General features: G+C 37.3%; 7 protein-coding genes and 1 long non-coding RNA gene across 13 annotated transcripts in view; 6 read left to right on the forward strand and 2 right to left on the reverse strand.

Annotated features, from left to right (window-relative positions):
* LOC141901570 (uncharacterized) overlaps positions 1-472 on the forward strand; it is a 1815-nt gene extending 1343 nt beyond the window's left edge. For 2 of the 3 annotated variants that reach the window (XR_012618837.1, XM_074788893.1), the window contains one exon: positions 1-472. This exon is cut by the window's left edge and continues 49 nt beyond it. The gene's annotated coding sequence lies outside the window, so the exon portion shown is untranslated. The other variant, XR_012618838.1, reaches the window with a different exon arrangement.
* Positions 473-30132: 29660 nt separating this feature from the next.
* LOC141902927 (uncharacterized) lies at positions 30133-30607 on the forward strand. Its single transcript, XR_012618979.1, has 3 exons — positions 30133-30243; positions 30334-30390; positions 30476-30607. It is a non-coding gene; the product is annotated as an uncharacterized LOC141902927 (long non-coding RNA).
* A 1413-nt stretch (positions 30608-32020) lies between these two features.
* Positions 32021-33019, forward strand: LOC141902692 (uncharacterized). Its single transcript, XM_074790528.1, has 4 exons — positions 32021-32046; positions 32189-32258; positions 32371-32710; positions 32823-33019. The coding sequence occupies exons 2-4, from the start codon at positions 32198-32200 to the stop codon at positions 32827-32829; spliced, it is 408 nt and encodes a 135-aa protein (XP_074646629.1). The 5' UTR covers positions 32021-32046; positions 32189-32197; the 3' UTR covers positions 32830-33019.
* Positions 33020-33772: 753 nt separating this feature from the next.
* LOC141902567 (uncharacterized) lies at positions 33773-35186 on the forward strand. The gene is made up of 5 exons (XM_074790359.1): positions 33773-33898; positions 33984-34040; positions 34126-34437; positions 34527-34859; positions 34997-35186. Exons 2-5 carry the CDS (start codon positions 33986-33988, stop codon positions 35053-35055), a joined length of 759 nt encoding a protein of 252 aa, XP_074646460.1. The 5' UTR covers positions 33773-33898; positions 33984-33985; the 3' UTR covers positions 35056-35186.
* A 470-nt stretch (positions 35187-35656) lies between these two features.
* LOC141901553 (hemicentin-2-like) lies at positions 35657-39796 on the forward strand. Of its 2 annotated transcripts, XR_012618835.1 has the most exons (6): positions 35657-35700; positions 35850-35909; positions 36016-36330; positions 37020-37355; positions 37448-37874; positions 38074-38212. XR_012618835.1 is itself a non-coding variant. In XM_074788865.1 (5 exons), exons 1-5 carry the CDS (start codon positions 37826-37828, stop codon positions 39312-39314), a joined length of 1035 nt encoding a protein of 344 aa, XP_074644966.1. In that variant the 5' UTR covers positions 37529-37825; the 3' UTR covers positions 39315-39796. The 2 variants fall into 2 exon arrangements, 1 of the variants encoding a protein (XP_074644966.1); XM_074788865.1 differs by lacking the exons at positions 35657-35700; positions 35850-35909; positions 36016-36330; positions 37020-37355 and adding exons at positions 38480-38815; positions 38892-39215; positions 39304-39796 and having other exon boundaries at positions 37529-37874; positions 38074-38388.
* A 1243-nt stretch (positions 39797-41039) lies between these two features.
* Positions 41040-58392, forward strand: LOC141901315 (sodium- and chloride-dependent GABA transporter 1-like). The gene is made up of 13 exons (XM_074788474.1): positions 41040-41556; positions 51762-51893; positions 52622-52991; positions 53638-53770; positions 53871-54005; positions 54174-54277; positions 54671-54795; positions 54966-55078; positions 55166-55297; positions 56304-56406; positions 56575-56675; positions 56789-56956; positions 57047-58392. The coding sequence occupies exons 1-13, from the start codon at positions 41313-41315 to the stop codon at positions 57173-57175; spliced, it is 1989 nt and encodes a 662-aa protein (XP_074644575.1). The 5' UTR covers positions 41040-41312; the 3' UTR covers positions 57176-58392.
* A 1476-nt stretch (positions 58393-59868) lies between these two features.
* LOC141901142 (G-protein coupled receptor 61-like) lies at positions 59869-61143 on the reverse strand. The gene has a single exon (XM_074788241.1). It carries the CDS (start codon positions 61141-61143, stop codon positions 59869-59871), a length of 1275 nt encoding a protein of 424 aa, XP_074644342.1.
* A 7092-nt stretch (positions 61144-68235) lies between these two features.
* The window catches only part of LOC141902480 (uncharacterized), an 8847-nt gene continuing 4993 nt past the window's right edge, over positions 68236-72089 (reverse strand). For 2 of the 3 annotated variants that reach the window (XM_074790225.1, XM_074790224.1), the window contains exons 3-6: positions 71174-71307; positions 70733-70871; positions 69125-69275; positions 68236-68805 (exon numbers count right to left, since the gene is read on the reverse strand). In XM_074790225.1, the coding sequence (XP_074646326.1) occupies positions 68644-68805; positions 69125-69275; positions 70733-70871; positions 71174-71307 (586 nt within the window). In that variant the 3' untranslated portion in view covers positions 68236-68643. The remainder of the gene's footprint in view (positions 68806-69124; positions 69276-70732; positions 70872-71173; positions 71308-72089) is intronic. The other variant, XM_074790226.1, reaches the window with a different exon arrangement.

Consider the following 72089-nt stretch of genomic DNA (forward strand, 5'->3'; position numbering starts at 1 on the left):
CTAGCCGGTCAGTCTTTCATTTATAAGCTCACACAGTCAAAGGCCACGAATAGCTCGTCCGGAAGCTCGCCAGTCTCGGAGGAATAAAGTCTTTTATTCAGTAAGTTTGGTGTGGTAAAACGTGTCCCTGTATTTGCGTAGAAATACTGACTATCCCTTGAACTTGACCTAACATTTGTTATGATACTTTTTCAGACAAATCCTCAGCCGTTTTGGTGCAAGCTAATAAGAAATGAGTTTGTTACATTTTCTCTCAATCATTGTATATATATTGTATTGTTAATGGTGCTGTTACCTTTCAGAGTTTTTTTTAGCGAATCAATGAGTATTTCTTTCATTTGCCAGAGATGAATTATTCAAGTTTCTACATTTTCTGAATCACTGAAGAAGTATTTGGCGAGCATCTTGAGTCTAAATTGTAGACTTTCTATAGATTTCTTTCTTTGTTTTTTTATATATATTGAAAATAAATACGACTTTAAAATGAAAAAATAGAAATTTTTGTTATAAAGGAAATTTGGGTTTCTTGAACTTGGAAAGGATTTTATGTTGGATAAACTTAATTCAACTTTACTGGCAGGCGCAAGTGTTACTGTTATCTATTTATGTTGGATAAACTTAATTCAACTTTACTGGCAGGCGCAAGTGTTACTGTTATCTATTAGTAGACTTCACAGAAAGTACCAGTTTCGGTAATCTGCCGTGGGCCGAATGAACACGTGCACGGATACACTGCATGCTATGATGGTTTGTCTTATAAGTGGACCCTTTTAGAAATAATAGTTTTAGGGCACTTTATGCTTGATTTTTCTTTTTAAAAAAATGAAATTTATTGGTCACGCGTGAGATCTGAGGTAAGAATACTGATTGGTACAGTCTGAGAACTTCGAAAATTTAAAAAACAATCTACATTAATATTAAACTCTTCTTGTGCCGCGGCATGTGAGTAATCACCCTTTGGCCGCTTTACCGGACTAATGGGGGTTACATTCGCCGAGTAAAGAGTTCGACTAAAATGCTTTAAAATCGTTTTACAAAGCAGATTTCCCTTAAGTAAAACTTCAACGTTGATAGGTTTTTCATTCATAACAAACTAGTGACGAATGATGGGTTCTCGCATGCCACAGTAGTACTGTTAGATCGAATACGAATCGGCGAATATTTATTGCACTCCAACCATTTCCATGGTATATGGAGGAGAAAACAGTATTTACAATAATTACATAAATTAAACGGTAATAAAAGCTACAAAACTTGATTAACTGGTCTCACACTTTTGTGCATAATTTACAATACATATATTACCGATACATACACTACCGGAGGGATTTATATACTCTTAGCCGTTCAGTGCTGCCCCATTGTATTACGATAGCGGAATTTACGTGAACTAAATTAGTTGCAAGCGTTCATGACCACCGAAATGTATGCGATATCGTTATTACGTACAATACCGACCACTGTGATGCCTAATTAATAAACTATGATACTTTTACTCCGTCCTGAATTTTAAATGGTATTTCGATATTTTTTCACGTAATTCTAAGCAAAACACTTCCCTAGTGTAAATGTGTAGTTTTATTCATTTGATTCGTGAGGCGGATATGATACCGGGCTACCCTCATTAGAAAATGCGGTTTTTATTGGAGATCGCTACTATGGATATTTGGCTACCAGAACCGTCTACCCTTGGAGTAATCATTTTAATTCAATACTCCAAGGTCATCCTCGCTTGCCAGGGGTCCGGTATCGTCCCGAACTCGCTTCCACCAGCTCGGGGAACGGCTTTAGCAGAGTGGGTTCGAATCCCTTGACGGGTGAAGATGCTCCAAGGTCTACCTGGGTTTACTCATGACGAAGAATTCAGAAAACGATGACAATGAAAAATGTTGCGGTGATTAAATTTAGATGCGATTCTCGTCAATCTAATGAACAATAGAGTTAGATTAATGCTGCATTTCTCATCGGTTGTTTTTTTACTGGATGCATCAGAATGAGAGACCACCGCCGTGAAATCAGTCAGTCATGAATTCTATTTTCGCCCTCTTGGTTGTATAGGTGCGGATGCAGGCCGATATTTCGGACAGTTATTGAAAAAACTGCCCCTTTTCCCTGAACGAACCATTTTGAATTGCTATCATATTCAGTAAATGATTCTTAAAAAAAAGATTTCTGTAACATTGTGTCTATGTCACCGATGGGATGTTTGAGAAATCATTTAAAAGTGCCATGTCAAGAATTTAATGTGCTCCTCCAGATCCGGAATACAGTGGGAAATGGTTCTGGGTTCGGCCATGGGTTACCCCGCGGTTACGCCGATGCCCCGTCATAGTCCAGGCCAGCGTGTTGGGATAAGCTCGGGAGGCAACCAAACTCTGGCAAGCGAGGAAGATGTATTTGAACATGGATGAATTCGCTCTATAATGTCGCTTTGATTGCGTTTACACACGGTGATGTTTTTAATAATTGTTTACTTCCTTTTGCGTGTTTCCGCACTGGATGCGCCTCAGGGATGGGCACGTTAAACAGCATCGGGAATATAGAATGTCTGGTAATGATTTCGATAAGATAGAAAAATGGAACTTTCGCATATTCGAGATCAGTTCAAATTTGCTCTATGCGTGCACTTCTCATTCAAACAGCCAGAAACATCGGTGAATAAATTAATGGTGCGCATTCATGGAGGTTATGGTCGTTGTTAAAACGTTTCTGTCTTGTTGACGTAACACTCGGCTGTGAATATCAGAGTCCCGTCGTGTACGTCACACGCGGAAACAATTCTTGCAATAGCCTTCGTTTTGTTCAACGCACTGAGCTCTAATGGTTTCATTGTTTGCTCGGGGATGAGCGATTTCTCAAAATAATCAAGTTAAAGTTTTCCCTTTATCCCGTCGGATTACCAGATGCGATGGTTTTTGTTTTATGTTTAAAATCTTGGCTTTGAGGTTTTTCATTCTTATCTGTAGACTGTTTTACGCAGAAGCAACAGTAAAAGGCTATGACGGCTAATGCTTTGTGCTTTCATGAAAAATACTAAAGGTTGTCAATTCCATCCGGATACCAGTCGAGCAACGTCGTAACTGACATCAACATGATCTGAAAGAAGCTGATAAAGTCACCAGTAGTTTGAGAGGATATACACAGAGACGCGACAAAGAAAATATTGCGCTTTATTCGTAGGACTTAGTCCATTGCGTCGTGGAGGAATGATCAAAATCGATGACCCTTACGTCAACAAGAAAAAACACCAATATCTTTCAGCGTGTGCAAACTAACTGCAAATATATACTTTTAGTTTATATTGGAAAATGAACATTCTCCTAGGTTTGTCACAACGAGTGGAAACTGTAAGAATTCCAAGCAAGCTTTCATGACATGGTGGGAAATTGCTGTCCATTGAGATATGAGAGAGTGGTATGAGAGAGTATTTTTTTGCTGTAAAAGATAATTGTCTTTGTCAAATCATAGAGCGGTCGATAGGAGAAGTGACCGTTCATCGTCCAGGGGTCAGTAATGAGCCGAAGAAATTCTAGATAATGATATCCGTTTGACTTTCAAGTCACGTTTGTTTATAAACTAGGTGCGTCGTACACGGCCCGGTCGGGAGTAATCTCGTCGAGACGCTCACAACCAGAAACGGTACCGAATCCACCGCGTCCCCTTAAGTCTGATGTCACAATCTTTATATATATACACATTCACCGTAGAAATGACGTTAGACTAACTACTACGATAGACGCTGTATCGTACGGGACTCTCTCTCTCTCTCTCTCTATCTATACAGCTACATTCCATTAGTCAGTTTTGTTTTCGTAAACTACACGTTTCAATTACTAACCACTCGGGAAATTACTTACTGTCGCTATAATCCAATAAATCCCGTGTTTACAATTACCCGGTAAATGTGAACTGACCAGAAGTTCAAATTGCCCAATTGATCATTATTTTATTCATGACTTTTGTTAATTCAGCCATTTTCTTACTCCAGCTTTCATTTGAAAAAAATCAATCGAAAAATCTACCCATATTGTGTGATAGTCCTAACCTACGTCGTGGAACTCGTGCTATATCATAATTTTGTAACGCACTCAAATCCCTGATTTTTTAATTCCTAAAAGATATACACTCAATGTTCTCCTGTTAATTGCTAGACAAAATCCAAATTGATATCGATTACTGAGGTTTTGTAACATCATCGCATTATCAGCAATTGTTTTTGCATTTAGTCAGAAAGTAGATTTCTTATTATATCAGGATATTGCTGCTCAAAATTGCAGCTCGAGTCGTTAGTACCACAGCGATAGAAACGTTCAATATTTCCTTTGAGAACTGAAGGCTTCGTCGAAAGAAACGAAAATGCGTTTGAATTCTCCCCAGGACACGTTTCGTACGGTTTCTCTCCATTCTGACGTCAGCAAGTGTGAAACATGATTATCCCCCAAACTGAGGATTCCGTTAATTAGTTACGAGTTCCCAAATGAACAATAAAGAACTCTTCACACAAACGGTAGGGTCTCGTCATGTAGAGTACACTTTCTCATCGCAAAGGTTTACGGATTGATCAACTACAAGGAAATTCTTAAGTAATCTAGAGATTTCAATTTATAGAAAAAAATTAACCACGGCTTATCCGATGTATTCAAACATTCTTCATTTGAGTGTATAGTCACCGGTCGAGCATTACAAACTTGTACATCCGACATGAAACGTGTAATGGAAACGTAATTAGAATCAATCCCGCAGACGCTGATTGAGCTGTGTTTTTGCCGAGCTGGACGAACTTTCCATCAAAATGCCGGACATCGAAACCACGCATGCTTCGGCAATTTGTACTTGGCATAATGAAGCGGGAATCTCGTCGTCACTGTCGTATGTATACTGTGTGCGAGAAAACCTCATTTCTCGATTTTTATTCCATTCCTTCTCCACTCATCTTCAGTTGGATTGAGAGAATATTGACATTTTCCAATATATTTCGCCAATAAGAATAGCCCCTTAATCTTATTGTGTGTGAGAAAATATTAAATTTACTGTCAATCTCCAGAATTGATTTTATGAGTCGTCTTGAAATTGAATTAGTGTTTCGACACGTTGAAAAAGAAAGCACCATGTTCCGTACTTATTGATGATACGATTTAGAACTTATTTTATACCGATGATACACAATGCTTTCATTTACTCAGTTAATTCGAGGTATGGACACATAATTTATCATCTTAACATTGTCCAACAAAAAAATAACTATCATGTGAAATATTTTGATCGGCTTTGGAGTCCGACAAAGGTAAACCTTGGCTATTGGTATTTACGGTATTACAGTTGTTTAAAAATATCACACTCTCATTGGATAGAATGCAAATTAACCAGATACACATAACATACATATACACTAACTAAGCTGATCGCGCACGTTCAGCTAAACAATGATGACGACTGACAATTTCACCGAATCAGCGACGACGATGAACGAATGCCAGCGTATGAGGAGCCTTCCTTATAACTGGAAAGATAAGTTTAGTGTATATCTCTACATCAGTTTATATTTACCAGTGTCATTGTTTGGTATTATGTTGAACAGTGTCACCATTCACGTTTTGAAAAGTTTAAAAGGCTCTTCATACCACGTAATAAATATCTTGGCAATTTTTGACTTATTATTTACAATTTCTGCTTTCATTGTGTACCCACTGCGTACGGCGTATGTAACGGCAGTACTCGGTGATATAGTTCTTCGTAAAAATGACTGGAATTTTGGGAAGTGGATTATTACGATAACTCTACCTTTCTTTTTCGCATTTCAAATGGCCCGAAATTGGATCGTCGTACTGCTTAGCTTTGAACGACTGATCGTCGTATTTCTACCGCTTAAATCACGAATTATTTGGACCCGAACCACCGTAAATTTCGTCACTTCTTTCATCGTGATAGCTTCCTTCGGTTGTTTCTCGCTTCACTTCTTGCCCCGCAGAATGCCAACGCGTCTAGATTGTTTAGAAGCATGGGAAATTATTTACGTCAATGGCGAGCCTACAGTTTTTCAACACTTGAACAAACACGTGAAACATATCGAACATTGGTCTTATATGGTTTTAACCGTTTTTACCCCGATCATATCCTTGATACTTATAAATGTATTGGTGGCAACTAAATCAATTATTGAAGAAGTAAAACGCGTTTCATTGGGAGGAAAAGTGTCTCCAAAAGACCGTCGAATTTTGAAAATGACTATGGCTGTCGTTGCCGTTTACATTATTTGTGAAGGTCCAGGAGTCTACGATAAAATGATCTTGACAGGAATCATGAGAGGAACTAATCTCATTCCGCCGCTGGTATTTCGCAAGGTTGCATTATTTCTAACCATCCTCGATTCATGCGTGAATTTCATCATTTATTGTTCAACAAATAATAAATTCAAAGATGTTGTGAAAAACATGATCAAACGATCTCCTTCTTAAAGTGTTTTAAACATACGGTGAGTCACTTCGTTTAGATGCGAGATTAAGCGAATAGAAAAACATATATTAGTTTGTATTTGAAATCCTTTTTCTACACATGTAAAATACTTATTAATCTGTCAATTTGTTTGAAACACTATTCACAAGTGCCATAAAACAGTCATCAAGTGGCCAATAAATCTACTGACATCGCAAATACAAATAATACACATACATTATATTCCGAATCAATGTTTTCTCATAAATTAATTGTTTGCTCATGGCTTGATTATGGCGTGTTTGCCAATTCTTCAATAACTGACAGTTAACTCAATAAATCTATATACGTTTTAGACACGTTATTGGCATTCGGTCCATTTTTTAGTCATGAAGAGATGCTCTTTATACAAATGTAAACAAAAACCTTATTCATTCAGCGATATATGGATCCGTAACAACGATTTGAGATTCAGTCGGCGATGATTTGTAAATAGTAAGACTGTTTAAACAGCTTTCTGATTAAAATGTGAACATTTTAAAAGCGCGTTAATTGCAACATAAATCATAACTTGTGTTTTCTGTCTCGGGAGAGATTTCCTGGTTTTCGAAAATGTTACGATCAAACCTGACATTAATCAGTTTGTGTGTGCTTTTCTTTTCTGGATGTATGTAAGTATGTTTTATTGAAAATATCTTGAGTAATTGAATAATGATAATATAACGATGATATTCATTTTCGTAAACCAAAACAAAATACATAAAATCATAACGAATAATCGCTATTACTTTTGATTTAAATGATTTGATACATGGTTACGAGTGAAACAGTACTAGCCAATGAGCTGTGCCCTGAAACCCTGTGCATAGTGCATTAACGGAGCATCGTGCAGCAATAGAAAGAGAACCAGTAACTAATAATAATAACAATAACCATAATACTAATGATTATGATAATAATAAACTCATGGAATAATAACGTAATTACTTGATACAAGATAACTGATCAATTAAACTATTTATAGAGTATTTATTAATTCTAAAATTAGTATGATGCACTATATATGAAATTCAAGTTGTGATTTTTAGTGAATCATCATTGGACGGTTATACTGATAATCACGCGGAGATACAGTCTAATTATCAACAATGTAGCGTAAATACAATTACGAAGGAGATCTACTCAGTGTATGATTGTCGTTCCGGTAAGCCACTGGAGTGTGATATACCATACAGGAACTACAAATTCTGAACGAAATGTAATGTTTTTATGACATATTTTTACATGTATCGGTATTTATTCTTTTCAGTTTGTCCTTACGACGGTGTCGAACGTAATCTCTATGCTGCGTGGTACAAGAATTTTTCACTTTTCGACGGAACCGATTTACACCTTTGTACATGCGGCCCACGAAGCTCGTACAGTTATAGCACTAGTGAAGCTCTTAACGCTATGCCTTCACCGGAAGTAAAGTGCGTTCGCGATGGTAATTGACGTCTATGAAATATTCTATTCAAGTAAATTCTATCTATTGAAGGTTTGAGTCGAACAACCTTCGTTGCGTACGATGGCTGATTCGGACCACTCCACAAATTTTCATTTTAAATGCGCGATACATACAACTTTTCGTTTAACGTGATTGAGTGTCAATTTTCTTTTTTACTTGGCCCGAATCAGCCACCATACTTTCATCATACTATTGTTTCTTCCCATTCCAGGTACAGCGTGTCTTTATAAAGGGGTATTTTACGGAACCGATCAGACTACTGATCAAATATCATCGCAGGAATTATACGTATGTGTTAAGCGTGATCCACCTCGTACAGGGCATCGCTGGGTTCCACAATCAAAACTATAGATTTTATTCGGTGTATGGTACTTCTTAATGCAAGAATAAATCATAATTGTCTATGAAATCGAGCCACATTTCAGCTTTAGGTTTTTCATCACAGTACTGTCCACCCAACGTCCCCGTCCAACCTGGGAAAAAGAAAAAGTTCATCTTATCATAAACGAGATAACTGTAGTGGCACTCTCGGCGTTAAAACTATGGTTCACATTATCGAGCTGTCCCGAGACACCACAACGGAACGAATGGAGTTAGGTTTTCGTTCATTTATCGGCGCTGTATCATTTATCATGATGTGTCACATTGGTATACATGACTTCTCGTCGACAAGCACCTGATGTATGGCATCATTATTCAAGGCGAATCGTTCACTGTCAAAGATCTACCTATTCCAGCCTCACCGACGATAGCATCGGTAAAATTATATGAGACACCTGAAATGGAAATTTTCAAAAAGTTTTTGATTTGGTTTTGTTTTTGTGAGTTTCTCGCTGAAGTTCATGATAAGCGCATCAATATCAAGTAATCAAATTGCTCTAAATGTTGCGTATCTCGATATATTTATTAACGTAATAAGTTGATGATAATTTGTGTTGGAAATGACGAACGCCAATTAATCGTTGTTTATTTTGTAAAGAAAATCAGATTGTTTCAAACGACGAACGAGCGCTATATATCGATATCACAGACGGAAAACGCCAGATATTTCTTATTATGGCTTCATAAACATTGACGTAAAATACAATTATCACGAATGAGTTATTCTGTAAAATATTGGCTCAAGTTAATTGTGATTTATCGTCATATTCGTTATCCACCAGTGATTTGTGCGCTAATAAACGGAAATTTCTTCTTGACCGATTGCTACACAGTGATAAGCCGGGTCATGTTAAAAAAGAAATTGTTCATATTCATTAACGTAGCCTCGCGCTCCCTCAGGTAACATTGTCATCGGTTATTTCGACAATTTTCTGTCAAAACTGTGAACAATCGTTCGCAACTCATCGAATCCCGTGTCTCTGGTCAATACCGAGGTATTACCACTGAAAATAGCGATTCATTTCCTGGTTGTACGGAATAATTCTGGTACATCGCAGACATCAATTTAGCTAAACGCTATTCTGGATATTGAGTGCATCTTCCCATGCAGTGCACGGTAGACCTTGGACAAAATAAAGGACACAATAACGCGTGCAGTTACACAGTTTCTTTTCATACGTTCATATAATCAATTGGGCCAACTACTTATGAATACGTATTTCATTAATAGATGTACATTTCAGAAAATCTAGCTTTAGAATAATACCATGGTGCCTGGGAGCCGAAAAGTTGCGCCAGATTAAACAATTATTTTCGCGTTGTGTGTAATTCAAGGATTACGTGTCTACGGTGAACTATAATGCTCGTGGCATGAATTAGGCGAGTCGTGTTTATATAACCACCGTTCACATTAATTAATCCCAAGTTCAGATTTCCACATCATCAAACCATGGATATCTCGCTGATTGGACTAATATGCTCCCAGATGATAAACCGATAAGAATATTGACCGAATCTTGAATCTCACTAAATGATGAACTTATTAAACCTATGAATGGATGCTTTTCTCTTTTGTGATGAAATACGGGGTTCAATGAATCAAAAGCTTTGTTAGAAATTTGATATTTGATCAAATACGCGTTACTTCAATACGGTACCATCTTGTGATCCTCCATTGACGCTAAATCAAAGAAACTGCGACACATAAAAAATAAATCCATGATGTCTGTTGAGGATAACCTTTGTCTTATCCAGGTTTTTTTTCGAGCATGTGATCTTACGTTCTCACGGCATTATTATCCAATCCTTCGGCGAAGTGTTTTCCATTAACATACAGTGACGTTGATCCGACGTCTGTCATCAAAAGCAACATTTACTGAACAATTTGTGTATCTAAACCACAAGTGAATAATGATAAAAGCTCTTTAATCAGGGGAAAATAATAAATGTACCGTACCCACGAAAACGGCCTTTATTCGGTGAATGCGCTCGAGACTCTGACTGCGAATAAATGACCAAATGGTTTTGAGGAAATTATGCAACATTTACTGAACCCTAGACAAATATCTTGTTATCCTGTATCAGGGGGGATCTCCCTGCGTGTATCTACTGCGGGGTGGATCTCCCTGCGTGTATCTACTGCGGGGAAGACCTCCCTGCGTGTATCTACTGCGGGGAGGACCTCCCTGCGTGTATCTCATGCGGGGTGGATTTCCCTGCGTGTATCTACTGCGGGGAGGACCTCCCTGCGTGTATCTCATGCGGGGTGGATTTCCCTGCGTGTATCTACTGCGGGGTGGATCTCCCCGCGTGTATCTACTGCGGGGTGGATCTCCCTGCGTGTATCTACTGCGGGGTGGATCTCCCTGCGTGTATCTACTGCGGGGTGGATCTCCCTGCGTGTATCTACTGCGGGGAGGACCTCCCTGCGTGTATCTACTGCGGGGTGGATCTCCCTGCGTGTATCTACTGCGGGGTGAATCTCCCTGCGTGTATCTACTGCGGGGTGGATCTCCCTGAGTGTATCTACTGCGGGGAGGACCTCCCTGCGTGTATCTACTGCGGGGTGGATCTCCCTGCGTGTATCTACTGCGGGGAAGAACAAAAAATCTATAACCTACATTAATTCATTTTGAGAAGATTTGAAGAAACGCGACTGTCAGTTCGCTCGAGAAACCGAGGCATCATTCGAGCTTTAACTGATTGAAATTTGCGACTTGTAGCGCGTCCGTCCTAGGTATCAGATGATAAAACTAATCAGGCGTAATGTGCGGAGAACTTCGTTTCATTCCAAACCGTTTTCGTCGGCACGCAATGCGACTTTATTAACTAATTACGATTGGAGAAACTGAGATTATGTCATGTTCAGAGCGTTTCAACTAGAACAACTTTATAGCAGTAACCGAATATCAACAACTAATTTCAGAGGTTGTTTGGTTTCTAGATAAATAGAGAAATAAAGTGAGTCGCCAAAAATACGAGTCACTTACGTGTCTTGCTCGGCACAACAAGAGACCGGATATCGTTAAAAGCTGATAGAATGGCGTATAATGATGCCAAGGAATTCGGAACTTGCACTTATCCGACAGCATCAATAAAGAATACTGTATCGGTGAGTGAAGAAACGGCACTGCGGCACGAAACCTGACGATACGTAATATAAAAAGGTGGTGTTAATGATATAACTCACGCAGATATAACTGACTGGTTTATCATTCACTGGACGAGGTTCACCTTCATTAATAGATTCGCACCATCGTCATCAAAGTTGCACATTTGGTCAAGGAGAAATAGCCGCACCAAACAACCTGAACGATCTTCGCGATGATTATGATGACGAACCCGCAGTATTTCGTGATGATTTACTCTTTATACATTTATCAGAAACGTCTCACCAGTTATCACGAGTCAGCTCTCCGTCCACGATATTCTATAATGATTAACATCGTGGTAATGATTCCTGAAATATCATCATTCAATTTTTCTGGTGAATTATAATCTCTATTTTGCTCCGACAATCTAAAAGTTCGTGGACGTGGTTGTCGGATACTTTCTGATATGTCCAACTTCCACAATCGAGACTTTCCGATTCACCAGCGGTAAATATCTGTAAAACGTTTAAAAAGGTCTTCTTGAAAAATACAGGTTTATTCTACGCCACAATATATGATATTATATAATACTCAAGCATAATATGATACAAAACATGAACTAGACTAGACTATATTAACAAACGTCGATTCAGATGTGGATCGTGAATATTCATTCAGTCGCAGAAAACTAGCAATCATTTTAACAATCAACTTTATCGGTACAAAATAACAAATTTTCCCATAAAATGTATCGAATGTTATCTTTAACAGAAATACCAAACTCACCCGTCGGAAATTGATCACTGATTGTAAAACACAATCTATGCAGTGATTTTATTTTTCATCACACAGTTATACATGTAAATGATTAATATTATTCTGAATGAAATATCTTTTCAGTTAATGATTCCTTAATTGTAGAAATCAGAAACATGTAGTAAATGTTTGTAGATCATCTCGAGTTTGTTGTCAGTATACAAACCACCTGACAGGACGTTACACCTTCACGCATTATACAAGATTATATGTGTATTTGATATAACAATATGATATAAGTACAAGTTTGTAGCTTTGATAGTATAGTTTAGTGAATACATATATTTTGATCAAATCGATTTATAGTTCACGATTAAACAGACCATTGTTCACTGTACGTGATTATTTTTCCAACAGATCAATGAGTTAAACAGCTTTTCTTTAAAGTGGAAACTGATTCATTTACTTGTTTTTGTGCAAAATCAAAATGATTGGAGTCGAGAGATCTGGATCTTTGCTCAAGTCATTTTGAGAATTATTGAAAACCGCTTGTTTGTATAGACGTATCGACGAACGGAGAAGATGGAAGTTATTGAAATGCAGACACGACGACTGAAGCTTTTAACCGGTTGAACATTTAGCGATAGATAAATCGTGTCAAGTTGTCACTATAACTAAATGGAATCTGCGTGCACTTATTCGAAAATATTTCACACTTTCTCAAGTAATGTTTGAGTTCTCCTATAAGCACTTATGATTTCCCATCGTTTAATCGGCAAAACTCGATTTGCTCTTTCAAACTATAATGAATGTTTTTAGCTACGTCCACCGCAGGGTTTAGTGCTAAAGTGATTATTGACTGTTAAGAAGATGAAATGATTTTATACGAACGATACATCGACATTCCGGTTGTATTCGCGTCGCTTTCATGTAGGGAAATATCGGGTGAAACTATAAACTAGTTTTCCTTTAAACGAACGGCGATAGTCGTTGTAGAAAAATCCTGACACCAATCGCCCGTTAGTAACGACTCTGATCTCCGGCTAGTTCAAAAGACTCATTCGTATGAGTCGCGTTACGAGCTACCATTCAACCGCGTTGGTAAATTTTTTTCCCCACAATCAATAAATGATTGATAAATTTACGAGAGAAATCCCAGAATAATTCAGCTAAAGATGAAAAGTTCTTGAATAGAAATGTATTTGAGTAACGGCGTTTGAAGATGGCTAATAGTCTTTAGCCGAAACGTTACCCAAATATATACATATATACTTCTATTCAAAAACTTTTGATCTTTCGCTGAATTATTCTAGGATTCCTCTCGTGAATTCATCTTACACGAATATTGTGTATCTTCTCGCCTTATGATTGATAAATTCATTCCTTCGCCAGGTCGTTGCTCGAAACTTCAGATTATGTTTCGAGACTATTCTGAAAATATCTTGTATTCATTTAAATTAAATACCGTTACTTCCGGAATGATGATGATGATGATGGTGATTCTGCGTCCTGTCAAAACTAGTCATTGAAACGGCGGCCACTCCGGAATCTCGAGAATATCGAGATGATATATTTGTGGTCGATGTTCGACCCCACGTACTGTTCCTCTGCTGTCGCGGAACATTCGTCGGTTTACAGCCGCATATTTCGCAGAGAATACGTCGGAACTTTTTCCCGACGATACAATAGACGAAGAAGTTGATAAAAGAGTTCGTCGTGAACATCGTATCGGTGATTACGTGACCTTTAGCGACGTTAATGGTCGACGTAGCCCCGAGATTGTCTTTCAAAGTAATCATCGTAATAATGACAGTCGGAGTTTCCAAAACCAGAAAAGTTGTTACGACGGACACAAGATTAATGGTGACTCCTCGGTGTGACTGACGCCGCGATTCGATCGCCATACTTCGTCGTGTATGCCCAGCTCTTTGTAGCATACGAATTATCAAACAATTCAATACAGTTATCAGAATGATGGGAAGGATTACGTTAATTATATTATCTAAAGTGTAGTAGGCTAAATTATAGTACTTATCATGCGCCAACCAGGATAGTTCGAACGTATTTTTAGTAACGTTACTCGTGACGTTGTTGACGGTCTCTTCCTTTAGACACTGGTAAGGTGTCACCTCGAAAATTCTGGGAATATTGAAAACGACGCAGTACAATAATATCCCGAGGGCAGCAAATATCGAACCCCTTGTTGTACAATAGGTATTCGCCCTTAATGGCCAATATATAGCGATACATCGGTCTACGGTTATCATAAGTACCATATGAACGGCAAAAGTGCGCGACACGTCATACACCATATTGACAAAGTTAATATTCTGTGCCATCACGTCTGAATACGCTTTCAAAGCATCTGTTGAATATCCTAAATACGGTCGAGCAAGAGTCGATAGTGTTTTCGTCATGAATATGATGACCAACAAGAAATTGTCGCCGAGTGCCAGAATTTGTAGTAAAATCGAGGTAGAAACTCGAGACCGATCGTAACTAAGAACTACTACGCAAATAAAGTTAGTTACGAAACCGACGCAGCAAAGCGGGCCACAAATACAAACATACCCGACCAATTCCCACATCGCCGTGTTATCAGGTGGACCAACCGGTACCGGGTCGGACATGTTTACCGGGGGACCGGCGCACATTCGCATGATTGCTGCTTTAATATATTCTACCACAAATAAAATCCGTTTTAATTAATTATCGCATTAAGAGTATGTGACACGAGGCGATGATGTATTCTGCTGATCGAATAATCCAATAACACGCGCTATATTTCACTGAATGAACGATTCATAGAAATGGTAATGTCTGAAAGAATTACATCAAAGTCAATTTTCAGTCGATGTGTCACATCGAAGGTTTTCATGAAAACAATCAACGTCTCCAGTAGAACCGTAATCACAAGCAATAACGGCTGATTTTTCTAATTATGAAATCGTGCGTTGTACTGTTTACTTCTTGTTGTAACGGACCTCCCGGTAATGCTGTTTTACGGGAATCTAAGCGGAACACAGGCTTTCATATAAGATCTGAAAAAAAATCACTCAAATTATTGTATGAACAATCGAACAGATGTAATCAATGCGCAGATGCAACGTCGAACTATTAATATCAAGTGCCCGGATTTCTATTCCATACGTATCGATATATGCTTATATTCCCTATAGAAATACGTATACACAGTTTAAAAAGTGATTACCTTAGTTTAAATGCGACAGTTAGGTGCAATTCTTCCGACGATCTTAATACGATATCGCCTGAAAGTAAAGATAGATACACTGATATACTTATGTTCGGTTCTCCCGTTTCATTAACGCAAGCGCTTATCTTCTCTGCCTAAGACAATCTGTACATAAAAATATCATGAGCAAATCCGCGATCGGGCGTCTCGAGGAGTGGGCTTTAAGATCATTGCCGTTTTAGTAGAGTATACATCGACTCGGATCAACCATGGTTATTATTTCGCCATATCCAGACATCCACGAATTATTTATTATCTATTGTGGTGTATATCCTTCTGTGTTTGGCGAATAGATGATGTTAAAAGAAACATGATCGGCCTGTAATCCCATTTATTATCGAGACATACGAAATTAATCAAACTCATCTGAAAAACCGAAGATTGAAAAATGCATGTATCTTAATCGTAAAGATTCGGGGGGAAAGTTTTAAATTAGTGCACGTTCTGATAATAACTGCATCCAATCAGTGACAACTTTTTGCTGAATGCCCAAAACTCATTACCCACGCAAGGGAAAAAACGAATCTACATGATAAGGCAGTAAAAAATTAAGAATTCGTTAAGGAAAACATTTGATGGTCTTGTACAAGGCCCACAAGACCCTATGGCCTGGTCCAAGACTTTTATTACCAACTTAGGTTTAGGCGCTAATGTCGTTAACGCGCGTTTTAGTGAACGAAGCGAAGATATCTGAGTCATTGAACTGAAATTAAATTTGACACCGTACTTTTAAAACCTCGCCTGCACGACACGCAGAAATCCGGTTAAAATGTAACATCAGTGTATCCATGCACGAATTGAAAAACGGATATTACGTGCATCGTGATTCTAACGTGTTCTGTTATGTGATTGGATCATCACACAGTATCTAACGGCTGGATACTCAACAATTTCAAGGTTTAGACGAGTCTGAGAATTCACTTGAGCATCATAATATCTTACGAAGCTTTTAACAAAAAAATTTTCTGCTACCTTTTTGCCATATAGGTGTCGTTTAAATCAATTTGTAATTGTCTTAAGAGCAAAAGAGTATAAAAGCATATTTCTATTGCGTCTTTATGGTCATGCATTAAAGCAATCGACTTACATGTGTAAAGCTACTCATGCGATTGCAGACCGAATATTCAAAAGCATCTAATGGAATATTCTTATAAAATCTATACAATACATATTCTTTTTACACGTGTGTATGCGAACGCACGTTGGAGCGTCTTGAGTGACGGGAACCAATATAGCAAAAGCCATCTCGGTATCGAGTACTTAAGTGCGACTTTATTGGATACGGACTGTTCGATCGGTACAGCGATCTCATCATCTCGGGACCTTATTCAATTAAACACGCAGACAATGTCAAAGTGTTCGATATAGTTTTACCTAACGGGTGAGGAGGGGTCTTCCATTACTGAACATTATCTACGAAGTGTTCCCATGCGCTCAGTCGAGAAATGCAAAAAAGCATACGTCGTATACATATATTTCGGAACAGATAATTCCTGCTCACGTAAAAGCCTCAATCTATCCGTGATTTTTTACCAAATAATGAATGAATATGTCGGTTTTATGATTAATGATTGATTGTAAATAAATGATTGGATATTTGGACGTAGACCAGAATAGAACACAGCATCATACACAGATACGTGTCATTATTCATAGTCCCTAGATATCCGTCAGTTAACAACATTTATCATTTCGCTCACTCTCCAAACGTGATCAATCCAGTGAATTAAAAGATGAAACCGAATCCCTGTTTAAGGACAACGCGCACGTTTCGTCAAATACATTTAACATATTGACACTGGGCGATATTTTCATTTAATTTGGATAATGTTTTGTGATGTAGCTTAATAAAACCGCTAAGATCCCGTCATTTCGGGAAATGTGTCATCCTGTTACTAGACTTGAGAGAAAGATGAACAGAACTGTTGTTACTGTCATGAACGACTGTAGAATATCAAGTCGCTGCCCTGGATGATCGACCATCGCAAAGTGTGAAATATTGTTCACTGCTTTTTACTGACTTTCGTCTATCCAAGTTGCATCACGATGTATATGAACAAAACAGGCTTTTCAGAGACGCACCGATGATGCGTTCTTTTAAACGTCACTAAATCATTTAGCCTGTAATGTTTTAGCGCGACTTGCACTTATTTTGTTACAAAGGCTGGAATTGACAGGATACCGGCAAAACTGGGATGAACCAACATTGATTGAATCGGATATAAAGTGACCGTTCACACGATTAGTAAAAAGATGAAGAATAAAGCCGTGTAATTCGAACGCTTTGTCCCAGAACGCTGAGATAGCTTAACGGTGACGACAAATAGATGTTAGGCGCGTGCTGCGTGGCTCAAATCGCTGTAAATAGTTTCCATTCCATGTTTCTCTGAGTTTGGTGTCACAAGTTCAGAATAAGTTCAGAACTATGATACGCAGCTTTTATAGATAAACTCGTATAAATGTAAACGTATCCGAAATCTTAGCAATGTTGACGATCAAAGACTCCCCCTGCAGGCGATCGGAGACTCCCTTGCAGACGATTAGACATTCCCAGACGATCAGGGACTCCCCTGTAAACGATCGGTCACTCCCCTGCATACGATCAAAGACTATCGTGCATAGACGATCGAGACTCCTAGTGCCGTGGTGATCGTTATCTGTTTTTACGTAGAATGACTTCATACACAATTTGATGTAAAAACTGTTTTCGACTGTGATTCATCACCCATAGTGATTCCCGCAGTGTCGAGGGGGTAATTGCTTCGTCAAACTTCGTAGTTTTTTAAAGCATATTTTGACCACGTGACCTGACGTCATCCATGTTATGAACCGAACAAGCTCGTCCTCTATCATAGATAAAATCCGTGTAGCCAGAATCTCTGACCGAGGCACATCTGTCGCAAATTGCAAGCCTACCTTTAAATACAACGTATGCCAAATGCGTTTGTCTGATCGGTTAGTTTTCCATTTGTCCAATATAATGATTTTCAGGATTTTAACATCACATCATGCACTCACGCTATCGGAAAAGATTAATTATTCTACTTGTATTCTTATTTACTCACTCATCTACTCCGAATCAATTCGATATAATGTAAAAATGAGAACATCTCAAACATAAAAAAGTAATATAATACTTATAATCAAAAAGAGATATCGACTGCGCTTTTTTCTCCAAAGATAACGCATATTGACTTAAATAAGAGGATATGTTTATGGGTATTATATATGGGTATGTCTGGTTGTTTTATTGTTTACACAGATAGGTTTCATCTACGAAGCTTAACTTTTTATTTTCAATTTGAGTTAAAAGGCTAAAAGCCATTAGTAATATTGATGGCCACCCGTGATGCGTCATTACATTAAGGATTATCAGTCAGAAGGTTGTTTCATGTACTTTTACTCCTGATCTATAACGCCAAAAGTGATACATCTTCGGAACTTATTCCCTACAACAATGTTTTATCCCATAATGGTGTAATTGATGAGGTGTTTATCTGAACAAATTGCCTTTTACCAGGTTCTTTATCATCCATTGATAAGCTTTTTGTCGTACATAGCCAAGTAAATTGGACATCATATACATGTATACGACCTAAAGTATTCTCGGAATAGTCACGATCATACAGCGTCGATCGTATCGTCGTCAGTTCAACACAAACTTGTACGAAATAAAACAGAAATTGCTCATCTTAATTGTGATTCAAACTCTATCCCTATAACTATATCTTGATACGTGGTGTAAACAAACATATAAGGTGATTAGCTTAGGGATGATGTGGTATTACTTGTAGTCAGGCCGTGTGTCTCTTATGGATGAAATTGTCAATCCTCGGTTTATATGATAAAGCTTTCGATGGTATCAACCGGCACAAGCGTTTTTGTAGCATGAACCCAGCATTCGCAAATGGAGATAATCCAGAATGATAAAAACACATGGATATCACGATGGATTTAAAACGGCACGTATATTTTACATATATCTATTTTTAGTTTTTCTGTTAATCTTATTTCGACGCACGTGAAACCATATCAGTATTTCGTGTTTACTAAGGAGTGTCGTCTTGCGTGTATAATTCAACGAAATATTATTTTAGGACACGGCTTATCTGGACAATGTAAAAGAAACCATTAAATCTCTTTTCTCGAAAATTCGGATCCCTCCTTAACTTTTCATGATAGTTAAACGTTTATCCAATCTCGTATAAGTAAATATTCAATATCAAGTGAATATGCAATATGTATCTAGTATCAATAATAGTCTGTGAACTGTTTCTCTTACAAGTGACATATGAGTGATATGCAACTGAGATTAATATCGATGTAGTGGTTTAAACCGTATACATCTATGATCATAAATGTCATTTAAGCACGCTTCCAATTAGCTTTACATAAAAATGCATTCGTTGTAGACTTGTTAACATTGATAATATACCGCCAAAGATGCTTGAATTTCACCGACGCTACAGAAAAGTTAGCTGCTAACTTCAGACAGCGAAATAAGGCCTCATTTATACGGTAACAACGTTAGATTTCCATTTTCTCTCGCAGCATTCTCTTATTGGCGACTGAAAGCTCGGCAAAGACGAGACAAAACTGTTTTCAATTTTGTACGCCGAGACCTGGTAAACTGTTCCGAGAGGCCAATTAGACTGACGGGACTGGCTTCACCGTGTAGTACGTGTGATTAATGGTGCTGTCGTCTTTTAAGTTATGGTTTCAGATTCTTATCTCCAAACTCGATGAAAAAGAATGCGGAAATCAAAGTCAAGGGAAGCCTAACAGAGTTAAACCTATTGTAAAACGTGGAAATAACCACCAAGAGAATTGCTAGGTCCAGGGGCATCTCTAGTTTTATGCTACGATAGATTCAAAATGCCCGTCAATATGTTTCAACTTTGCGGCAACTTTTCAAATTCTTTATCGAGAGATATTTCTATAATACTCCGTTTGCAAACGTATAGTTAAGATGTTGGCTCTCTAACTAACGAGAAGCGACGCAACAGTCAATCTGGTGTTAGTCAATGTAACAGGATTAACTAGAGACGAGACATTTAGCCGAAACGTCGCTTCCGTCTGCCTGGTTTATCAATTAATGTCAACAGAAAACACACGAAAAAAGCAAACGCTGTCTGTATTTAACTTAGAGATTTTGAGAGTAAAATTTGCATGTAAAAACGGGACGATGCAAAGACGGTAAGAAATATTTGCTTTATCCGATTTACCGCAAACTTCCCGGATAAAAGTCAGTTCATTTCTAATAACAGAATTCAATTCGTTGAGTAAATACCACTGAACTTCAAACAACGGTAAAACGGAAATTGCATTAATTCGAACGATTCGAATTCGTTACTGAATCTCTTACGTAGTTACAGTTCTGACCAGTGTTGAGAGATTTATATCGCTATCGCTGTAATAAACGACTTTGAATTGTACTGGTAATGCGGACATTAGTGTTAGATTATAAGTAATAAAATGGCCACAAATCAGATGACGAGTTGGTGTTCTACACCGGATTAGCTGCTGACGATGGTAGAGTATTGACGTGGGACATGAAAGCATACATTACAATGAAACGGGAAACAGCGTCCGGGAAAATATTGCCATAACTGCTACGATCGGTCGGCGGTTTTAATTGAGTCTTTGTTGTATACCTCGTCACTCAATTACTTCAGTCAATATAACCGCCACTATACGTTGACCTGTTCATCTTCCATCGAGATACAGTTGAGGCAACTGAAGAAGTACAAAAGCTAGATGCTATTATCTATGAAAAGAGGACATAGAAATGAGAACCTTCCTAAGAGCGACAAAATTACATATCTCTATTCGTACTATACAGGGGACTTCCACTAAAAGAGGCAGGCGTGGATCGAAGGGTCTTGTGCGCCTTGTACAAAATTGTACGCCTTGCTAAAAACACCTTCAAATATGCCTTTTCGTTGATGAAGAATACACTTGAATGTGACAAAAGACACTGGACCCGTCCCGAGAGGGCGTTCAACGACTATGAAATACTAACGGACGGACATAATAACTGCATGACCATATAAATACACGATGTAGAATTGCGAATTTCGAATTGCTCGTTTGCACTGAAAGCGTAGAATCAAGAAAATGATCGGGTCTCCTTCAGTATGGTAGTTGAATACTTTCGACTCCCGCATCTTATCAATGTAGAATTACGTCAAAAGTATCAATCATCATTGAAAATACATTCTACCAACCACAACAAACGGAGTTAAAAGTTAAGTTGTCGTTTTAGAATATTTGACAGACGAACTTTACACGGTAATTCAGTTGAACTGAAATGACGTATCTCCAGGGAGAATCTTTTGATCGTCAACGAATGATGTTAACTACTCGCCTTATGACATGAGGTCCCTGCGGGAATAGTGACGTTTTGAATTTGATCCATTAGATATTTCTGACGAGATAATCAATCAGCCTTTAATGAATAAACGACAAAGCAACTTCCATGAATTTTTCGAATTCTCATTACAAGTCTATCGTACCTTAAACAGTGTTGCTTTGAGAGGATTTAATTCATTAGAAAAAATACAAAATAAATGTATTTCATTATATTTGATTTCCATCCGGGACGTTGCGGGAGTTTAAGTTCCCGGTACGAATCACCATTGACGAAACTCTCACTCTGTATTGTAACAATCATGTTCAGTATATATAAATATCCCATGATAAGAATGAAAAATGAAGAGTCCGAAATGTTTCCTTGAATTAGTATAGTTTATATCAACGTTTCGACTATTATACTAATAGTCATCTTCAGTCCTCATTCTTATTTTGGGATGTTATATCATCCCGGTACGAATCTTGTGCGAATACTTAAGACAGAAAGTAGCTGCACCTGTGGCGCAAAGGGTATCGTACCGTGAGATGAGAATAGATTGGGTTAAATTAAAGGGATTTGAAACTAAATCGACTTGGGATTTCATCCATTCTATACGTTTTGCTCGACAAATTAAATCTGACAGGAGGAATCTATGCGACGTACGTGTCTTCAACAGAAAAAAAGAGAGAGAACATAAGAAAACCAAATACGTGATTTTATTGTTTAGCTCTTAACACCGATCTATAGCGGGCGTCAACGAGTTAAAGTACCAACCATTTGTAGACTTTGCTAATGCATAATTCAAATAAACACCAACGGATAGAGGACAACTTATTGCTTATATTTCCCTACACCTCATATGTTCCGATTGGTTTAGAATGTAATGGTATGAATTATAGATAATATGGGTACAGGAGGGTATGTATTTTCATCTTGTATCGCGTCACTCAATATGTGGAATTGCGTTGAGTTGCAATCGTCGTACATCAAGAAATTCACTTTAACGCCCTGAAGAAAAAAAGTGTATCCGTCATGTGGTGACAGTGAATTTGATTATGTTTTAAATGTCGTTTCTTTGAAGCAATTTCGTTTCTTCGATTGCTTTCTCATGTAAATGAGAATTGAATTGAACAGTTAAAACTGTAGTCATCGATCTCAGTACTCGAACGACTCGCTGGGTACGTCGCACTTTTCATCAGGTAATTCAGAAATGGTTGTCACTTCAGATCGACTTATTCGCGGTCTGGGAAAAAAATAGATCACGTACAAAATCTGACCGATCACGGCGTCAGAATAATGTATGTGTAGGAGTGTGTAAGTCTTGATTAGTAAGAGGCATGTATCCGTGGGTGTTGACCAACGAGCCACGTTGAATTCTGATCATTGATTTCCTAAACGTCCGTGATGGTTTCGATCAATGTCTGTCTAGAATCTTTCCGTCTTTATTCTCCGAACTCTTGTCGCGGTTTATCAGCTTTTCAATGGCATAATATAAAGAATACACGCGAAAGGAAGATTGATGGGACTTTTTCAAGATTTTCTGTAACACTGTAATAGTGTGAATCGTGGCAATGGTGATTATGATATTTTTGAAAACGAGAACCAGTTTATTGTGAGGAATACTAAGAATTCGATTCATTGTCGACGCGTTCAATCGCTGCTAATTAGTAACAAGCTGTTGTCTCGTACCGCATACGACGGAGTTCATTATTACCGCAAATTGAGGACAGTGTTTCGCCGCTTGAGTTCCCACTGGGACCAAACCCCCGCGAGAAAATACCGTAATGGCTAAACGTGCAAGATTTGCATTTAATCATGTGCGTATAGTAACTATTCGCCCTAAAATGCTATCTACAATCTCACTGGGGAATACATTCTAGTATGCCAGTCTGTAAACTAAAGCGAGGAGATAAATCAGTGTTGATTATTTTAATGGCGCTGTTCAATGATAGTCACTACGAATTAGAATCATTTATATTCTAATGATGATCCGTTCGTAATTTTCCAAACACCTGTTAACCCTGTTCGCGAACCGAAACAGCAATTCACATTATGCCTGAATAATTTGAGCATGAAAATTAATTCTATATTTTCAATCATTCGCCGATAAGTGAAGAATTTTTTTTCTAATCAATATCTGCGGGTATGAAAATGATTCATATATTTTCTTTGGTTTGCTTTGAAATGTATCCTCGACGCTATTATACATGGTGTATTATTAGCATTGATGGTGGAGTCAGCACGTTTATTTCTGATAGTTAGAACCTTACGTGCGTAATTAGCATAAAAATATGTTTTGATTCAGTTTGTGAAGACACGCATCACGGTAACTCTCTCCCACTCCTATTACTCCATCTGTTCCGCTACGCATTCAAATGATGCTTTCACGTTATTTGACGTTGCGTCTCGCTGATTCAATGAGTTATTTCGGCGAAAAAATTACGAACTTTAGCAAGGAAGTTCCTGTAGTGACTTCCTGAAATCAGATTTTTAGATTATTCTCGCTTTTAAGTGGGAATCTGAGATGCATGTTTCAATCGAACTAAGTTTTGAGCGCACGTAACTTGGTAGGGTGTAACCACAAAGTCATGTCCCTCGTTCGTGAGTGAACACGATAGATTTACGTCATTTTCTCTTCGTTAAGACGTCACAGTTTAACTATAAATAACTGATACTTAATGATAACGTTGCATCATATTCAATGATTTGATCAATTACCCGCCGCACGACGGGCAAATACGAAATATTATGATTAAGTATATTTGTAAGTTTAAAGTATGAGATGAATCGCCTCTAGCGACATGGATAACAAGCATTCGAACGAATATCCTAAAAGCAGGGTTCCTTTTCCACATATCGTAGCATTCACTAAAAATTACCTCAAATTGACTGCGTTACGAATGTCCCTTTCGTTTTTTAATACGAGCGCGACATAACTAGATATACATATATATATATATATAGATATATATATATATATATATATTTTGAATGTCGTAAGAGTTGTTCGGCGCATGCTAAACCGGCCGGATATTCATCCATCAGGAATACACAGTATAGGCAACAGGCTATAAAGACAAAGATGAATTGTCAAACTGGGACATATTTTATTGTTTATCATTATCATAGGTAAATCTTGATTTAGCCGTCACGTGAAGCATTATTGCTTTATGAACTGTTAAGCGATAACAACGTGGCCATTGTTGGGAATTGGGAATTTCTGCTGTTTTCCTATCCGTAAATAATGTAGCGTCGGGAATTGTGTAGGCCGGTATCACGAAGTCGATTAGGGGTACGCGATCATAGCCTTGGAGCGTGGCATTTTTCGATGAATCATACACATAATCTCCGCAATCTGACGTAGAAGCCCTAGCCTAAAACCAGACCAGACGGATTAGAGATTTTTATAAGCCTTCATTGGCTTCATCTAATCTCCTCCACATTATATTAAAACATTTCATATTTGTATATCTCTTTATGACATGTTGTAATTTTATTGTGGAAATAGATTTATTAAAGCCCTAACCAGACCCCAGTTATATTAGTCCCGGGCTAACTAAGAGAATGGCGATTCCACAGTAGCGTTCAAACGTAAATCACTCACTCGTCACCAAAATGCTATTAAAACGTGCTATGGCAAGTGAGGTGAATCGCGACCAGAACCAGTTGGCATTCACAAGGAATAATTTCATCAGCGCTAAAATTTGGCACGGGCCTGCGTCCGGGCCAAATTTGGGTCTACACACTCTTGATGGCGGTTCTCGCCATTTTTCAGAAAATATCTTCGTTATTTGCTATGACAGTTGCTTAACCGAAAGTCACGATACACTTAAATTGAACTGATAAACCTACAATTAAAATGGATCAGACGCAATTATCTGAGCGATAACACTCTAATCAGACTGACGACGAAATAAGTCGTACTGCGTTAATGATTATGACAAACAACATCAAAACGAAGTTGACATTTAAATCAACGTGAAACAAATGCTCGAAACTTCATCATGAAATAACAGGAAAGATTTTTGTATTTTCATAATCGAAAATCATTTTCTTCGCATTTGCGTTAATGAGAAAAAGAAATTAGGTTTTTCAAATGGATAACTGATGCATGGTGAACATGTCTTTTCTGGCACCGATAACGTAATGATAACTTTGGATTCGAGAAATGAAAAAAAAGCTAAGAAAGTGTTTTGATGAAAAAGTTCACAGCGCATACTTACGAGTGATGCATTTTATCCGGTGAATGTGATTAGTGCGTCCATTTGAAAGTAAATGGCGAGATTCAGACCACGTGTGGATTGATATAGTTGAAGATAGCGTTGTATCACTACTCGACTAGTGCCTGTCACTGGGGTGTCGCGCAACTTTTATACTCTTCCGTAAACATTCGGAGCAAATCAGATACGCCGGATACTGGACGTTGCCATACCAACACCCAAAGAGAAGACGGCGTACAATCTGTGGACAAAAACTTGTGTTTCTAGTTTGCTATGCGATACAGTTTCCGAACAAGACCAACAGAAAATCAAAAATTACCATCCAAAATATTTAGTCTAATAATGCGTAGCAATTGGTGTCCCTTGGCGTTGAAAAGTCATATGTTTAGCGAGCATTCTGAAATATGTTTATCCGGAACTTGAAAACTCTGGTGGCATCATTTTGTCGACTTTCTTTGACTACTGCTTTTTCATACAAGTCTGTAATTGTGAAAACAAAACAATCTTAGAACTCCCACCATCGAAAAATAACGTTCAATCCAGCTAACGAGATGTCAAACACAAACAACGCGTCCAATTTAGTAGATCACGTGTTGTTCGTATAGACGGAAATGTTTTATTGTTTTACTCCTGGTGAAATTGAATTTCTTCTTTGACTTCATAAACAATAGTGAAATTGAAATCAATGTTTTCAGTGCGTAGTGGCTAGAAAACGCACATACAGAAATGAATGTATACACATTGCCTATTGCCATCGAAACCCACATACCCTGGTTTCTCTAGTTTTATTAAATATCAATGATCCTCAATTTTTCGAAAGTAGCTTATTATCTGATTCTCCAGATCTGATAGTATATTGAAAAGTACTCCACTACTGTTCAACTTTCGAGTTCCATATCATTGGAGTATTTCGAATATGACATATTGCGACCGATCATCTAATTAGAGCAACATCATTTGTGTTTGATATAGAATTTGAATTATATATATCATAAACTATCATCACTTAATTAAGTAAATAGAGGAGCCGTTGTTGAATCAGTAACACGCTCGTAGAGACGGATAGTACTTATGGGTTAACTAGTTATCGCTACTTGTGTATAGTAGCCTCATCAGGTAAATGAATGTTCACTCATTTACCTGATGAATCAACTAGCTCGTATCATGAATATATACAACTAGTTAACCTATGAAGTGGTACTGTCCGTCGTAACGAACGTTGTTACTATCTATCACTTCGTATCACTTCGTTTTTTGGTCGATATGAAAAAATACTCCTTCGGCAATGGCAGTAGCATTTAATGCGGGCATTTGTTTAAAAAACTTAACTCTTTTGTCAAAAGATGCGACGGCTGTTTTGTATTGGTAATATCACGCGTTGAGGCTATTCGTAGAACAAGCCTTTGGCATAAATGAATAGCACCACTGCATCCGTTCGTTTATATATTGTTCATAATTCAAACGGATTAAATTCATGTTAAACTCCGCTTCTGTTGTGGTAGAATTCTATATAGCGGTACGAACAGAAAGAGAGAGCGAGGGAGGGAGAGAGATATAGAGAGAAGGAGGAAGGGAAATGTGGAGGGATGGAGATATCAGGGAGAGAGGGTGGAAGGGATAGGGTGGGGAAGAGAGTGAGGGAGAGGGAGAGAACGAGAGATAGAATACAAACTGTTTCAGCGCTGTGTAATCGCCATTTGGTCATTTAGGTTGTGGAATTATTTGGATAACACCCGACAAACCAATAAGTATATGACAATGTGTGTACCAAACAATCAACTAGCCAGCTCAGTTCTACTCGGTCAAGATACACCGGTTTAAAGCTATCAGTCACGACCGAATTTTCTGTACAAATCGTCCCGAGCAGGCTAATAACATGTTTAGATGATCCGCGCCATTTTTGGCGTATACGTGTTCGGCTATTAATGAACAGCGGTCGGCGGCCATACCGTATAGTCCTAATAATATTTGTTACACACTGTCAAAACTACATCGTGGTTTCATCGGTGTGGTGATGGCAACAGGGCTAATCAGATCGGTGTGTATTAGTGACGGGAACGTGATGTCGTAGTACTTCCAACATTTCATTTATTCCGAAACATTCGATGTTACACATTGCTTTAGAAAACGTACTACAAACACACACGAAGATTCTCAATTCTTCAATTAGCTCGACGTTCCCTTGAGACAATTCCGATTACAACTGAAACTCCCACGAGTCAACTTCACATTTTGTGAATAAAGTATTTCAAATCGGGGCTGAAAAATTGAAAATAATTTCATTTTCTGCGTACGATTAAAACTACCCCTATTAAGGAATGTTGGATCTTGAAGAAATTACGATAGTTCCATTCTTCAAGAGTTTCGCATATCGGCTCTATTAGCATATCACCCGGATTATAACCAGTTTCCATATGTTTGAAATCGAAAATGTTGTCGGAGATGAACGTCACGAGCTACGTGATGGGGCGATTGAAGACAGGCCTCAAATTCATCCGTTCAAACGTTCATTTGATTCCCCAGCAGCTAGATAGGAAATTATTTCTGAATGAACTGATCTGAAATCCCATTACGCTCAGAATCACCTGCGGATCATATTTAAAAGCCTAGTTTTTCATATTTCATTTATGAAATTGATGTTCAAACGTGATTTTACCATCAGATCTCTGCCACTCATTTTAAAGTGAAATTAGCGTTTCATTAAAAAAATAACTTTTGAGAACAGCGAAACATAGCTTTTGCCTGGTTTATACCGAGGAGATTTTATATAGTAATTTTTCATCAAAAAGTTATCGACTGACAAGAAATGCTGCTGGCGTGGAAAAATATCCGTTCGTCAAAACACAGTTAAATCATATGCTTTGACTGAGGCAATGTAAATGAATGTTCTCACAATATTGAGACTCCAGGGAATCGTACCTCATCACTACGTTCGTTTACATTGTTTATCATTTCTGTACGATTTTCCACGTAAATTGTCGTTTAACCGAAATTGAATTGTCTCGTTTAGATGCACAGGTAAATTGACGCTAGCGGTCGTATTTTCTGATTTCGATTAGCAGTAATGTTTATTCCTGTTTCGGCGCGCTATGGATTAACAGCAATGTCTGTTAAAGGTTTAGTTAATCGAGTGAAAGAAAGAACGCAGTTTTTGTTGGTGGCTTTAATGAGTGCGTATATACGAGTTACGTAGGTTGGGGTTCTATTCAATTTTGATATGATACCAGACAGACGATTCGAAATCATTCGCCATCTATACGCGATTCCTGGTGTTAGAAACACGGGCCAGTTTTGTCTTTAAATTGACTAGAATTGTCTCTCCCTGATTAGAAATTAAAACTGTTATTTAAACCAGCCCTGGATCTATGTGTCTTGTAGTTATAGACATAAAGTGCGACTGTACGTTCTATATATGATTTTTCTGTCTCCTCGGTGATTGCTACTCGATATTTGCGTAGAAAATATACAAGCCATCGATGATGTCCACTATTTCTGATTTATAAGTGTACATAATAATGTACATAATAATATGGTACATAATATGAATGGAGATTCATGTGAATTGTGCTTATGAGGAATCATTTTATCTAGGTCTATATTTTCACGTTTTTGCGAACATCAAGATGCGTTGTTTTCAGAATCATGGAGTGCGTGTTGGTCACAACGTCTTAGACGGTGTCAACTATCGACTCGGTTTTATCGCTGCCTGTCCAGAATCGCGAGTTTCTAGCGGAATCGTCTGAAGAACACTGTCAATCAGTATGCAAGCGATACAACTCATTATAAATCATGCGATGAACTAAAACGATTAACTTCGAATATATATCTGTGACCGATAGAATAAAGCGACGGCTGAACCGTTCCATTGCAGAGTCTGTTTGAATGCCGACTGCCAATACTAATTTTTGATAAATAAAAAGGGATATAATGATTGATTTAACTGTTTCTTTTTGAGAATTTTAAGATTCGTACATCTGAAATGAAATACCTTATATCGCTAAGACGTATTATCATCACAGTAACGATTGTAACATATTGTGTAAAAAGTAACAATGAAATGAGATCAATGAGGAATATATGCCTATATATGTATGTCCATTACGAAGGCGTATGTGTTTTGCCAAATTGCTACCATCAGTGGTAATTGCATGTTGTGTTTTTGTTTGTGTTTATCAACACTTAATAAAAAGTATACATGTATGAATGCAGAGTAGACTTGTAATCGTACGACAAATTTTCTAGAAAATTGTGTAAGTTTAAGTATAATTTTTCTACTTTCTCTACGTATTTAACTCTTTCCTGGTTGCGGTTTGTAATTGTTTTTCGTGGTTGGGTTACAGAAATGATGGTTCGGTTATTGTTTACCCTGGTACTAGCCGTTATATGTACCTTCACAGGTAGGTTGGAAATTGTTCATTACATTTTATGACTCTCTTCTATAATTTCGCACTGACAGAATTCGATCCTGAAATTCCTTTTTAGAGGCTGCATCGAGGACCATAACGGTGATAGAGGGTAAGCCATTTTCACTGACTTGTAGAGTTCCGAGAAAACCGAGGTCGGTGCCGTTGGAATGGATGTACAAAGCTCCCGGTGAAGTCAGATTCGAGAAGATAATGACAAACTGTCGTGTTACGAGCATGCGTTTCTCTAAGTTAGGTATTTGGTCCTCGGACTGCGAGCCTTCGACGGGAACTTATAAAATCTTTTTCAATTATGCACGGGCTGCGAATGCAGGAGTCTACACGTGTGTGGTAAGAAATAAAAGATTAGACACGACCGTCGTCGTTAAAGGTATTCATTATTAATTTTTGCTTTGAAGAAGTATACGTATCTAAAGAAAGTCCCGCTTAAAACTGAGTTGATATATAACATTTCAAATTCAGATGCCGAATATACAATAAGAACTGAATTGCGCCCAGGTCCAAGATTGGAAGAAGGACGTTACGCTACATTTAATTGTTCAGTCCCACATTTGCCGAAAGGAAAGAAAATATTATGGTATTTCAGTAACGGTAATCGTAATGGATACCTCAGCAGTCGCGAGGATAGGTGTAGAGCGGATTACATGCCAATCGTTACAGATCTTGGAATTCAATTTTACTCATGTACACCAAACAGTGTTGAATTCACGATATCACACGTCGAGGCAGATAATACAGGTCAATATACCTGTATAGTGGGTCGCAAAAGGAAAACCGTCTCTCTTCACGTCGAAGGTTCGTTTTTTTAACATTCAATATCAAAGAAAAAACATTTTGTAAAAGATTACTGTCTTACAATCGTCATGCAGACATTATAGCAAGATTGGGTTTTTTTCATACTTAGAATCATATCAACTATAGTACTGGGTCATCATTGATATGGATATCATCTTCATTCGGTGGGGATTCGAACCTGACTCACGAGTTTCGAATCCCTGCTTATGAATGAGGATGTAATATGAATGATTTGAGTTCGTGATGTTGAATTGCGGTAGGTTTTTTCAGAAATGGGTATCGAGATTTTTCCAAGTCGAAGAAGACGACGAAACATGAAAACAATGGAATGAAACCCGACAATAAATATATATATGAAAATACATACATAATATGATATAAATAGTAAATAATATGATACAAATATACATTCAAAATCAACTAAATCTAGTTCTTTTTATATTTCATTGGTTAAAATGACGGCTACTTTCTTCTTGAGTTTGGCTTTGTAATTAAGCTTCGAATTTAATAATTCAGAATAATTTATTTAATCGTACGATCAAAAGAACCGGAACACCATTCAGCAATGTTATTTCAGCCGATTATGTGTAGGTGAAATATAGGTTAAATATGTGGGGTGAAAGTAAGTAATTATGGGAGGGAGAGAGAATGCGCATTCATATTTTGTTTGTTTTCCCTTTTTTCCTTTGAAAAAATAGAACTAATAATATCAGAACATTGTACTATAATGATTATTCGTCGGACTAATTCGTGGGTAATAATAATCCACCGTATTAAATTGGTTGCAGTTTGCGTCTGGATGAAATCATTTTCATCGAATTTGGTGACTGACTGGTAAGTTCTCGAAAAGTCCTATCATATTGAATTATGAAACTTATCTTTTCAAACTATTACCGATGTATTTCAATTCATTTTATGTGTTATATGTTTTTTTTCCAATACATTCAGATGTAATTTCTAATGAAATATGTTTTAGATATATATAATGGCTCGTTCGCTGTTTATCCTCGTTCAACTGCTGCTATCCACGTGTATCGTATTGTCGGGTATAATTTCAAACTCAACGACAACTTCTTATCATATAAAAAAATAGAATTTATTCACATCATGTATTCATCGAACATTAAAATTGTGTTTGTGCGCTATCTATACTTTCAGAAGTGGAATACAAGGTTGTGACAGAGTATCGGAATTATTCATTTGGGCGTTCTGGACTAGCTAAAGGTTCCTTCATCGTGGTCACCTGTAAAGCTCGTGGAATACCACCTGGTGAAGCGATGCTCTGGTATTACGAAGGGAAAGATAAAAGTGGATTTATTCGTGAAACTGCTGACTGTTCTCTGCGTACGGAATTGTCCAGACCTCTAGGCGTTACTGGATTGACGTGCGACAAGGATCAGACGAGGCTGTTTTTCGACCCCATCTGGTCTAAAGCTAACGGTCGTTATACCTGTATAGCCGGCAACAAGAACAGTACTATCCCTATTCATGTAACAAGGTTTGTAAACTTTCTATCTATACGAACCATTACTGAACTCTTAACTTGATGACGTGTGTCTTATTGGACTCCGGGAACGCCAATAGTGTCTTATTCTTATTGTACATTGTAGAAACTGAGCAAACTTTCAACTGAGCTAATTTTCAACTGAGCTTACTTTCATCTGAGCGAACTTTCAACTGAGCTTACTTTCATCTGAACGAACTTTGAACCGAGCTAACTATTAACCGAGTGAACCAGAACATGGTGAATACGACGCGTTCTGAAATACATCTAATCTGAAAACGAATATTGTGAAACTAATAAAGTGGCAAATTAGTATTAGAAATCAAAACCTGTTTAATTTAATGAATTTCCTGGATTTCTTGCAGAGGAGTTTGAGAAAACTGGTTTTCAATAAACAATATAGTTTTATTCAACTTGCACGAGGAAAATGTGCGGATAACATCGATAGTTGTGCCGTCAAAGAGGTCCTGGAACAACGTGTAATTAACACACATAACAACCCAGTTACTAGCAATGGTGTAGAAGAGCCGTAAAAGAATCGATGGGAGTATTACATAGTAACTATTTCTTGAGCAACAACATTGCCCGGCAGTAAACGGGCAGTAAACCCGGTGATGGAGTCATCTACAACCATCAGATTGGCCTGGAATTTACCGACTTTCCTCGATGAAATAAACCTACTTCCAATATGTCAGCGATATTTTTCTTTCGATATAACTGACAAGTATTTCTAAATCTCTAAGACTAATCACGTCCGTGAACGTGTGCTCACAATCCTAACCATATACGGCAGGTGGAAAATATCTTTGATTAAAAGCGACTCTCCAAGCACCCACCCATACTGAATCGTTTACTAAATGGAGTAGGATGCAAGAAATTATAAATGTTTCCAGTGGACCCAGTGGGCTTTCGTGTAGAATACATCGATTCAATTTATGTAAGAACACATCTGGAATATATGTCTATATTGCAAAAGCATGATTTGTTTTGCCAAATTACTGTGAATACGTCATTTCAGCGTCAGTTTACCATCAGCCGTTAAACTGCTACAATTACTAGTAATTGTCTGCTTTGTTTTGTTGGCGTTTATCGACGCTAGCAAAGATTTTACATGTATGAATGCAGATTGATCGAACTATAAGCCTGGTGGATGTGTATGTATGACGTATTTTCTAAGGAGTTGTGAGTTAAAGTTTCATTTTTTGGTACATTTTCTTTATTCTTTCCTGGTTGCGGTTTGTAATTGTTTTTCGTGGTTGGGTTACAGAAATGATGGTTCGTTTATTGTTTATCCAGGTACTAGCCGTTATATGTACCTTAACAGGTAGGTTGGAAATTGTTCATTACATTTTATGACTATCTTCTATAATTTCGCACTGACAGAATCGGATAATTAAATTTCTTTTTAGAGGCTGCATCGAGGACCATAACGGTGATAGAGGGTAAGCCGTTTTCACTGACTTGTAGAGTTCCGAGAAAACCGAGGTCGGTGCCGTTGGAATGGATGTACAAAGCTCCGGGTGAAGTCAGATTCGAGAAGATAATGACAAACTGTCGTGTTACGAGCATGCGTTTCTCTAAGTTAGGTATTCGGCAATCGGACTGCAAGCCTTCGACGGGAACGTATAAGATCTTTTTCGATTACGCACGCGCTGGGAATGCAGGAGTCTACTCGTGTGTGGTAAGAAATAAAAGACTCGACACGACCGTCGTCGTTAAAGGTATTCATTTCTCTGCGCTTTGAACGAATTCTTTAAAGAAAATTATTCCCTTTTTTCTGAAATTTCAATCGATACAACATCAATTTCAGAGGCCGAATATTCGATAAGAATTAAACTATACCCACGACCAAGATTGGAAGAAGGAAGTTCTGCTACATTCAATTGTTCAGTCCCGGATTTGCCTAAAGGAAAGAAGATATTATGGTATTTCCGTGATAATGATCGCAGGGGGTATATCAGCAGTCGCGAGGATAGATGTAACCGGGATTACATGCCAATCGCTAGAGATATGGGAATTCGATTTTATTCATGCGCACGAAACAGTGTTCAATTTACTATCTCAGAAGTGAAAGCAGATAATACAGGTCAATATACCTGTATAGCGGGTCGTAAAAGGAAAACTGTCTCTCTTCACGTCGAAGGTTTGTCCAATTACAATTACAATTAGTTTAGTTACCTTACGTACCTTATGTTTTTGTCTAGAATCAAATCTGAGGGGGTTGATGATTGGTATGAATATTTGAGTTCGTCATCTTGAATTGAGGTATTTCCTTTTCAGAAATAGGTATCGAACTTTTTCCCGACCGAAAAAGACGAAATCTAAAGACTCTGGGCTGAAACCGGATTATAGAATAGAATATGCATGGTATATTGATTGTAGCACTCAATATTATCGTTGTATCTAAAATTGAATATACGTTTCATAGTTATCATAAAATCGAGTTCTTTTTTATATTTCATTGGTTTATAAAATGACGGCTATTTTCTTCTCAATTTTGAACGTGACGTTTGGCCTTGTGAATAAGAGTCGACGTTGATAATTCACAATAATTCATTTAATGCATATAATAATATGTATTCAGAATAATGATACATAAGTTCCATTGATTTCCTGAATTTTTGCAGAGGATTAGGAATCTTTTTCTTTTTGATAAACAAGATAGTTTGAGTTTTAATCTGCACAAGGTGTGCAGATAACGTCGATCAAAGATCATACGTTTTAGTTGTGGTTGAAATTATTCAAATGTAAAGGATCCCCATAAAATACGATAGAACGTAACGAGTATCAATTTAGCGATCATCAATGGAAATATGTTGTGATGAGGCGATTGTTTGGAGCTGGTAATTGTGAAAAATTCATTGATCGTTTATTTGCTTATTATAAGATTGTTATGTCCCAATTACAGCTAATAGCAGCTAAAAATGATGCATACTATATTGATGGCCGTTTCTGTTGCCATTTTCCAACCAAATCGGAGACGGGTAAGTGTTAATTCTATGTCTATTTGTTTGTGTATATATCTATTGATTCTTTAGGAAATGAATTGTGAAATACTGTTATATCAAGCATAACTAAAAGAGAATTCATTTTATTTATCAGCTGAGATATAATAAATTGATGTTTGTTGTAGAGTGAAAAATGGATAAATTACTGGTTCAATTGCTGGTATTTGCATGTATCGTATTTTCGGGTATGATTTCAAACAAAACTCATTGCCACATTACTTTACCGCTGCATGTGATCTATTGATAATTCCTGTGGTCATTTATAGAGTAGAATATATATATTTTTTTCAGAAGCTGCAGCGCGGACGAAAACGGTCAAAGAGGGCGATTCGTTTGAATTGGCTTGTAGAGTTCCGGAAAAGCCAAGCTCTGTGCCTTTGAAATGGATGGTGAAGTTACCTGGAAGGGCAAAACCTGTGCTTCTTAGCTCAGATTGTAATGCGCACTGGGGGCGTTACACTGAAATAATCGGTCTTAGTTTGGTATCCTGTAAGCGCCGTTCGGGCATATATAAACTAGTCTTCAAAAACGCACTTGTTGAAAGTGCAGGTGTTTACTCCTGTGTGTTAAGGAATCAAAGAGTCGATACAACCGTCGTTATAGATGGTAAGTCGATGTCCTAAATGAAATGCATGATATTTTCTACAACAAATTAAACAGTGGAACCGCGTTATAAATAAAGACCACGGATTTTTAACGATTTATTGCTTATTGATAACCGAGATATAATTAATAAATTAATTAATTACTTTACTTCTTTAAACTGAGATATTACTGGATACAACGAACTAATGGTACGAACACATTTTCTGGTCCCCTAGTACGGAAGCGATAAGGGGCCTCGAGTTGTCGTGTTCCAACCCGACAAGTCGCCTTATGTATGTCGACATAACGCGATATATAGCGTCAAGTCGACATAAATATGTCGACATATCATGACGTTTTCACGACAAATTTCGCTTTTTCGCCCATTTTCCACGGGACAAGCCGTTATTTGAAGACACGTCTAAATGTAAGATGAGGACGCCAGTAATATGACGACTGAGTTTCAAGTCGTCATGAATATGTCGACTTGTCGCGAGGAAAATGGTCGAGAAAACGAAATATGTCGTCAAAACGTCACGATATAGCGACACGATATATCGCGGTATGTCGACATAAATATGACGACTTGTCGAGTTGGAACGCGACATCTCGAGGCCCTTTATCGCTTCCGTACCCTAGGGTTCGTTGCAACGAGGTTCCACTGTACGCATGATACCTTGAAGAAGTTGTTTATTGTGAATCATTTTCAGAAGTGGACTATACGGTTGTCACAGAAGTGTCGCCACCAGGTCGTGAACTGGTCGAGGGCACGCACGCCAGTATCTCCTGTACTGCTCGCGGAATACCGCCTGGTAAAAAGATGTTCTGGTTTTACAATGGGAGGAATACTAACGGATTCATCAGCGACCCTTCCAGAGGATGTAGAATAAAATGGGGATCTTTGACCAGAATGCTCGCTATAACGTCTTTGACATGCAGCCGGGAATGGATGAAACTTGACATTAGTTCCCTCAGCCTTGGAAGCAGCGGTCATTATAGATGTCTGGTCGGCAATAAGAACAGTACTATCTCTATTAATGTAAAAGGTTTGTAATTATTCTGAGGTTTTTAGATTTTTGAACTTTTCGTTGAGTTGGATCCTTTATTTATTCATGTATTCATTTTTCTTATATTGTAGAAGCTGAGCTCAGAATTATATCGGTCAAAAAGCGTGAACTAAAACTGGATTAGAATCACCGAACAATGTTTGAAATTCCTCTTTGAAAAACTATATTTCACTTTTTAAACTTCGATTATGTTTATCTTCATCGTTCAATGTTTGTGGTGTTTTTGATAGCAAATAAACATAGACAATTATCGACGGAGTTGGCAACATTGCAAAATAGCTCTATTATCAGATGAAATAAAAGTCGATATTCTAGGATAAATAGGTTAGCGCAATAAAGGTCCGTAAGTGGTCCATAATTCCTTTCGATTGTGCGATTGTGGTTTATTTGTTTATTTGGTTTATCATGACGAATATAACTGAAGTAAAGAGCGGACATTTTTCTTTAGAATGATAATGTTTGTACACGTAGGAATTTTATGCTTCGTCGGGTTTTCGGGTAAGTCACATTTCGATACTGATCTGATTCTGAACTCCACACTCGGACCTGTGCTGAATAGACAATATATATAACATAACCCGCTATATCTGTTGGAAACATTTCAGATAAATGTTTGTATCTAGTGGGTTTTAAGTATGTACTACTTGGACTACAATACAACCTGATATAAAATTCAAAAACTGATGTACATTTGCAGTAATTGCGGCAAGGACGATCACAGTCGAAGAAGGAAAACCGTTTGAAATACCATGTAGATTCCCTGGCAAATCACCCGGCAGATCTTTGATGTGGATGTTCAGAGATCAAGCGGGTACTGAGCCTATCCATATTGCGAATGGTTGTCGCCAAATCAGAGAATTCGACTCGAAAAGTATCGGACTTCGTTACGCTACTTGTCGGAGACGTTCAGGTTTCTATAAATTGACATTTACAAATGCACTCCTGGAAAGTGAAGGAGTTTATTCCTGCGTGGCTGGCAACCAAAAGATTGATACCACTGTCCAAGTAACAGGTAAAAGACCTCTCATTTAAACTTTCGTAATATACCAGTTTCTACGAATTTATTGCAAATCAAAGGTTTTCTTCTTGTTTTCAATATTAAGAGGCAAACTCTAATTACAATGTGACAACATTGATTGATCCATTTACACCAACACCGGTTATAGAAGGTCAGACGTTTCGAATTGTGTGCAACGTTCCTGGTCGTCCTACTGGGAAAACGGTGCAATGGTATTTCGACGCCGGTCCCGGACGCAGAGGCAAAATCGCGCATAACTGTCGTGTAACAAGGAGTTCACTGGCTTGGAGCCTGGGTATTCGATACGCGAATTGTGATCGTTCTACGTTATCTCTCGAAATGATGGCTACTCCTAAGAATACAGGAAATTACACATGTATCATAGGTGAACAGAGAAGTACTGTATCATTGACAGTGAAAGGTATTGCTGACTTGCGATCTACTGCTATAAGTGATGAATCTGTCCTGCTATCTGAAATTATTCTGAAATGTTTCAGATACTGATTTCGCGGTTGCTGCCGGTTTAATGCCCGGCAATGAAGTCGTTAAGGGATCACGAGCTAGTTTCTACTGCACGACGAGAGGTCTCCCCGCTAGCAAATCCGTTAGATGGTACTTTAAAAGTCGTACTCGTTCCGGATATATCAACTCCGGCTGTAACCTAAACGGCCTAACGGAATATCTTGGTATTGAAGCGATTACATGTAGAGGTGATGCTATTAGTATTCGTCTGGATATTCCACGTGTACGTGCAGAAAATACCGGCAGTTACATATGTATTGTAGGTAACAAGAGGCGGACTCTTCATTTTTCAGTAACAGGTTCGTATTAGCCTTTATGAATTGAAAATTGTGGAAAATTTGCTTTCAGTCGAAACCTCTTTAATCTATGATTTTACTATATTTTCAGGGGCAAATTGAATTAACGGCCACAAAACACAGGTTAAAATGTTAAAACTGATTTTATTAAATAGCGCATCTCATCCCCTAAATCGCACTGATTTGTTTGTATAGATGGCGAGTCTGTTCTACGAAGTCATTTTGGATTTCATTTACGACAATAAGAAATAGAATTTTCATATGATTATCAAATATCATACAACTTCCAAATTTAGATCAGTTACATCGACGACACGTTATCAGCCTGGTCACGTGATAAATATCGGTGTATAAAAGTCATTTAATTGACGTCATTATCTAATCACGTGAGTTAGATTTATATAAAATTAGATTTTTCACAGCTTGTTTTCGAGGCATAAACAAATATTGTAATTCTCAAATAATAAATAACGCCTATTTACATCGAAATGCTAAATGTGAAACGTGAAATCATTACGTGTAAGTTGTAAAATTCTTATTAAAAAATGTCTCGATCTGTATGATTCTGTATTCAATGAAAATAAAATTCCATTTCATCGAATTTATTAAGAATATTCTTTATTCAAAATATTTTCACTAGATATCAAGTGGTCATGTATCTGATATCGGATCCCCTGCAATCAGAGAATTCATTATGGCAATCTTCGGGATATGAATGAAACATTACAGTTCGGCCTCTCTTACCAGTCGAACATGTAGCCTCACTTGCGGCGCGGTGCTGCAATCCATCACATCTCTTTTCTTAGTGCTTTAAAATATATGGAATAAGAATAACGATGAAGATACCGAATGAAATTAACAGATAATCATTTTAATTGGAAAAAGTTTTTTGCGTGACTAATTGATTCATTAAATGCTCTTCGCCGGAGGAATGTGACCTTTCTTTTAAACTTACGCGAACTGCAAATATACACATCTTGTCATTTACAATTCCTACATTGCCTATACTTACTTTCCTTTTCGTCGATCCGGATTTACACGGGTAGCGACAAGAAAAACGTAGTTGAAATTATATCCACATCACTGAGTGAACATTCGAAAGCATAGTTTTCTGAAGACATTAAAAAGAAATTGCCAACATCTATACACATCAGCGAATACTTTCCTAATTTCACCATATGTGTACAAAACACGCAGCTACTCTTTTCTTGCATTCATATTTCGTCACCGAAATCATACATTTAATGAATTTGTAAATTAAGCAATCTACGTATTAGGCCAAAAAAATTGATACCTTGTTTCTCCGCTCTGCTGAGCTTAAATGTTGACCCGGCCGGCCGCCTATCTACCCTATACATTACTTTTTGTTAAATCGTGATCAATTTCACCATAATAACAGACCCGGCCGCTATGGAAATGAACTGTTTATGAATTTTATCATATTTTACAAAAATGACCCGGCCGCTGCGGAGAAACAAGGTATCATTTTTGTTTAGCCTTAATGAAATATATTCGGACTGCCGTTGTGGCACAGGGTTCGGAAAATTAACGATCTTCGTAGCTATTCTTACGTACCTCTCGGGGTCTCTCCGATCTGACAGACATATCCAGACGTTTCGATTCCGCTTAAATAATAATTCATACGATATTTATTTGCGAAATTAAGACGATGGAAGCTATATTAGAGAGTATCGTTAATGATTTGCAACTGAAAGCAGTGTAATATACTAATCAATAAGCGTGCGAATACCGCAGGTGTTTCACTACCGTTACCTCGGGGCCTCATTCTAGGCTCACTAACAACGCGGCATGCCGGGAATGAACGCGTCGCACACAGTTCCATTTGCGCAAAGTCTTCGATCTTTGACTTTACTGATTAACAACAAGCTTTAATAAATCGCGTCCTATTCGTCACGAAAACCGGACGATACGTTGTCAATACACGAGACTAATAGGAATCGAGCCAATTATTGGCAAGTTATGCTGCCAGATAACCGTTACTATTGCAGATTTAACTTTATCTTGTTTCGCGCCGCAAAAGTTTTTTAGCAACTTTATTTACATATCGTTCAAGACGTTCGTCGAGGGATAACCGTGAAAATGACTTCGTGTACGAAAGATGGTAAGAAATTCGAGCTCGTTGCTCAAAATGTGAACGGATCGCAAACGCAAACAGTTTTGAGAGATCCGGAAATGAAAGAAACAGATGATGAAGATGCCGTGAGTATTCCTGATCGAGGAAACTGGACGGGAAAACTTGATTTTATTCTTTCTTGTATCGGATACGCGATTGGATTGGGAAATATCTGGCGCTTCCCCTATCTATGTTATAAAAACGGGGGTGGTAAGTATATATTACACTTTATTTTAAACTGATTGACAGGATAGTAGTGCCTATATAGCGACCACGCGTCCGCTGTTTGCGTAAAGATTATGAAAATGCACTCGATTGAATTATTTACTTTATCTGATAGATTATTGCAAGTACACTTCAATGTATAGTGACTGATTGTCCAGTACTGGGCGTTGATTGTCTGTTGATTTTTCGCATTGTGCACGACGAATATTGCACCGTTTGACGAGTAATCTTGATTAAACACTGACGTGTTGTAACGACCATATACTATGAAATCCCGCGATAGAAGGAGAAATCAGTTTTCCTGAAGACGATTTAGATGATTTTAACGTCGAAAATAAACTTAAAATAATAGCTTTAAGGAAAATTTTCGGACCCGTTTTTCCTTTGTAATGTGCGATTCGATCGTATTTGCTCGAAAAGCAGTCACTGGTATAATTAAGTTGGCGTTTAAATCATAACAATAAATACGTTAGAAAAAACATTCATCAATTTCATGCGATTTGTTTCTGGTACTTAAAGAGTAATAGTTTACTGGTGTGTATTTGCCATTAAAATCTATTGAATAAAGAAAATTTGTCTTTTGATATATACTATACACCAAGTAAAATCTATAGGCCTTAGATACTTATCATGAAATGCTGACGTAATAATTTACTCATTGTATATGAACGAATATGAATTGGGGACGCTGATATCTTTCTATATTACAATTTTGATAATTCTTTTTTGTATACCATATCAAAAACGCTGTAACACATTAAACGTCTTGTGATAATGACATAGATATTGATTCATTACTTATCTATGATATGCAGTAGATTGGTCTAATACCCTACTTAGTAGTGTAGATAATTAACCTTAAATGATATAATAGATGGGGACCGATAAGTTCCAGTGAAAAAAATATACTAGAAACATAGAGAATGAAAATACTAGAGAATACAATATTCAAAAAATGTACGTCGTACGTGGCGTTGATTACCACAGGCCGCATTTAAGATTATGTAAATAAAATAAAATACATCTTCGTGTTGGTGTTGATTGCACCTCGTATCGTTTCTTTATGATCGAGGTAAATCTTTCTCATGTTGATACACATGTAAATCTGAAGGGTTTTTAAAGTAAAACAAACGAGATGTTTTTCAAGATGTGTTTCCCTCGGTTGTTTGAGCGTACGTTACGTTTAAGAACATAGATTGTTCTTGATAGAGCCGTGAGTTGGCAGCATATTCACAATATTATTATAAAATAAATACTTTACTGTGTTCAGTAATTCCGCGTTTTAAGAAGTACTTTCCAAATTTGTGTCATGGTATACTTCTAATAACCAGACAAAGAACTGGTTTAAACAGTTAGAGAAGAACCCTCAACCTTCAAACAAATCCACTGTTATTGTGAAGCTGCCCCTTTCATTTTGCTAAGTATATTTCACGGGTAAAATTCGAATGCATGAATTACCCGGGAACCTGAGATAAACAGCACAGCGAATTGGGAATATAATACGAGTTCCCCATCACGCAAATCAACCATGGAACTATGCTAATTGCAGAAAACGCTTCTGATTAACCTGCGGCTTAACAGCCTCGAAATCTGTGTGAATCGTAGAATCAGGCGGCATAATTGTATTAATGCGGGAAATTATTCCTACGCCAAACCAATCAAATACTTCACCCAGGGGTTGTATTATCTTTCTAATCGGTCTAATTGGTTTGTTAATTAGCGGTTTGATATATTTGTGCCAAGTTCCATGAGATATAACAATAGTTATTTCTGCACCACGCGCACTATGTATGTATCGATAGCAAATCGCTGGCACTTTTATCGAATTGACAATTTAGTTAACGAGGCTAATTAAAAGAATTAAGTGCATTGACGTAATTAACTACTGCGCACGATCGATAAGATTTGTTTTCCCTATCGATAAAACAGATATCGATAGTTCGAACGAGTCACATTTTATGAGATCATCGACTATATCTCTAGTTTAGCGGTATACGTCCGCGATGAGATCGAATTAGTTTCCCCAATTGCTTATGATTGCTGTATCTTATCTGATGAAAATGCCAATCTTGATTTCAACAAACGTCCGAATTGCAGGTAAACTACCTGTCAAACTAATAACACTTATCCGCTAAATACCCGTCGCCTTCAATGTCGGTTAAATCAATGAAGGTCTACATCTGATTTATGCCGAAGCTTTCCCATGCAATTCCTTACTGAAGTAGAAATCTCTCCAAAGCTGTAAGTGTCAGCCAGCAAAAAACCAGTTACATATTATACAGTTGTAGTGGTTATTAGTAGTCAGTAAATCACTTAAATATATGACAGGTCGGTAAATAAAAATGTAAGATCTATCACCGCACCGCAATTCTATATTTGCTCATCGAATATCGACGGTTTTCTAAAAACCAGAGGATAGAAGACACGAGCAAGCCGAAAAGAGGAAATGTAGAAATTTGATTCTGATCAGGCAGATACGTAGCGTGTATATTTCATATAAATCATACCTCAAAGGAGGAGAAAATACCTCATTTCAATTATATATTAAGTCGATTTCTTATAAGGATGTGTTTTATGTTGACCGCCGTTGGGTGTCCGTATCGCGCGAAAACGGCTTACCCTGATCGAATCGACTGTAAGAACCTGAAACTCATCAGAACAACAAAATCACCAATGTAAAGACAGATGATTGTCTAGTACCGGTACTGGTCTATTGCGATAATACACCGTCATGTATGTACAGCAGGAAATTCAATCAACTTTTCCGCTACTTTCTTAATAATCATAGTTTGCGTTGATAGCTCAGATGTACGCTATAGTTCGTTATTTTTGTACGAGCTACACTAGACCATCCCATCGTACGACATCGACCTCACTTTCATCTGCGATTAATTTATCAATAGGTTGATAATTATTCATAGGAACGATTATTATGAAATTCAGATTTGAGGTTAAGCGATTTAATCATAAGGCAGCGGTTGATATACATGAAGTAGTTGCTCGGGGACAGATGTTTTTGCAAAATGAGGTTGATCGATCTCGAGTAAATTGAAATAGTAGATCTGATTTCATACTTTGTTAGCACAGCTATTGAAATGTTTGATTCTCAACGGAAATCTATTCGTTCGATGTATCGGGTTTTAGAATTTCGATTTTAGATAACTGTTTTGCTTTAAGAAGTAATTCGGCCGGAACGTCGCGATTCATTTCAATGAATACGTCATCGATTTAACAAATTTATTACTAAGGTATATCAGTCTTTAATGTATAGGGAAGTAGCGTGAGAAAAATAATGCGATAACTAACTCGTGTACATCGTACGCAATATTTTCGCATAATTTAATCTACGTGCGCACTCATCACTCGTATTTTTCTATCCCTTATTTTTCGTCTAATTGACACGAAACGCTGAAAACTATCGTCAAACAAGGTTAAATTCGATAGTAAATTCTAATTTCTGCCTCTCACGGGTAGAACGTCGAGGAAAGAGAAATGCCGTAACGTGTAATGTAACACCGATGACACTCCCGAGTCTCCGCAAGCGAATAACACGATTCGTATAACTCGTCATCGTCGACATTTTCAGTAACGATACCAAGGACATTCACAATCAGGCATAGCGTATGAAATGACTCTATATCGCTTATAAAGATTCAAGAAACTGCGTGAATTTTTCATGTGAAAAAAAATCTAAAAGTAAAAAGATGACACGATGATACGCATGTGCACGTTATAATGCTGATGTAACATCTTAAAAATTCCTCTCACGATCCAGCGCTTAAATTCAACCATCCATCAGCGCAATGAATTTATAGATGAGTCGCGCTTCGGGGAGAACGCCACTTGAGTTCGACCAATTAAACCAATTGTCTTCGACGTATCGACAATTTCACAGGAGACACGACTGAGTTTGTGTCGCACGCGGAGTCCGTGTTGTATCAACGATTCACTAAACGGACAGTCAACGATCATCAACAATTAATTGGCCTCAAGTTTACGAATATTCTTAGTACATATAGAGATCAATGGCAATACGGCAGATCTGTACAAGACACGAGACAAACGCCACATGCACCAATTACTTGAAATGCATTGATATTAATAATAAATCGTACGCGATGGGTGGAATGTATGCGACTTATTGATTCGTCGAAAAACTCATCGCTAGATGATCTTATGTAACGAAGCAACAATCGCAGTAAGATTATGTTGATGGGTTTGACTGATAAAAAATTCAAGAACTCTGAGCTATGACTTCGTTCGTGTTTCTGATCTATTGTAGTCACTGAAATGTGCAAATTTACTTTCGTCTTATCTACATTCATTCATCCTGTGTTTAAAACTAATGCTGGACACAAATAGATGGACGCATTCCGCAATTGTATTCGCAGGATGTATTAATTACAGTTCTGATAATCGATATTGTTTAAGTCTTTCCGAACATACCGATATGGGATACAATAACTCAATGTCGAACTTCAAATGCCACTCCCAGGGCTGTCATCGATAATCCATGCCTCGACACGTTTGGCATCTTGCACTACAATGCACATCAACTATTTGAGATGAAGGATATGATATACATTACTGAGGAAACTCGTGGGCGACGAGTGAAACGGAACCTCTATTATAGAAAATTGAATATACCATTCGTTTTCTGATTTGGGGAATAATTGAAACGGCTTAAGTTAGAAAGAGGTCAAAATATATGTCAAGAGAGTTTTTTTTACGTGTACATTTATTTTCCTATTGACAACGAGGTGAAATAGATAATTGAATAACAGAGTCAGCAATCTACAACGACATTGTCCAGTAAGGAGGCCATATCTAATGTATTATTCAAGCCTTTGTAATCGGTTATATCATCAACTTACATCTCGCTGCATCTCATTTTCTGTATCGTCGTCAAGTTACTGAATCAACTTGACATTCAGACGTACATGAAGTTCAGGTAAAGGTTAAGAAAGGAGCGGTGCTGATTTAGGGGTTACCGCATTATTATCTACGTACGTGGGTTACAAGAATACCCATATATCGCATCGCAATGTTGTAAGACAAATGGAGAAGAATTTGTATTCGTGGCTCCTGATACGTGATGTGCAGTTTGGTTATTTTCTGCTGTAAGTGTAGGTAGTTTTCTCGTACACTCGGTGAACCGTTTCACGAAAACTGCAATCACGGTCCACTAAACGACAACATAAAAACGACAATAGCTTCAGAAATATGGTCAAACTACAAATCAAACCGACCTAATCAGACGAGCTTTTCTGCAGTAAAACATCTTATTCACCGAGAGCATTATTGGATACGGAAGTTTTCGTGGCTATTTTAGATTGCGCTGTGACGTAATAACGATACTCAATCGTGAGTGGTGCTGCAACTTCAGCGGAAGTTAAAAATCCATAAATCCACTAATTAGTAAAAATAAAAGAATACATATGAGTCGTATATACTCGGCTAAATCTTCAGAAGATCAAACACATCTTTCACAGCGCATGACTGACATTTTTATGATCTAGAGAGTATTTATCGGCTGCCAAAAAACAATCAAAGCAACCTAATACATCGATGATTGAAGCTTGTGGGGATTACAGAGCTGTGTGCTGTGTCTGAACATTCTCAGCGTCAGGGTTTAACAGTAACACGATTCTCGTGTCATTCAGATTTTGAAGATACGCTATCCAATGGATTCGTCTTCGGTTACGTTTAGCAGAAGAAACCGAATCTTTACGCCCGACAGCCTGTTGTCTTAGAGTTACGATTACATTTAGCGGATATCCATTAATTAGTTCTTATGAATTCTTACGCATAAAGAGATCAAATTCGTGGATATTTGCAGTATGAATGATATAAAACGAATGAAGATATGCAAAGAAACTTTTATTCTCAATATGAAAATAGCTTTTGATGCTTTGAGGAAGAAATGGCGAGGCAAGGAGTCTCGATGACATGATTTACATTACCAGTACCGGTTAAAACATAGCAGGAATTTCTGCACAACTTTTTGGACTGTTGTGACAGTATTTTTGGTTGCTGCATCGAGAGCGCACCTGATCTCAAAGAATACTAGACAAACAAAGACTTTCTGTGTAGCGACTATAACGGAGAAATGTCTCTGCTATCTTTGGAACAGGTTTTAATGAGAATTTTCTCATTACCGAGATTAAAGCATCGGCAATCTCGTCTTTCTTGTCAGCAATTTTGTTTCAATCCGGAACATGTCAAACCTCCGGAATATGTCAAAACACTTTTTCCTAGGCTCGCTTATACTCATAACAGTATACTACTAATGATGAAGTTACGATCATTGAAGTTGGTGAAACTTGTTTCGAAAAATGTGTGTTGATTTACCGAGGTCATGCAAGGGCGAACGTCTCCTTTTCCCGTTTGTAACGAATATTGCTGATTAAACGAGCTATTTCGCCTATTTCGACCTTGTCTCACGTCGAAGTAAAATTGACAATCAAACCAAAGGATTCTTATTCGCTTTCGACTCCATGATCGAATAAACCCTTCTGTCTCTCTAATGAGCCGAGAATCGTGATCCAATAAGACACTGATATCAATTAAGCCAGTTAACGCTTTTTACCGATTTCTCAACCCATACCCCGGCTACTTTCAAGGCTCTTATCCCTTTCCTTTTTCTCGGAATTCATTAAGAATACACCGTTAGTAAACGTTCGTATATGGCGGATACTTTTTCTTGCTGTGTTTTATACTCGTGTTGAGATCGCCTTGAGAATGATTACTGAATTAAACGGGTGCATAAACAAAACTGTGGCGATAGCCGTGAACAGCACCGCGTAATTAACGATTCACCACCAGCCCAAATCAACACCAGAACGACCAAAACCTAACCATTTGGAAAACTGGTTAATGTCGAAAATCACGATTGACTTATCCCGGCCAGATTCGTTTCAAATTAATATTACACTCTCACTCTCTCTCACGCTAACACATGTGCCGCATATTATTGACAAGTTTATTTATTAGAAATATATCAGCACACGTCGAAACCTACGCAAGACGGAGTGTCGTATAACCCTCGAATTATTAGCTGCCACGACGGATGGTAAAACCATCGGCATACGACGTTCTGCTTTCCTCTTGATGTGCAGTCTATTGCGACGAAAATGTCGATAAGATTTATTGAGGTTCGGGGAATAATGTTATTTTAGAGCCAGGCCTCGGGATAGAGAGAGAGAGAGAGAGAGAGTGTGAAACATGTTTCTTTTGTCTGTCTATAGCGCGTTTCCACCGTAAAATTGTCGGTTCGATCATTTTCGGCGATTTTAGCAAACAGCGAAACCAGCAGTGTAGGTGGATGATAAAACAATACACACGTATGCACATTCTATTCGATAAGAAGTTATCTATTGGATGTTCAAAGATTAAGTGCTCTCTTAAATGAATGAAAATATGAATGAATCGATTTCTAAATATTGGAGAAGATAAACATGAAAGTGAACGACAGTTTTCGTTCATCACGTTCTTTCTATCCGGAGGCTATTTTATCCGATGTAAAAATCACACGAAGCAATGAAAACTTATACGATATCACTGTACGAACACATCATGATAAACACGCGAAAGCTTTTATTGTTTAGACTCATCTTGTTTGATTTCGGCCTTTCGGGTGCATTGACTGAGCTACTTAAGCATAGATAACAACTTTAAAAAGCTTTAAGAGCGATGGTGATGTCTGCAATTGTGTTAGCGCTTAGTGATCGAAGTCATATATGATTTTAAGTTACTGCATAGGCGATTTCCTAAATCAGTGATATATCCAATTTCCCGAACTCTTTTCATTTTCGAAAACTTTTCTATACCGGTATCTCGGGAACGCGTACAATCGCGAAATGAGAAATGAATCCGCCTGTGCGCAGTTAGTTATAGATCAATAAAATTCTGAGCAAAGCGATCCCCACGAGGGGATTAGAACGTTCTTCAATAGCTCCTCGGGGTGGTATTATAAACAATTGCTGCTTTCCGTAATCATTCACCTCTCAAATAATTCCTACACTGGAAAGCATTATCTTTCAAGATTCTTGGAATATGCTTTACTTCAGTTTTCGATTTCCCAGGCCGCGTGGCCTACCTTGAACCAGTTTAGAACTGCGAGGTCGACGGTCATTTTATGATCTAAATATCAGCATCGGTATTTAATTTATCAACAGCAGACAAATTTCACTTTGAGAAACACTGATGGGTAAATAACGTTGTAACGAGCATGAATCGTCAAAAAAATCTGAAATATCAATTGATGGATAAACAATGTTGCACGTGCATGAGTCCAAAATATCAATTACCGAACTGAATTATTTTCCGTGACCATCTTATCATTGACATATACTTCATATCGAATGATATCACTCAATATCTGTTCTGATTCCTCGAACGTGACGAAATTATTAATGAAATGCTTATAACGAATATGATTTTTCCAAAAAAAAACTCGATATTGCGGGTATCCGGCTGAACTATTTACCCGCAAGTTATAAGCGAGGCTTAGACTTTTTAACGGTTGTGCTTTACATTATGTTGGAGAAGACCGATTTGCCATACATGTGTCATTGCATCCGAGAAGATGGCAATCCAGTCACGTGACTTGTCAACACGCCGTCGTTTTAGAGCTTACAAGATGGCAACAAGCGTCGCAATGAAGATAGTTAATGGCTGTTACGTGTATCAAGAAATATGATCAATACACTTTGATTTCTAACATCCCTCGATGACACCGACGGGTATAACTACTTTCACCAGCTGATTACCGGTTCTGATATGTTCAAACTGTCAAAACGGTATGTGTGTGCCCTTGCGATAATGGACTCTGTCGTATAACTGTTTCGCGTGAGCCCAGATTTATGAATATTCTAGGTAAACCACTCGGATATCGGGTTCGATTTCAGTCATAAACAAGACGCACGCTATTTGATATCTCTATCTATATCTAGTGTCTATCGAGTAGTTTCAATGGAGACATTTCTGTCGCAGTTTGAAGCTCCCTGCGATACATTTCTCGTTTAAGTACTTCGAGGCGCTCATATTCTATGCGATTCTTCAAACATTTTAAATTATCTGAAAATTGATTTCCAATTAGCGCGCACTGAAAAAAACACTTTGCACTGTTTCCGCCTTGGATATGTGATATAGTGAAGAGTGTATTGAATAAATGACAACCATATACTGCCCTCTTACATATTCGATGCGTGGTCTTTATGAGTTATAAAATAGCGAATAAAAATTTTATTTCATTTTTATGCCTTTCGTCTGGAAAGTATTAGCGTAAAATGCGGTCGTAGTTCAAAGGTTGTTCGACCGTCAGTGAGAAAGTACATTTAAGAAGGCAATATCCGTAAAGAATTGTTTGGAGTTTTCGTCTGGTTACTGAATTCAATCACCTCTATCGGACAAACCGCTCCAATAGCAATGAAAACACAGGTGTAACAAGCAATAAGCCTACGGATTGAAAACTCGCCGTCGAATAATTTCTTGCGGCGTCGTGTCACCCAATTGGTATAGCTCTGCTGTTTCGATCACGTATTGGTAAATCATTAATTTCGCGCGAGGGGAGAGAATTTTCTCAACGGCCATCGGGAGAAATTTACTGGTCTCTCTGGAAAGCTTCGATGAGAGATCGATCAGTTGTCGAGTTCTGGCGTTTTGTAACTGATCTTCAACTGCTTACTGGTGGTCGTGATTCATTTTGATATCGAGTGTCGCATTCTCAGTGTAAAAGATAATGAACAATTTCACAATTAATCATGTAAAAAAAGCTATAATGATAAACGGTATTTTCACAAATATATGAATATAGATATCAATCGTAGGATCGTTCAGTATCTTCTACATCATGAATTCCGCCTGGAGTATCTGAGAAAGTCTACTTCATCAGGTGCTAAATTTCATGGAATCTAATTTGTATGCAGGATGTATAATGCAGTAAGATATACAATAGGGCTAAGAAGGCTAAGAGGGTACTTACTTTCCTACAGACTTTGGTTTCTCTAAGCCTTTCTTTGAGACTTACTCTTCACTCTAGTGTAACATATATGTTTTTATGATAACAGTTATAATATACGTCTGAATCTATTTATAAAAAGAAAATACAAAAAAAGAACAATTTTCCGCAGATATCAATGCTATCCACGTTGACAGATTCACGACGTAATTTTTCGACCCTTTTTCAGGTGCTTTTCTCATACCATACGTACTAACTTTACTACTTGCTGGTATACCAATGTTCTTCCTCGAGACAGCTGTTGGTCAGTTTCTAACCATAGGAGGCCTAGGAGTGTGGAAAATATGTCCAATTTTCAAAGGTAAGTTCCACCCTATTCATTTATCTAACTGCAAGTTCAACTCCATATATACCTGACATTTTTTGTCTTAAATGTGTACGTCATTGGCAAGCGATTGTAATCTTCGATGAAATCATTGAGTAAATGTTCTTGACGAATCGTGACGATATTTCCAACAACTTCGATACAATTGGAAATCGATGGTGACACGTCTTGTCAATTATTCCGTAAAATATGTGAGGTTCACAAAATCTTAGATATCATATCGAATTACTGCATTAACGACAAGTCGAGACAGATTCTTCCGAAACACTTTTTTCATTAAAGATGGAAGATGTTTCGTTGAAAAGAATTCAGTCGTACTGAAAGATCAATATTTAAAGATATCTATTGAACGAATTCAGTTGATTGTGTCAATGTACTGAATATCCGAAAATACGATTAGATAGTTTTAAGATTTTGAACGAAGCTTCTTTAAGCAACACGCTTCCTGAAAACAACTTTTCAACGGGGAAAACATTTTCTCTGTTTTTGCTCGGTAGTGTGGCACACGAAAACAAAAAATAGTTTTGCTCGCTTGGGGGCAAGAGAAAATATCGAACGTTCTTTTTTTCCATTTCGTGTTTTCCTACGTCAAGGCGCGTCCGGCTTAATAGTTCAATATTTTTTTCAAAACAATTCCATGTAATGATTGCACGTTTTTACCGATTTCTCCTTTAACCAAACCGTTTTTGTTGTATCATTTACAGGTGTTGGTTATGCTGCAGCAATAATGGCATTTTGGCTAAACATTTATTATATCGTGATTCTAGCATGGGCAATGTACTATCTCTACCAATCTTTCACAACGGTTTTACCTTGGGCAAAGTGCAATAACCCGTGGAACACTGAATGGTGTCGTACGGACCACGGCGCTGGACTTAGTAATTGTAGTATTATTAATATAACTGACACTTCAAATGCCAGTTCTAAGTATTTAGTGGATGCGGTCGAAAAAGTGACATTCTCACCATTAATGAGCACTACAACACCGCCGAGCGGAAAGGTGTTGCATGCATTTATGTGTAATGGAAGTATTGTGTATGACAATTTCACGTCACCAGTGAAGGAGTTCTGGGAGTAAGTATTCGCGGATAGCCTTTACACAAATATCCCTAAGATAAAGATAGATATTCCTACCAAGTGCAGGAAAATCTTAGATGAAAATTTCGGAATACAAGATCAATTCGTGAAGATATTTGGGATGTTTCTGAAGGAGCGTACCCCTTGTACTTTAACATTCAAACGTAAATATTGTTGTTACTGCAAATATAATCATTTACTTAACATAACCACCTCATGTGTGCACTAATTAGCTACGATTACACTTGTTCATAAACACTAAGAGACATTGAGTTCACACAACGAACGTTTTCTGTTGCAGCTAATCATACAAGTGTAAAATTCCTCATTGCGTTCCCACCGTGTGCGATTCTTACAGTTCTGTAGCCATCAGAAAAACCTGTCGGCGCCCGTCATACGAAACTTGTGTGCGAGAAATATTTAATCAAAGATTCGATAAAAAGTTGAAATCACACGTTATTGATAGAATGCTTAGCCGATAGCGAACCTTATTTGATATAGTAAATCGCTTGGAAAACGGTGATTGATGTTTCTTTCCCCGGGAAATTATCTCCCAATATACTTACTTGTTCTCAGATTTCGTTTATAACAACATAGAATAAAGCGTAATCTCGATCACTACATAACGCATTCTTGATTGCAGGAGAAACTGCCTTCAAATAACTGAAGGAATTGAAGAACCAGGCTCTTTAAGATGGCCTTTAGCTTTATGTCTGTTTATCGTGTGGGTTATGTGCTACTTCTGCATCTGGAAAGGTGTTAAATGGACCGGAAAGGTAAACTGATCAGTGCTCACTTATAATCTATGGATGTTGGATGATTTCCATTGCAACTTCTTCATTTATATCGAAAACATGAATTTGATCTTAATTTCAGGTTGTCTATTTCACGGCCTTGTTTCCGTACGTGCTTTTAATAGTTCTCCTCATTCGTGGTGTGACCTTGCCTGGTGCGGCGGAAGGTATCAAATTCTACATCTATCCAAATATGACCAAGTTACGAGATTCGCAGGTATATACGTATCAGCTGAACGTATGAAATCTAAATTCCCTTATGTTGGGAGTATAAACGTACTTCTATATACGTAAATGTCTAATGCTTATTTACTATTTCAGTTTTGACAATAAGTGCTGAATTGCTGTTTATTTGATATCTGAATATTTCATGTATTTTCTTAAGGTGTGGATTGATGCCGCTACGCAGATATTCTTCTCATACGGACTTGGTTTGGGATCCCTGATCGCCCTGGGAAGTTATAACGACTACCACAACAACGTTTACAAGTAATACAGCAATATTTCACGATAGTTTATTCATCGGACTATTAATAACAATTATCAGCCTTGATCTTTAAAACTTGTCCTACAAACCCAATCCTCCTTTTGTTCTTCATTCCCCTCCGTATTATCTTCGACTCCAATTACAGATTCACCGCTTAAAGTATCGGTAAACTATTCTATTCATAGCCGTCAACATCACGTTTTTAGTTATTGCCATTGAAAAATGAATTATCAAAATCCACCGGATTTCAGTATTGAAATAAGTAGAGTTCAGTTACAATACAAGAACAGAACAGCCAAACGGAGCTTGGTCTTTCAGCATAGGGTTTCAAGCAGGATAAAAATGTCCTCCTAAACAGCAATAGCAATAATTGAAAAACGATTGTTTCGTTACAGGGACGCCTTGATTGTTTCCGGAGTTAATAGTTGTACGAGTCTTTTCTCGGGGTTCGTTATTTTCTCAGTCGTTGGCTTCATGGCTCATACCCAGAAGAAAAAGGTTGCTGAAGTAGCGGCTTCAGGTCTGTAGAAGAAAGTTATAAGTGGAACTAACCAATTCGAATGAATCATTCTCGAATTAGAAACCTAGAAAATTGGCGATAAGTTTTCTGGGATTCGACGAATTTAACCGATATTTACGAGACGAAAAAGGGTGTGGCCGTAGATTTGACATTCGTAACATATTTTTCAGGTCCCGGTTTGGCATTTTTAGCATACCCATCAGCCGTAGTTGAACTGCCGATTTCACCGCTTTGGTCGTGTTTATTTTTTCTCATGTTGATCATGGTTGGCCTCGATAGTCAGGTAGGACGTAAATATTTATCGCAAATTCACATTCATTCGTATTCAAGAATTACGTCAAAACAAAACACGTTTTGACTTAACTTACAGTTTTGCACGATGGAAGGATTCATAACGGCTCTTTGTGACGAATGGCCAAGATATCTCAGAAAATATAAAGAAATATTCATAGCGATAACATGTCTTGTGTCTTATCTCATCGGCCTGTCGACTATAACTCAGGTAAAACCCTAGTCAGTAACCTGACTGTGGTTTAGTTTCACGATCGGATATTTTCACAAACCACAGTCAGGAATGGGAAGGTCATTTTTGTATGAAATCTTCGTCAGCCAATTTGACTGACGAGTAATTTGCCTGGCATTTCATTGTCTCTTAAGATATCTGTCTCATTTTTGTTGTAATCGACGCACAACAGATTCGTAGTTTGTCTGATACCTATAACACCTCACCTGACGATCTTAATCCATGTGCAAATCGGCCGTAAAGTGAGAGTAAATTTCCGTCCAGTCAACAGCTGCCATTTTGAAAATTACTGGAGGTGCTGGCACCTGTGGACTGAGGCCAGGACAACAGCACAAACTAACAAAGCGAAACGACGAAATTTAAAAAAATTAAAAAATCAACACTTATTCACATTTTTCTTTTACCAGAAATTTATTATTTCATTATTTATTATGGAAAACACGAAGACTTGAAAAGTTGGAAAACCATCAAAAATAAAAATTGTCGTTTCGTCTTGGAAGTTTTATATAAATCCTTGTAGGTCCCCTTGTCTTATCATGCCACATGTGCAATACAGAGAAATGGCGGCCAATGGCGAAATTTGTGGAGAAATTAATTAATTTCTCAAAATAATGTTGATTAATCACTCGAAACATACATAAAATTGGATTATTTCGAAAGGTACCTGTGTTAGTTTGTGAATTAAGCCATTAATTGTGGACTGAAGTGAATAGAAAGTATATTTTTGAAGTGTTACTTTTTTCAACCGTGTTTTGGTCCTTGTCATCCCTAACGTTGGTATAAGCCCATCCGATTATAAAAAGCTTACCACCAACGATTAGGTAACTAACTAGTAAAACCCGAGATCATCTATTACCGATATAGGAAGTTGACGAACGCGCCCACAATTGATAATGCTTTACATTCATTATTCGCGAAACCGTTAGATTGATGATTTTTTTTAGTTTTTGAAAATTGTATTGTTTTTTTTAAACCTTATTTCTAGGGTGGAATGTATGTGTTTCAAATATTTGACTATTATTCGGCGAGTGGGATGTGTTTACTGTGCCTGATTTTCTTCGAATGTATTTCGATATCGTGGGCTTTCGGTATGTATGAGGTTATACACGTGACGTAGCAGCGCGTCATATTGACCGTCAAGCGCAAGCGGTTAACAGAAGTTAAAGACGGCCATTTGGCGACCTATATGACGCATTGAGTGACGTTTTTCACTCAGTTAACAAAACTCGATGGTTCTATGAGAATATTTCTTACAGGTGTCAACCGATTCTATGACAAGTTGAAAGAGATGATCGGCTACTATCCCCCAATATTTTGGAAGATTTGTTGGTTCGTCTTCACTCCCATCATCTGCTTTGTGAGTGATCGATTAATGGAAAAACGAAACGACTGTTAGACTCAGCTATACAGCTGTGTCGATGGTGTAGATCGAGTAAACTTTGTTCTCATTTTGAACCGTTTCTTTTTAAGGGGGTGTTTTTGTTCAGCGCAATTCAGCATAAACCGTTGAAATACGTGGATTATGAATATCCGTGGTGGGGTGAATTTATCGGCTGGTCGATGGCCATGTCATCAATGATTCCTGTGCCTGCTTACGCTATCTACAAGTTTGTCGTCACAACTGGAACATTTAGAGAGGTGAGTTATTACGAGCGAACCCACGAATTACGTCATTGAAGGTCAAGGTTAGAGCGAAGATCGTAAGTTTTGGTTTCAATTTTTTTCCAGCGATGCCAAAAGTTGTTCCGTCCGGCTGGTGAATTTGGACGACCCACAAAAGTGGAAGATGGCGAGAAACCGCCATCATATTCGGAGATCGAAGGCGTAGTCAACTCAAATGACGTAACAGCTGTGTAGAAAACATGGATGTGAACATTCCTTTCTAACAAAACGAGCGCATCACAGACCAGTAATCGGTGAATTGAGACGAAGTTAAATAAAGGTGATCGAAAGGTTGGAAGATAGAAATATGCGTTGTTTGCTTGGTGAAACGAAAAGTCGGCAGATAGGCCTTTAATATCGAGTTAAATCCCAAGCAAACATTTTTAAATGTGTCTTATCGTAGAACTATATCGTAACATGCATGTACGTGTGTTTCCCATAGTCAAATATATGATATAAATAGTTATTATACCAGCGCGTGGATATTGTTGCGTTTTGTGGTTCCTGCTTCGGGACTCACGAATTCACGAAAAAAAAAACAAATCATCTACTGAAAATTCTACATGTTTATCTATAAATTACTGTGTATAGATGTATATCTTATATTCTCGTGTAAATTTTATCATATAACCATCGCAAACTTTTTCAGAAGTTCTTTAGGAAGAAAAATGATTTTAAAATGAAAGCTAAGGTTAAGTTACTCAAAACGATCGGATATAGATATGATGTAGGCTTGTTATATACTGATGATAACCAGTTCGTTCGACTCTCTTGTTCAATCTAGAATCTGTATTCACAAATACGACATGTATCAAAGTATGTAGATTTATATAGATCGGTTTCTGTATATTTGTAAAATAAAATGTATATAGAATAAAAATACATGTTTACTGTCTTTTAATCTTATAGAATGATATAACGATAATTCCTCGAAAATAAGTATATATACTAGATAAATATGTATGTACATCTACTATGTATTTTTTTCACTACAAGTTCATGTATGTTTCAGAACGTACGTTATTGTATCATATTCTATAATTAGCCAATCAACAACGAATAATCATTATATTATCAAAGTTAAATTGATTTTGTTATAATCTAACATAGATTAAAAAAACAGCTTAGATTAGATGATAAATTTACTAATGAACTAATTCACTAATTTGATGAATAGTTTCTGTGCAGATATCTAAAAAACCAGTCGTTAATCGTAAGAATGAACCCGAGCTCTAGATAGCTATTACCTACGTATCTTCGTGAATTTTCGCTAAAACTGAAAGTTATAATCATAGATCGTTTTTACAGCCTATTTCGGGCTGTTCTCGCTCGTATAATAGAGACTTGTTCGTTTAGATAATTGTATTTGAAATAAATAATTGTATCATATACGAAGAAATGTACGTAATAAAGGCATAAGTGTATACAATCAATTATTCTTTTTAGTAATTTTGATTTTGAAAATAGTTTTAATCGTCGTACTTGTTTTCGGCGAGTGTGCAATCAAAAAAGTGTTTACGTGGAATAATTTATAGTGGTTACAAGACATTGAATGGGCGTGTCCGAACACCTTCTTCAAACCCTGTCGATGTTATTTGTAAAAAAAATTAAAATCTTGAGTGTATAAGTCGAAATATTGAGGCCGAACAAAAATATCGCTTGTCTGTCTGTGTCTTGCATTTACAGCTAAGTGAGGTGACAATGTATTTCGGAAATAAAACGAGGCGTGCTAATTGAGTTTAACTGAGGAGTGTCTGGAAGCGAAATGACTTGCAACCTACAAAATGTATTATATATGTATATATAAAACATAGCGAAGTCACTGATGTTTATCTTATTGCCGCTTCAGCTTTTTCATCAGAGATTCTTCGAAAGGTCACTTGAACCGATTTCTCATACTTGACCTGTCCAGTGATTAAAGGATTAGATTTAATTTCTAACACATATATGAACTCTGACGATAATCCCTTACGTCTTGTTGACTAAAACCGTATAGAGTAGTTCGTATAACGGTCACTGTTCAGGTAGACAAACTTTCTGGACAAAACCATATCAATTTTTAGCAACGTGAACCATTATTATTACTAACACGTATTGAATAGTGTGACCCGAACACTGCAGGCAGTAAACGATCGTGATATGACAACATACTGTTAATCGTTCAACCGGATGAAGGCGTTAAAAACACCGTTTTATATTCATACATTAAACTCGTGGCGGTATAGTTCAGTTAGATAAATTTGCGAAAATGTCTACAGCAGAAGAAGATAAGACAATTCATCCATCTCTGGAACGTTTGGCTAGTATACCATCCCCAACAAGGCGCACAGGAACAGCACCTGATATCGGAATGACAGGGTCCAAGATCGGGGCAGATGCGGTTCGACCTAGGACTGTAAATAACGGAGAACTGCGAGGCATTCTACGTCGAGTATCCCGACCGACTCTTTCCAGCAGCGCTCGAACATCCAGACCATTTGCCATGGAATCGTATCTTGATGGTGGTAAATACGCCTGGCATAAAATGCCATTAATGAAAGACAACCACAGCATTCTATGGACGAATTCGGGATGCGTAAAATCCTCGTGCCGATTAAAGGGTTGCTCCTAAATACTCACATGAACAGTAGGGCTATCAAAACCCTGGTGAACATTTGCAGTTGATTGTTGTGTGATAGTTTACATTAACTGGTGACGTGATAAAAGGATCTTATTTCTATGAATTATTCAGTCAGGACTGTCATTTAAAGCTGAATTGATTGGAAAGTAATGAAACAACTCGAATGATATGATAAATAGTACATGTGTATATTTGCTTTTAGTTCTTTCGATTACAAAAAATTAAGAAATAAAAACGTAACGTCATTAAGTGTCATATTTGTTCGTTTTTAATGATCGGCGTTTCTAACTGGCGTCTCATGACATGAAATTCTACTGTTGTGGCTTTCCTCTTCGACCTGTTTCACTGTTATTCGCAATGTGTTTGTCACTGTATGAGTTATGTTCTGCGGATTATTGTTATTTTTGATTGTTGTTATAGCATGAGACGATGTGCGGCTCTCCCTTGTAAACGTCTGCGAATGTGGCGTCGATGATCCAGCCGCATTTCTCAAGAACTGATAGAAATCGACACTACTTTGTTCGAAAGCTTGTGATTCCTCTCTGGGCAACGAGCCGGTTTTAACGAACGACTTCACTTTATGGCAAATGTGGATAAGTTTTTCCCGTATCGCTACATTTTTAAGTCCATATACTAATGGATTTATGGCGAACGACATGAACGCTATCCACGTAAGAATCATTTCTACATATTTCGATGATACATTTATAGACGACGTTGCGAGCACAAGGTTCATAGTAAAGTACGGACCCCACAACAAGAAATATGCCCCTACAATCACAAATAACGTCACGATTGCACGTTGATGCGCAAAAAGTGAAGTATTTGCCATCGTTGTGACTGTTCTACTGGTTTCCACTAAATCACCGCTATTTTCCCCTTGGGATACCGTCTGCGAAATAGTGGGTATGGGATGAACTTGTGCGGCAGAGCGCCTCGCAATTCGATAGACCTGTAAATACATAACTAGGATGACAATCCCCGGTATGATGAACGTTAAAACAGTACATACGATAACGAATCCATCAACGTGTCCGGTGGATGTCCAATTGAATGTGCACTGATAGCGTTCTTTTCGGTACTCGTAAACATTCCACACAAACATCGGAAGACAACAAATTATTGATGACGTCACCCAGATTAGTATCACGATTATTGCTACTTTCTTCGGCGTCATCGCTACAGAATGGCGCATAGGTAATTTAATCGAGAAAAACCGTTCAATACTGATGATACACGTACTGAAAATAGATGCGGTAACCAGAAAGTTTATCAGAAAACCGGCAGCTTTACAGAAATCGTCGCTAAATGTCCATTTTCCGTGGTAGAATGTAGTTATCGATAGCGGCAAAACAGTTCCACCGGCGATGATATCAATAATACACAGGTTTAAAACGAACACATTGCTGAGGTTGTTCCGTAGTAACTCATTTCCAATAACAGTCGCGAAGACAGTGATATTTGTGAAAAATGTTGTAAAGTTTATGATTACAACAAAAACGAACAATACCCAGTCTTTACTGTATTCCAAATGGTCGTGCATATTGGTTCCTTTTATACTACTGTGGCAAACGGTGATGAAATTGTTGATGATAAATAAAACTGAAGTCATTCCATTCTGTCCACTGTGGCTGACCTGTTTGATCCCGATACTCACTCTTAGTCGCTAGTGTGAGAATTAAGTAGCAATTTACAAGAAATTATATTTCACCCGACGTTTATATATAAGACGGTTGTCTAGCGACCGATGATAAACAATTAAATATTTGAAGTGTGATGGATGGAGTTATGATAATGGGTTTCACGATATTGTAACTATTTTGGAACTATATGAAATTAGTTTATAACAAAATAGAATGATGGTGGTTTGGTGGTTACGATATTCAACATCGTAATTCGTACATTGATCACAATCATCTCCTTGGATACTTAACTGGTGATGCGTAACTGAAAGCATTTAATATATTGACTCTTTATCGTTGGAAGAAAAGTCATAGGTCTAATTATTTACAATTAGTTAGCAGCTCGACGATCAGCAGTGAGAGATGGACAGCAGATGTATAGAATTCTGAACATTGGAAATATTTCTTTCATAAGATTTATAAATATGTGTGGATGCAACTTTGTCCTGTAGTAGACAAGATTTCTTTAATCTATTCGAAATGCCTGTAGAGAAGTGTCAGATAATTTGTTTAGTTTGTGTTATGGGTAAGTAAGCTTTTCTCATTTTGTCAGTGTTGAAATATTTTTTTCTTGTTCGTTCAAATGAAATGAGCATAGGAATAATTTGAATTAGAATTGTTATTCACATAAATTCCAACTAATAAGACTAACACAATTATTTCTTACCAAAGATTGCTTTTGACTTCAGCAAAACATTGATAGAAATTGCCAGTTTCGGAGTAGGAATGATGCTCGATGTGTTTTTTCAGCAAAAATTTGCTTCGCTTTGGACGGTTACGCGATGCGACCATCAACTGCTTGTATCAGCACTCGTGGTCACAACAAGATATACAATACTTCACTGTTACAATCGTGTAAACAACTATGTGACGATGAAAAAGAATGCAACAGTTTCTACTTTTCGTCAAATCCTTTATTACTATCAAATTATCACGTTTGTCAGTTGTTACTCGGCAGTTTGTGTAGTTTCCCTCAGTTAAACCAACAATACAACGCCTACTACAAACTTGGTACGTATCTCTAAATACCGTCGAAAGATTGTGAAAATGATGACGCTATACCGAATACATCGTCCTAGCTATCTTTTCCAGATCGCAGAAATTATTTTCGGCTTGCAAACACGACTTGCCAATCAAATGCCAAAGCGTACGTTGAATATAATGTTGGCGAAGGTCCATTTGAGTGTAAACCTGCGAACACTTTAGTCTATACGACAGATTCTTATAAATGTACCAGTTTTAAAAATTGTTTTCCTGCTCAAGCCAAGCAAAATCATCACTTATACATCAAAATAGGTAATCGATATGATCGCAAAATAACAAACTAATTTCTACCCACCCGATTGTTTTATCACCTTATACAACTGTTTTAGATAATATCCGTTACAAAACTATGTACGGAGAATGCCAACGAAATGATTCAAATGAAGATATCATAACAATAATGGAGGACGTCGTTCTTTACAAACAAGAACCATTTTCTACACTAAGCTATGAATGTGAGACAGAAGAGAACTGTGTCGCTGTCGAAATAAGAGATGTTAATATTAAGGCTGATGGAGACTTAGAAGCAACCGGTGTTTTATTATCAAAAAAATGCGATATAATTAAGAAACCTGATTCTATTCCGTTCATTCGCATCCTTAAAAGTATGTAAAACAAATAATTATCGGGAGAAACCTTTTATTTAAACGATGTCTTTACGACGGAGAGCGTTGGTTTATGATTCTCTGTTTTTGTTAATCAAGGTACTGCCGCGCGTAACTACTTCCTAATGAAAAATCTTCACTGCGGAAACACTGTAAATAGAGGAAATAAATGGCCACTCGATTGTAAAAGAATTTGCGACGAAACCCCTGGATGTTTAGGTTTTAGGTCTAATTATAACAAGAAAACGATGAGCCATTCATGCAGCCTGTTACATATTGATGATAGCGATTCGTGTAACTATCAAACTTGGGCAAACGGTGGATTTATGATCAAAGGTAGTAACAGAAATGAAAGATTTGGTCGGTCCGTATGTCTTTCTATGAACAGATTTAGCTTAAACTTATTTCTATCAAATAGGTCAACCACGATTCCAACTTGTTTTTGGTGCTTGTAATGGAATCTTTAAGACTCAGACAGAAAATATGAAAGAATGTTCGGAATCTTGTCAAAATGATGAAGACTGTCAATCGTTTACGTATGAATCGATAGAAAATTGCACGATGTGGATGAACTTGTCCGACTGTCAGGAAAAGCAAAACACTACGTCACTATTTTATGTCAAAGCGTGTATGTTAACTTCATTTTACCAATCAGAACACGACAAATTTCGGTATACATTTTAACCTGTTATATATGTTTCAGTGACGAGTGATTTGTGGGAGTATTCAATACACAGTTTCCACGTTGATATCGTAACAGCTGATGTCATATCGGTTAATGTTAGCAATGTTACTGAATGTGCCACAGAATGTGATAATACAGTTCGTTGCGAAGGCTTCATATTTTCGTTCAGGCAAAGGCAATGCAAGCTCGCATATTCTGACCAGAGACAATTAACTGGAAAATTCATATTTCGAATGAATAGCTTTTATTACATTAAAGGTATGATTTGAGGCTATATTCGATATATATGATTCGAGGTCTATACCCGTGAAATTTTGATAACTTGGTGGTAATTAATGGAGTTTCATGTTTTAGATGCAAAAAACTTTTTTCGAGTGAGCAGAACTTCTTGCAGCCAGAACTCCTTCGACGGAGGTGAAATACTCAACTTGCAGTCATGTTCCGAGCAGTGCAAAAAGTCCAAAAAGTGTCAAGTCTTTCGCCAAATAGAAGGAATCTGTCATATGTACGAAACATGTGAGCCCACTGCAGGGGAAGGAGATCTATATTTTAAAATAGGTAGCTAATTATCTTCAATTAACTTTTCTGACGAGATGAAAATTTAATGATCGAATTTATCATAAATGCGCATACAAATGAATTCAACAGAAAACCAATTATGTATAGTTTTTTGTATTGTTTGGTTCTTGTTGCTTAGCGAATAGAAATTCATGAATATAAAGTAATGATTCAATTTCTATATCGTATTTTCTTTATGATAACATAATAAGGCGACTTCCACGGCTTTACTCGAATCGAATTGCCGCTAATTGGTGGTGAAAATAATGAAACGTCGATGTGCAGCGCTATTACAAACGCGACTACCTACAATATTACTGAATTGATAGAAGAATGCAGCTCAAATGTGGATTGTGAAGGAGTCTGGTTCACTAGAGATCTCAGCAGTCAAATAAGAACCGCACAGAGTAGCTGCTTCTCACCGCCGGCCACAGAGCGAGGATTCCTGTTCGAAAAATTAGGTTAATATATCAAACGGAGATTTAGTTGGCAAAGGCGGTCTTAATAACTAGGCCTTTATGACGCTTTCATCCACCAGCTATTGATTTAGAATTATGGAAGCGTATAATCGTATAATGATATTAATTCATTTATCAATATATAAAACATGGACCTCTAACAAAATTGGATTGATTGGTGAAACTGTATCTCATCATATTGATGATGATGGTTTTTATTGCAATCTATAGATTACATTGTTCGGAACGGCGGTTATACGTTATTTGAAAATGCGATACTAGAAAAACAAGGCAGAAAAGGCATCATTTCAAGTTTCAAATCAGATCTATCTGAATGTCACACAGTTTGTAACTCCAACTCGTCCTGTAAAACATTCGCCTTTGATCCGCCATCACAGAGCTGTTCATTGATCGACAAGTTTGTAATTTCGCCGGCATATTATAGAGTGAAATCATCAAGAAAAGACGTGATTTTTACTCGCTGTAAGTATCATATTTATTTCATACTTTCGAGAAATATAACAAATTGAAGTGAAATGTGTCCACTTCATGCTTTAACATTGATTATGTTAAAATCTCTTTCTAAATTGCTCCATTATCCTGTAATGTTTTTATCTCTATGTTTCTCATTTGTCTTAAGTGAACTGTCTATCCAATAATGTATCTGTTTTACATTAAGTTATTTTGAAGTTTGAATTTGTTCTCGACTCAATCCACACAGTGAAGAGTTAGGGGGATTTGACTCCGAAAATGAACTTATACTAACTCTGAGATAACTCTTACCCACAGCTGTGGAACTGAATATACTGCTTGACAAAATGTAAATTGTTAAACATATGATTGTTTTTATTGCAAGATGTGAAGGGATATGTTCTAAGGACAAACTACGATTGTGGTGGCGATTCTAAGAAGAGAGTTACTAGTATTCAGGAATGTTCTACGCGCTGTGATCAGTCTGAATTATGTTCTACATTCGATTGGCAAAACTCATCCGAGTGCGCTATCAACCCCTTCGAAAATGCGACTTGCAACATCATGAAATATTCGTACTCATACTGGAAACAAAAGAGTAAGTATAGTAAAACTTCATCGACTAGATTTGGTTGCGGTTGGTGATGTATGCTGCCTGCAGCTCATGCTGAGGGACTTTCATGAATTTCAGATATCAATGGTTTTATAATCAGACAAAAACCGTTTAAAGCGGATTCGCTGATGAAACAACGAGCAAGTAATTCATCAAAGATCGAGATGTTGAAACAATCCGATGTCGATTCTGGAAAGGCTCGTTGTGATGAGAAATTCCATAACGAATCGGAGTCATGTGTAGGGTTTGCTGCTGTGGTACGTGGTTCTGGTGTCGACGTAATTCTCGGCGGAGACGTTGCTGAAAACGACTGGTTAATTAAAGTGGAAAACCTGCGAGGACAGCGAAATGAAACGACGTATGGAATTGTGTACTACGAAAACATCGGTAGGACAATTCTATGCACTAGAATATTCCCTTAGTTATTACTTTAATTTCGATCGCTCGGATACAAAATTATTAATCTTATCCTATTCCCTCTAATTTCAAATTTCTATTCTAATTCGTTATAAAATATTATCAGATATTAATGGTAAATCAAATACTTTATCTATGACGTTATTTGTTTTTTATTAGAATTACAACACTACATAAGAATAAACAATGTATTAGAAACGTGTGAATCACAAGTGAATGAAATACCGATCGCGTATTCCGATCAATCGCTGATAGATTGTCAACAGCTGGCGCAGATTTCCCATTCGCGAGGATTTATATTCGATTCAAAGACGCAGAAGTGTGAGTTTTTCTACCGTTACGATATTCGATCAACGACTTGTCGCGAAGCATCAATTTTTTCATATACCCGCGGTAGGTTACAAGGTTATGTAGGTTCGAATTCGATCAGGTTTTGAATAAAGAATCAAATCATAGTTCAAATAATATGAAAATATTCTTAGATACAATACGAAATGTTCTTTTTCAAAATACTACCAAAAAAAAATTATTCCTTACTTTTGAAATTGTTGCCGTGTCCTATTTTAAGATACACCAACTCACGGCGTGCGAATTGGATCATGTTTAACCGACAACGACAGGTTATCTGTCGAGTACGAAAAAATGTCTTTGACAAAATGTGCCCAGAAGGCTTTAAACAGCGAAGCAAATTTTGAGTATAGTTTTCAACAAGGATGTTTACTTCAAGTCTCTAAAGAATGTTCAACCACGGATGGCAGTTCACAGCAACTTACGTATGATCTACTTCGTGAGTTCGTGCATAATTGATATCCTCGTGTTTTTGTTGTTCGCTCCATGTTCGTGAAGGTTTCACCGAATCAAATTCCAGATCAAGACGGATTCGTGCTTAGAAAGGGGTACTGCTGTCTACCACGTGATATTTCCACCATCAGAAACAGAAATGAAAACTGCTTGCAAGTGGGCTGTGCATACGGGTATGGAATGAGAATTGACTATGCGGCAGGCACGCTGAGTACTTGGGATTACGCAGAATCCAACAAGTGCTTTAAAGCGCTACCGATGTCAGACTGTCATTCTTACAATATGATCGGTACGTGTTGTCAGTGGTGACTGGTGTCTTACCTCGTAAATGAGAAATTGTTTATGTAAGGATAAGATGTCTAACAACATTTATTTTTTAGCTGTAGATGGTTATGATTTTTTTGCCGAAAGCGGTTGCCGAAAATATGCAATACTCGATAAGGAGATCCCGTACGGACCGAGCTCCTGTGCTGAGAAGTGTAACGACAACTCCAGATGCACTGCGTTTGTCGTGCGATATTCAAGTGGTGAAATCTTCTGCGAATTGTTTAAAACCTGTAAATTTACATCTGATAAAGTAGAAATGTCATACGTCTATACTTTAAGTAAGTAACCCTAGACCCCCTGCTGATAATCTGTAGAGCAACATCTGATATATCTTCGGTAGAGACCTGAGATTCATGTAACATTTAAGCTTATTTCCAAATTAGTAAGCAATATTCAACAAGACGAACATTTGCGGGAACAAATCTTATGTAATTATGTTAAGATTTATAGATATACAGATACCGATAAGTTATCCATTTTGGTCACTTGTAATCTACCTGATGAGGGGTATCTTTCCCGAAAACGTTCTTCTTAATTGCTATTGCTTAGACTTTTGGAAATGAGATTCATTGTGTTGACGCTCTTATAGATTTTATCTATCAAATATGTACTCATTTCTAACGTAAGTGGTTCGAAAAGAATTTTCCTCATTTTTCACATGCACATAATTCGTATGCAACAAGGTAAGAACAAGTGTTTAAAACATTGACATTTTCCAGGATATATTTAAATGATTTTGTATTTTTCCTAAAATTCGAAGGTGTTTATCGGACAATGATTTTCATTTCAAGGTAAGAGTTAGTAGTGAGTGTGACGTCTATGAATACGACAAACACCAATCACGAAATGACGTATGTTATGAAACAATTTAATATCTTCGGGAGCAACAATGGTTTTTTTTTCATTCGCGAAAAATTCAAGGAAAGATTTACATGAAGATTCATCATTGTTCAATTCTTTTATTGCGTCTTCCTTTTTTAAGAAATACACAAACAGACAACATTCAAATATAATGTACGGTAGTATATAAACACATTTTATTCTATATACAGCGTGTCGTACAAATCATTCAATCTAACACAAAAAGAAATATTTCAAATTGCAATAATTAGATTTTCCAAAATCACGGATGCACTTAAAATTACTATATTTACGTTCCATGGTAACGTAGTAAACATTGTACCGACGGCGTTCGATTTACGTCAATCCGCCCTGACGTCATTCGTAGAGTTCCTCGACCTCAAGTATTATCACTTCACACATAAGCATTACGTAAGTTCAATGTATTTACACCAATTAATCATTAATCAAATTATCTACATATATACATATATTAGTAATAAGCAGATTTATTGTGTCCTATTGTAGCCATAGTTATTGGTTCATAATATCACGTGCAATCTATAAAAAGTCACTACCAGAAAACCGGCAAAGGGATATAACGTTAGTGCTATCCTTGTCGAAATGGCAGAATTAATAGAATATTTCGAATTGTTTGGCTTGTTATAGGCTCTTTTTGTCGGTGATGTGAGTACCCTCGGCTTCTGAAAGAAAAAAACAAATATTCGTTCGTAGTAAGATAGCCACACTTAATCGTGTAGAAGAGATAACACCAGCCATATACAAATTCAACAAGAGATTAAAAATAAGATTAATCCATCAAAATTATTCTAGCTATCAAATCAGTCCGAAATGTCGTATCTTTCAACTTAAGATTCTAACTAAAACTAATTCTAACTATCTGATGAATAGATTTTGTTTTCAATCTTTCAGATTTATATAGAGCGTGGGATTCAATTCTATTGGGCTGATTAATGATTATATATGACTGCGCGATCCGACAGTCGTTTCTATAGCGCTTACCAGTGGTCGCGGAGTTGTTATTTTTAGTGACAAACAGGCGTGTGATATTTTAACTGCGGGCATTACCAGATCACTGACCAGTTTCGTGGCTTCGTGTCCGCACGTTTTTCTTATATTTTCTTTCAAACATGAAACTAATACATCGTAATTTCTGCAAAGAAATAATGAGTGACATTTGTGATCGTCTATAACGGTTAACGAAGGGTTTCACTCAACACGCTGTAAATCAATTAGAGATTCAAGAAATCCTACAAATTTAACGAGGTTTTATTTACTAAGGTTTCCTTTAATTAGAATTACGATGCATCATACAGCTGAGAGTACACGTAATATGTACATGAATCACTGCATGTGCTACGAATTTCCTCGGGTTAGAAGTCACTTATCAACGCCCCGAATACACATAGGATCGGGATAGAGCCTTCATTGAATAGATGCATAATCGCTACCGACAAGGGGTAGTCGAAAATAGTTGTAAGTTGGCACTGCAAGCGGGTAAGCCGTCGGTAAAATGGTGAACACGCCGCATCAGGTGCTGAAAGCATCCGAAAGCTGCAGATTCACAAGAGAACATCTCATTTATAACTGATATCTTATTATTAACCGAGTGATACAGACAGTTAAATAGCGGCCGCGAGTTAGGATAATTGCTTCTTGGCAGCGGTTAAGTAAACTTGTTTCGAGTTCAGAACAAACAGGTAAACTAAAAAAACAAGCGCGCTCGCTCGTGTACATGTGTTTCGCCGTCAACAAAACGGTGCTAGTTCGTAAATCCGAACCGATGAAATTTAAACAGAACATTTTATCAGACTTATCAGGTGAAGATAAAGGTAAACGGAAAGCGGTAGGCGACGGAAAATGACTCAGGATTCATTGTGCGAGAGTTGAAAAGTTTTAAATATTTCTTGACCAATTTTGGAAGTCATGACTCACATTACAAGTTTCAGAAAAATGATTCAGATTCTTGCAACGTTCGCATTGCAGAGAATCGTATGATTTTTCATGGTAAATTTTACGAAGAAATTTCATCTATAAAGAAGGTTATCGCACACTTCATACAGAGCTTCTTCCAACAGAAAATCCATTAGTGTGATTATATAATGATTTATTAACGATATTTATAGATGAAAGTGCCCGTAGATTAATGCCGAGAATGAACAGCTCCGGTAAATTTAGACCGAAAAATCCATTAACGTTGATAGCTCGAGCCAGATCGCTGCAGTGACTAGACACTGCGAATTTCTGTCACTGGCTGTGACTTTTCAGTTGCGAGGGCTCAATAACAAACAACCGTTATAAGGAAATCGTTTTGGGAAATTAATATAAAATCTCACTCTAGGAATAAAAAGAATCCGAAATATTTCTTTGAGCTAATAATTTATTCGGCGTTTCGACAATCAGCCATCTTCAGGAATACACATAGCAATATTCATGAAGATGGCTAAAGTCGAAACATCATGAAAACATCTGGGATTCTTTTTATTCTCAATGTATGATTTTACTCTATTTTCAACACAACAGCGTTTCCTCAATGGCTAGCTCTGGGAAGCTGTAAATTGATTATTCTTTTTAATACACATCAATCGTCACATTATGGATAATACGTACCTGCAAACGTTTTTCAATGCTTTGTTTCGTCCATCGACCGCTTCCACCCAATTAGAATCAGATTTTACCCTAAAATCGCTGTAACACTGACTCGAAATTGTGCTAGTTCTGATGTAACAGTTCTGCTGTAACGCGTATACTGTAAAGATAGAATAAAAACCTGCATTGAACTACACAAATATTCAATGTTTATCTTAATCATTTTAGAGCCTTTAATTTTCCATCATAGAATTTCATGCAACTTGTACCACAACATTTAGATCTGTTGACTTGTTAATCTATATTTGAATGTGCGACAAAATTCATATTTGATTCACGTCAAATCATTGCATTGCAATATCATATACATGTTATATAGATACGACATGCTGCACATTATCTAGAAGTGATGACGCCGAGGGGATCATATGCGCTGAATTCAGCGAAGGAATTGTCACTTACAATCGAATAAATCTCTCCTGCTACATAACTCATCCAATATCAGCATATGATCGGTTTCAGCGTTGATCTGTTTCGTAGCTCTTGGACATTCAATTCTTAAACGTGTCAGACACATCGTAGCCGGTCTGTATGTACTGAAGAATATATCATTCACGAATATCAAAATCTTAATCATCAGATAAAAACTGAAATATCGTTCCCTTATCCGACGTTAACATGATAGATAAACCTCTCAAAGGATTATCTTGATAATATCACAAGAATAAAACATGTCGTATCAATTCCATGGTAACATATCGAATAACAATACCATATATACATATATATTTGTTAGCTTGAAATTTACTGTTTTTCTTATCATCAGAAGCTCATCGGTTATTCGAACGACATTTTTTCTTCTCCCAGAAGAGGGTTCGAATTGCAGCAAAATGAGATAGGTTGTGAATTATTGAACAAACTCCGAATGGCTGTTTCCGCTATTCGTAGATCGACCGAATGCGAGTGCAGGAGGACGTGTTTTTTCACAATCTTGTAATTGATGAAACGACAGTCGTTCAATAATTCAATGTAAGACAATGCGTGTTAGGCGCCATGTCTTAAAGTGCTCGAGGATACCATTTCAATCCTGTCATACTTTATCTTGTAGTTCTTGTCAACTTAACTCGAAATTCGAATACTAGTACTTTTCATACAGACATGCATGATTTGGAATATTTGACAGATATACCCAATAAGAATTCTCTATTTGAGGGTTATTCATATGAAATTGGTTTTTCAATAAGTAATTTTGAAATATTTCTGCTTGGACTTTAAAATCATTCGCTATTCCAAATCCGCAGATAAACCTGTCTACGAAATGGGCTGCTATTTTATTAGTTACCGCGAGGGTTTTGTAAATATTGCATTTTGCCTGCTT

The sequence above is a fragment of the Tubulanus polymorphus genome, chromosome 3, assembly GCF_964204645.1.
Source record: "Tubulanus polymorphus chromosome 3, tnTubPoly1.2, whole genome shotgun sequence".
Classification (NCBI taxonomy): Eukaryota; Metazoa; Nemertea; class Palaeonemertea; order Tubulaniformes; family Tubulanidae; genus Tubulanus; species Tubulanus polymorphus.

Bases quoted from the DNA above. Each gene is read 5' to 3' on its own strand.
- LOC141902692 (XM_074790528.1), top strand. From the start codon at position 32,198: ATGGCTCGTTCGCTGTTTATCCTCGTTCAACTGCTGCTATCCACGTGT. The intron at 32,259-32,370 runs GTATAATTTCAA...CTATACTTTCAG, and splicing joins CACGTGTATCGTATTGTCGG to AAGTGGAATACAAGGTTGTG.
- LOC141902567 (XM_074790359.1), top strand. From the start codon at position 33,986: ATGATGGTTCGTTTATTGTTTATCCAGGTACTAGCCGTTATATGTACC. The intron at 34,041-34,125 runs GTAGGTTGGAAA...ATTTCTTTTTAG, and splicing joins CGTTATATGTACCTTAACAG to AGGCTGCATCGAGGACCATA. The intron at 34,860-34,996 runs GTTTGTCCAATT...TTTCCTTTTCAG, and splicing joins TGTCTCTCTTCACGTCGAAG to AAATAGGTATCGAACTTTTT.
- LOC141901553 (XM_074788865.1), top strand. From the start codon at position 37,826: ATGATAATGTTTGTACACGTAGGAATTTTATGCTTCGTCGGGTTTTCG. The intron at 38,389-38,479 runs GTAAAAGACCTC...TTCAATATTAAG, and splicing joins TACCACTGTCCAAGTAACAG to AGGCAAACTCTAATTACAAT. The intron at 38,816-38,891 runs GTATTGCTGACT...GAAATGTTTCAG, and splicing joins TGTATCATTGACAGTGAAAG to ATACTGATTTCGCGGTTGCT.
- LOC141901315 (XM_074788474.1), top strand. From the start codon at position 41,313: ATGACTTCGTGTACGAAAGATGGTAAGAAATTCGAGCTCGTTGCTCAA. The intron at 54,796-54,965 runs GTCTGTAGAAGA...CATATTTTTCAG, and splicing joins TGCTGAAGTAGCGGCTTCAG to GTCCCGGTTTGGCATTTTTA. The intron at 56,957-57,046 runs GTGAGTTATTAC...ATTTTTTTCCAG, and splicing joins CAACTGGAACATTTAGAGAG to CGATGCCAAAAGTTGTTCCG.
- LOC141901142 (XM_074788241.1), bottom strand. From the start codon at position 61,143: ATGCACGACCATTTGGAATACAGTAAAGACTGGGTATTGTTCGTTTTT.